The sequence below is a fragment of the Suncus etruscus genome, chromosome 6 (genome assembly GCF_024139225.1).
Source record: "Suncus etruscus isolate mSunEtr1 chromosome 6, mSunEtr1.pri.cur, whole genome shotgun sequence".
Classification (NCBI taxonomy): Eukaryota; Metazoa; Chordata; class Mammalia; order Eulipotyphla; family Soricidae; genus Suncus; species Suncus etruscus.
In genome coordinates this window covers 79,406,957-79,479,045 of record NC_064853.1, presented here as the reverse complement: position 1 = coordinate 79,479,045, position 72,089 = coordinate 79,406,957, and the positions used below count along the sequence as shown (strand labels likewise).

The window sequence follows — 72,089 nt, the reverse complement described above, 5'->3', positions numbered from 1 at the left end:
CTTATTCTAGCTTTTGTTGTTCAAAATATTCAGAAATCTTTATCATCATCTTTACAGAAACTGGGTCCTTGATTTGCCCTATGAAAACTCCTGTTCAATGCCAATATATTGTCTGAATCACACAGTACCTGCCTATATACATGTTATAGGCTTCAGTTTTCTATTGTTAGATGGCATACCTTCTTTGTTTTTTTTGTTTTGTTTTGTTTTTTGTTTTGTTTTGTTTTTAGTCACACCAGGTGTTCAAGATTTACTCCTGACTCTGCACTTAGGAATTTTGCCTGGAAGTTTTCAGGATACCATATAGTATGTTGGGTACTGAACTCAACTTGGTCATGTGCAAGATAAGTATTATTATCTTATACAAGATAAGTACCCTCTGTACTATTTATCCAACCCCTTGGATAACTGTTTCATTCATTAAGTTATCATATTTCCCATTACTGTATGGCTGGTTGCCTATCTTATCCACCTTTCCTTCAAGGACCAAACTTAGAACCAGTTGTTCTCTTCCTTAGACTCCACACTCTTTTCCCAATTATCCTCCCTTTTACTGTGTCTGTTCCAACCAGAAGGCATTTCTTCACCTTCTTCATAAAGAATTTTCATATTTCAAAGTCTGAACAGGACACTCCCTTTTAAAATTTGGCTTACACTTCCACATGAACTCCCACAAAATGAAAAGTTGAAATAAAATAAAATGGTCTTCAGGAAACTCCAAACATTTGCTCTCTTCTTTAAATGCCCCCAGTTTATACCTATGATTTCATTATAAACACTAGCATAATTGTTCAGTATTGATTACACATTTCGCTTATCCACCTCTCATTTAACATTTGTAGCTCATAAATGCATTTTTTCACTTCTTATTTTATTAATCAGTTCAACATGTAAAACAATTCTCAATAGAATTTTGAGAAAAATATATGGAATAGTTGCGTATGGAAATATTATTAAGGCCTTCCAATACATTAAGATACAACATATCTGGGGATTGAAAAATAAGGCAGAAATCAAGACAATTGTCTTTAATATAGCCAGCTTCAAAGGGACCCTGGGTGTTATAGATAATGCCCCCAATAACTGCCAGAAGTGATTCCTGTATACGGAGATGAAACTAAACTCTGTATATCACCAAATATGGACTTAATTCCATAGAAAAGAACATAATATTTTATCATTTGGGGGTGAAATTATTTGATTTCACACATGGAAAAATATACAATGAAATTGAGCAGCTTTACATGACAGTCAAAATGGAGACAAACAATATTGAATAAAGAAAACAGATTCATACTATATGATTCTACCTCCACAATTTTGGAACAAGTGCTGAAAAAAATGAATCAATGCCAGAAAACAAGACAATAATTATCCTAGAGCACTTGGGCAAAGGAGCATGAGGTGGGTGTTTGGGTGATAATCTAGCTGTTTCTTGATTTGTGTGTTGGATACAGAGATATGTTAAGGTTGTAAAAAGTCATTGATTCGCATTCCTATTATTTGTATACTTTCCTGTGTGTATACATTAAAAATGTATTGATTTTAAAAATTAAGCCATAATAATTGATCTTAAATTAATATTAAGTCATAATAATATGTTTATAAATAGTGAACAATATTTCTAATTTTATAGGTGTATTTTCATTTATTTTTTTAGGGTTTTATTTGGAATGCAGGGAATCTAACCTGCAAGGCAAATGACCACCTTCTGTATTATTAGTCAGGCTACTAGATTCTAATTTGAAAGTTTTAGCTTCTTCATTTTTAAAATAAGCATAACCAACCATTCTGGCTTTTCATAGGTTTGATTTGAAAACCAAGTGACTTAATGAGTCAGGAAAGAGAAACTTTGTAAACTGAAAATGTAGAAATATAGAAGGTATTCTTATTAAAACAAAGAGAAAGTAGGTTTTAATTTTTAAATGAGTTTGTACTGTTAGCGAATAACCCCCTTTGGTAAATGATAGTAATTGTAAGTGTTTTGGATCAAGTTTTTAAAAGCAGGTTTGTCAATTATATAATAGTCTTTAATGTACCCAGATTGTTGCTTTTGTTTCAGAAAACAGAAAATTACATGATAGCTTGTAAATGGCACATTCAATTTCACACAGCGAGAATGCTTGAAAAGTGAAAGGTCCACATATAATGCAGGAACTCAAATTTAATGGCATCAAATGATACATAATTTGATTCGTTCAACCACATTTCCAGAAATTAATCACTGAGTGTCAGTATCTTTCTGTCCTGCGTGATTTGGTTTGTTAAAAGCAAACTGCCCTTTTTGCCATAGCACTGCTAATCAGTAATAACCTGGTTGTCTGGATTTAGCATTTCAATCCACTGCTCAGCATCTGGAAACATTTTTTTAAAGGTCAGGCTGCTATTTCTTTATTTGATTTAGTAAAGTTTCACAAAAAGAAATGAGAGTACTTTCTGTGATTCTCAACAGACTTAGAAACACCTTGAGAAAACAATGGACACTGCTTGTTAAAATGAAGCTTGAAGGTAAATTAGGAGAAGAAATTGCAGGACTGACCTATGATTTCTTTCTCTTCCACCAGTGTTGTTTCTCTATATCAGAATTTCTGGGAAAAAAAAGTCACAAAAACTTTGCGGGGGCTAATCTTTGTGATATTTGGGTACAATTGTGCATTGCAAGGTGGCAATAGAACTCTTTGCACATGTTGTGGCCACCCAAAATATTTCTGCCCAATATTTACAAAAGAAGGAAGAGAAGGTTCCATTTTCCTCAAGGTAAGGACTGCACTAGATGAGTTTTGCTGACAGATCTCATTCAAGATTTCTTTACTCTGTACTATAGACCACACTTCCCAGGAACAGTTTTCATGAAAAGTTACCTATTCAGAATATGAGTAGCCCAGTGGTTTAGGATGTCCTGACTGTCCTGGATGTGGTAGGTTGCTGTCTGCAACACACATCTTTTGAGATTACTCTATAATGGCTTTAGAAATAGGACTGAGGGGAAGGGAGGTAGACACAACACCCCTTCGGTAACAATATTGTATACCAGTGTCTAAAATGATAAAAAGGTGGAGGGGAGAGAGTGATAGAAGAAAAATGTCTGAGAGAAAAGAAAAATGTCTGCCCCAGAGGCAGGCAGGAAGAGGAGGGAGGGTAACTGGGTACATAGGTGGTGAGAAATGTGCACAGATAAAGGATGTTGTACATTGCATGTTTGAAACTCAGTCAAGAACAACCTTGCAATTATGAACAACCACTTAAAAATACCAACTCTATTATAAACAATCTTATAACTATGGTGCTTAAATAAATTAATAAAAAGATTAAAAATATTAAAAATAATAGGACAAAGGGAAGGGTGTTTGCTTTGCAAGCAGGTGATTGAGTTTGACCCCAGCACCACATATCAATACTTGAGCTCCTTGGAAACTGATAGATAAGATTAGCAGAGTCAGGAGTAAACCTAAAATAATTAAATAAGTGCAAACCTGTGTATAAACATATGTGTACATATTTATATTGATGAATGCCTCTATTAAGTACAACATATTTTAGAAATAGTGAAAATGAAGGTGATTTGAAGTCATGTCGGCCTAGAAATTATATTAATATTACTTGAAGAGTGATGGTTATTTTAATGTAAGAGCAATAATCCCTCTCATGACTGAGGAACTTCCATCCTTATTTTACTCCTTGGTCATTATTAGATCACAGATGCAGTCATTTACACTGTTCCCTTGTCTTATCTGTTTGGTTTTGGGTACATACCTGAATATTTTCAGGGCTTTCTTCTGGCTGTGTCTAAATATCACTTGTGGTGGTGCAAATGGGTCCTACACAGTGCCAGGAATCTAATCAGAGTCATCAGAAAGCACCCTATATAGCCCTTTCAGCCACTCTGACCCCTGCTCCATCTTTTCTTGGTCTTCACCCAAGCACCTCACCTTCTCATAAAAAGGTATATAAAATCTGCATATAAAGCAAATATTTGCTGATAATATATAATAAAGAGAGCAGAAATAAATATGCTTATTTATAAAGTTTATTAATTTGGGGGATCTTTTTTTAATATAATTTTTATTTTGATCATAGTGGTTTACATGTTGTTGACAATAATATTTGAGTTAAATATTTACATAACATCTGGGGGGATTCCCATCACCAAATTGTCCTCCCTACACCTCCGTTTTTGTCCTGTCTCCCGTATCCTCTTCCCTCACCTCCAGGGCTGCTAAAATATGTGGTCCCCTATGTACCTATCCTACTACATAGTAGTCTTGCATCTGGTTGGTCTAGGTGCCTCCCTAATTTCCCCCTCTAACTGGGAGGCAGGCCTAGCTAGTTCAATTTGCGTGGTTTTGTTTGAAGAAGAGAAAAGTAGTAAACTGGGGTAAAAGTCTAATACTCCGAAAGTGGGCAGAGTCCTTCTAGAGGCTCTTATCATCGATTTGAGGGGTGAAGGAGGAAAAAAAAATGAAACATTTCATCAGTACAAAAAAAAAACCCAGAACAAACAAAACAAACAAACAAACAAAAAAAACAAAAAACAAAACCCGCCATGGTCTTGAGATAAGAAACATGACATAGCCCATAAAGAAAGAAAAGAAAAGAAGAGAAAAAAATAGGTATATCTGGGGACAACAGCTTCAATAACCACACCCAAACAGAGAAATCGGCCAAAAATAGTTAGGTAAGTAAAAATAATAATAATAATAATAATAATAATAATAATAATAATAATAAATGAAGGTAAAAATAATATATAAAAAGTAAACAATGTTTTGTGCTTTCTTTTTAATTTGGGGGATCTTTTAAGGGACTTCCTATAATACTAAGGAATTAGCCCTGATTCTGCTCTCAGGGGTCATTCTGTGTGGTGCTCAGGTATAATGGTGTAATGGATTGAACTGTGGTTCAGCTTCATTCAAGGCTAGCAGTTTGTTCCTTCCTCAAAATAATTTCTCAAAACTTTTTATAATGTACAGTTTAAGAAGTTAGAGTCTAAAAAGTGAAATTTGGGGACCATTGCCAAATGTCGGTTTAACATTAAAAATTTCTTCCTTGGGGGCTGGAGTGGTGGAGTGGAGTAGTAAGGCATCTGCCATGCCTGAGCTAGCCTAGGACAGACCGTGGTTGAATCCACCACTGTCCCATGTGGCCATATAGTACCCAAAGCTAGGAGCGATTTCTGAGCACATAGCCAGGAGTAATCGCTGAGCGTCACCTGGTGCCCCCCCCCCAAATTGTCCCTTGCTTGAAAAATTGTCTTTCCTAAAGTCAATAAATAAATAAATAAAGGCCACCACCTCCTTGTCCAGTGAAATCTACCCCTTCTTTTGCCTCAATACACAAAGTTTTTATTACAGGGACATCCCTAGTTTGACCCATGGTGCTCTAGTATTTTCTGTCATGTAAATTTGACATATGCATGCTATTAAATTTTGGCTTCATCTTCTATAGAATATAACTGATGTAAATTTGTTCATCTGACCAGTTTCAAGAGAAGCCAGATGGAGTCAAATTTCTCCACACACCAGACATATTTCAGGATGCCACCTGATTTTCCTCAGTTTGGGTGCTTTCGGTGCACTGGTATGCCCTGCTTGCATTCTCTTAAAACTACTGGCACAGTAGATTTAATTGAACTTCCCTGTGCTGGCTCAGGGACAGAACTCAGTGGTAGAACACTTGCTTTTGCATTGATAGAACTTGGGTACAATCCTGAGTATAGATACCCATCCTGATAAATTAATAAATAAATAAAATAATAAATAAAAAATTATTTGACATTTTCTGGCCACAAAGGTTTGTCTTTCTCAATTTCCTTAGATGCAGCGCTCAGTTTTTGACAGACAGAAGCTGTGAAACAACAGTTTAGTTCTCTGAGGGTCCCTTAAAGGGTTGCAGTGAGTCAATAATCAGCCCAGAACACTGGACTAATTTTTCAGATTGATTCTCCTTTCAGTGAGTATTCTCTAGCACAGACTCTTTGCAAGGCTCCTCAAAAGAATCTAGTCCCAACAGGATTCTAGATACCACCCCATTCATTGTTTCACTTTCCCTACCAAACAACTGTTCTTTCCTTGAATTACCACCAAATAAGTCATTCAAACTTGAATCCTGTTTGGAGGTTTAGTTTTGAGGATAAAACAAAATAAATGTGTCTGGTGGGATATGTAGTTTGCTGTCACTTTTTCAGAATGTTCTAACACCACAAAAATAACCAGGGGGAATAAGAGGCCATAGGGCTTCTTTTGGTTCTGGCCATTCTTTGATCAGAAAACCTACTTGAGTATGTTTTTTAGGGAGTTATATTGCAAATAACATGTTAAGAGGTCAACAGCAAAATATAACTAGGTGGCATTTCCATAATATACTTGTCATTTACCCCTGTTGGCATCAAAGGTTCATGACAATCAAAGCTCTTTAAGCTGTAATTTACTCTTGTCAGGATTCAATTGGGTAATAAATGATTTGCAATACCTGTTTAAAGGGAAAAAGAAAAGTATTTTTATAGGACTCAAACGTGTTCTATTTCTTAAAGCAGAGATTAGTTACATATACAATTGATAAAATAACTTTAATAATTTTACTTTAATGATTAAGTTTAAGAATCTCTCCATAAGCAACTCTTACGTATTTTTCCTTAAAAATTCAAACGAGAATGGCTTTACAGGATGAAACTGAGCCACCAATGGTGAAAAAATGTAAGTAAAAAGAAAATACATGTGAACTATTGTTGAATGAACAATGGACAAGCAGAATGCATCTATCAATGTTCAATGAACCTGGCTACATATTTACTCAACTTTATGAACCTTGTTGTGGAAGTTTGGTCAGTTAGTTATATAGGATTCAAAACTGTTTTTGAAACTCAAGGCAAAGCATAGACTCTTAAATCCATTGTATTTGTGTATTCATTGTTTAGCTGACCAAACATTGTATTTATTTTTAATATTTATTGTAGAATCAAGTTTAAAGGGAATTTCAATGATATAAACATGACTATGTCATTGGAGTCAGAGAGATAGTACAGCAAGCAAGGTAAGTAAGGTTTTGCAAGTAAGACTTTGCATGTAAGGCTTTACATACCACTGAGCTGGGTTCCACCCTAGCACCTATATGGTCTCCTGAGAAGTACCAGGAATAATTTCTGAGAGCAAAGCCAGGAGCACTGTACTGAATACTGAGAGCTGTCTGATGTGACCCTCAAAAAACTAAAAGGACTAATAAGAGATAGATTTTCCATAACACTGAAGAAAGAGGGCAGTGAGGCAGGGACATACTTGGCAGTGAAGCAGGCAGGTAAATAGGAAGCACCCACCAAACAAATAGCAGAGAATTCTTGGAAGTAATAAAATTAGTTATTCTCAAAAATGACTAATGACATAGACCTTATAAGATCTTTAACTGGAGCCAGAACCAATCCAGAGAAGACTCACCTTCAATCTGCCACACTCTAGCTAGAAGAAGCTCAAGCAGGAATAAAGGCCAGGGAAGGAAGATCAAGAAACAAGATCATCAACTGAATCCAACCCTTACCCTAGGCAACCACCCTAACAACTGGACACTTCCCTAAGTAGAAAGACCTCTGTGGGACAGGGTGGGAGAAACCATATATAAGCCAACCTGGCACAAAGGAGACGAACACATGTGCTCTCCTTGAGCCCATAAAAATGGTGCCTTCGGGCACATGTCACCTGAATCTCTTATTGCTTTATTTAAGCATCATAGTTACAAAATTTTTTCATACTTGAATTTTAGTCACTGACTATATACCATCCTTCACCAGTACACTTTTCCCACCACCAATGTCCCCTCTTTCTGTTCCATCTTCCCATCCCTGCCTGCCTGGGGGGAGGCATTTTGCTTCTCTGTCTCTCTTTTTCTCTTTTCTTTTCTTTTTGACACTGGTTTGCACTATTGTTAATGAAGGGGTGCCTTGCATGTCACTTTAACCCGTTTAGTACCCAGTTCTTGTCGAGAGTATCAGTTCTATCATTGTGATAGTGGACCCTTTTCTATTCTAACTGCTCTCAATACTTTGTGGCAAGCTTCGTAACATGGACTTGTCCTCCTCATCTCTATTGTCTTTGTATATTAGTACAATACTGTCTTTTATTTATCTTATCTCCCACAAATGAGTGAGAATATTCTATGTCTATCTCTCTCCCTCTGACTCATTTCACTCAACATAATAATCACCATAACCATCTATGTATAGGCAAATTTCATGATTTTATTTTTCCTAGTTGCTGCATAGTATTTAATTGTGTAGATGTACTATAGTTTCTTTAGCTACTCGTCTATTGTCAGGCACCTGTATTGTTTTCAGATATGGCTATTGTAAATAGTGCTGTGATGAACATGAGAGTGCAGAGGGCGTTTTTGTATTGTGTTTTTGTGTTCCTAGGGTATACTTTAAAAGTATTATTGCTGAATCACATGGGAGCTCAATATCTAGGTTTTTTTAGAGGCATTTTTAATTTTTTTCCACAAATCTTACACAGTGATATTTATGGTACACAGTGACTATAAATGAGGGCCTTTCCACCACCAGTGTTGTCCTTCCTTCATCCCTTCATCCCTGTTCCCAAGCATATATCCCTTATCTCCCTCCTTTATACCCCAGAATGCTAGTGTAACTAAAAGCATATATGCAGTTCCAGATATTTTTACTAGTGGTTTTTAAAGGTTTAGAGTCAAAGGAGCACTGTAAAAACAATGTTAGAGTGGCAATTATTGGTTGCATGGGCCCACCAAAGTATGGGGGTCATGGAAAGGAAAAACTTTGGCCTAAGTACACGAAGACCCTACCTCTGAAGTTTCCTGACATAAGACCATTTCTAGGCTCCAGGCAAACTAGTTTGTCCAATCCCAGTCATTATCTGTAGTGCCCATACAGTTATATTTTTCACAGTCTCTGTTGTTGGTATTATGTTTCTGTACTGAAGATCCTGGTATCTGTTTATCCTACAGATGGTGCGGGGCGGCATCTAATTCCAACTCACAATTGAAGGGCAATGCAGAAAGCCCTGTCCAGTATGCAGGTCGTTGTTGTTTAAATCTTCTCAGTGTTAAGGGAAGACTCTTTTGTGTAAATTGATGTCAGAGCAGCAGTAGGGTCTTCCCTGGTAGACCCTTCTCAGGTATGGGGTTAGGGGACACCCTATACCAGAGGCATTTTTCCTAGCGTGGGGAGTGCTGCGAGGCTTGACAGGCCTCCAGACATTCCCCTATTTCCCTCCTACTCCAGGCCTTCCCTGGTTGCCGGCCCAGGTGGACTCTATCGTGGTCCTCAGGCTTTCCCCCTTTCTCTCCTGACACTAAGAGGGGGGACACATGGGGTGGATGGTGGGCCAATGCAGCACTGGTGTATGTCGGGACATTATGTCGTGACAACCACTGGTATTTTTTTCTCTCATTGGTCTCCATTTCAAAAACCGCTTGGGGGCTAGCGCCCCCGGGCGTACTATATTTATTTGAAATCAAAATGGGAGGATGGAGTCTCAGTTTGGGAAGAGACCAGTTCAGGTGGGGGTACCATATAGTTTCAAAATAAAAATGAGAGGATGGACTCTCAGGCTGATTTACTCCCAACGACCTCTTGACTTCTTTTTCTCATTTTGTAACTCTGGTTGATACCATACTAGGTTTTCGATTAATTCTCATAAACGGTGACAATTGAGTCCACTGTCTTATGTTAGATTGTTTATTTTCCCCACATTTTATCTTTTATCCTCTTTGTGAATTTTTCAATAAGATATTTTGGTGAAAGAGTCCCTCTCTATCTTTCCTTCCCTTTGTTATTTGTTAAATAAGGAAGTTTGTAGAGGTGTCCCTCCATTTAACATTTTTAAAAGAATTTCTAGGTTTTTTGAAGAATATCCATATTGTTTTTCAAAAAGGCTGGACCAGTCTATATCCCCACCTGTGGTTTTTGGGCCACACCCAGTGATGCTCAGAGGCTGATCTGGGCTCTGTGCTCAGAAATCACTCCTGGCAGACTTTGGTGACCATATGAGATAACTGCGATTGAACCTAGGTTGGCTGTATGCAAGACAAACACCTTAACTATTGTGATATTTGTCTGGCTCCTTTTCTCCATTTGTTGATGGGGTTAGATATTTTTTCTTACAAAGTTCTATCAGTGCCTTGTATATCTTAGATATTAACGCCTTATCTGATGGGTACTGAGTGTATAGTTTCTCCAGTTCCCTGGGTAGCCTTTGTATACTAGTCACTATTTACTTTAAAATGAAAAAGCTTTTCAGTTTAATGCAATTCCATTTCTTTATTATTGCTTCCACTTGCTCAGACAGTACTGTTTCATCCTTGAAGATGCTGTTAGCTTCAATGTCATGACGTGTTCTACCTATATTTTCCTCTGTGTACCTTATGGTTTCAGGTTTGATATCAAGGACTTCAATAAATCCATTTTAGTTTGACTTTTGTGCATCGTATAAAAGAGAGGTAGAGTTCATTTTGTGCATGTAGTTGACCAGTTTTCTCAAGACCACTTGTTGAATAGGTTTTCTTTGTTTCACTTTATATCTCTTTCTCCTTTATCAAAACTTCATTAATTGTAAACCTGTGGGCCATCTTTGAATATTCAGGTCTATTCGATTGATCTTAGGGTCTGACTTTTTTTCCAATACCATACTGTTTTAATGGCTACTGCTTTGTAGTACAGTTCAAAGCTGAGAAAAGTGATGCCTCCCATCTACTTTTTGCCAAGGATTGATTTAGATATATCTGGACATTTATTGCTCTATATAAATTTAAGGAGCATATGATCCACTTCTTTTACAAATGTCATGGGTATTTTCACATAGATTGCATTAGATCTGTTCAGTGCTTTGTGGAGTATTGCCATTTTAATTGTGTTATTCCTCCCAGTCCATGAGCAAGATATACATTTTAATTTCTTTGTATCCTGTTTTAATTCTTGAAGTGGTGTTTTGTGTTTTTTATGTAGGTCTTTTACCTCTTAGTTAAATTAACTTCAAGATTCTTGATTTTCTGAAGCTCAATTGTGAAATGATTATTTTTTATTTATTTTCCTTAAATTCATTAATTATGTATAGAAATGCAATAGATTTTTGCATTTTAACTTTACAGCCTACCACTTTAATATATAAGTCTATTGTTTCTAGAAACTTTTTAATAGAATTTTTAATAGGATTTTTTTAGGGTTATCTAGATACAGTATCATGTCATCTGCACATAGCAAGAGCTTCACTTTTTCCATTTCTATGTGAATGCTCTTTATGTCTTTTTCTTTTTCTTGTGTAATTGCTATGGCAACTGCTTCCAGTTATTGAAATGAAGTGACAAGAAGGGTCAATCTTCTCTTGTGCCAGATCTCAGTGGAAAATTTTTTGAATTTCCCTATTGCGTATAATACTTGCAATAAATTTATGATAAATAGCTTTGACAATATTAAGGATAGTTCCTCCCATCTTGTTGAGAGTTTTTATCATAAACATGTGCTGTACTTTGTTAAGTGCTTTCTCAGCATCTATTGATATGATCATATGATTTTTGTTTTTTATTTTATTAATATGGTGTATTGTATTGATTGTCTTGTATATGTTAAACTATTCTTGTATTCCTGGAATGAATCCAACTTGGTTATAGTTTCTAATCTTCTTAATGAGTTGTTGGATTTTATTTGCTAGCATTTTGTTGAGGATTTTTTCATTAGTGTTCATCAAGGACAGGCCTATAATTCTCTTTTATTGTGCCATTTTTGTCTTATATATATTATATATATAATATATGTATTATATCAGGGTGATTTTAGCTTCATATAAACAATTTGGAAGTATTTCTGTTTCTTTAGTTGCCTGGGAGAATTAAAAAATGATTAGCAGTAGGGGGCCAGAGAGATAGCATGGAGGTAAGACGTTTGCTTTTCATGCAGAAGGTCATCAGTTCGAATGCAGCTTTCCATATGGTTCCCCATGCAATTTTTTAGAATGGATCCAGGAGTTTCCCCTGAGCACTGCGGGGTGTGACCCAAAAACCACACACACACAAAAATCAAAACAAAATAAAAATGATTAGCAGTAAATCCTCTTTAAAATTTCTTTTACGTGAGGGAAAATAGTAGATGGATTTGAAGGCCTGGATAAGGTCTAGGACTGACTCCCCATATGTGCAAAGAGCAATTTCTTGTTCCAGCTCTCCAGCTTGAATCCATAATTCTCCAAGGAATTATAAACAAGTTAAATATGGGGGTTTCCAAAGACATACCCTGTAGTATTAGGAATCCTTCAGGATTATACCCAATATTGCTTCCAGGACCATGTGTTCCCCGGAATTGAATCTAGATCCTGTGCTTAAGGACCCCTAAGCAGTGTGCATTCACTGGTCCCTTTAGTGATATTATTTATCCTACTCTTGAGTCACCAAATAGGGAACTTGTTTTTTTAAACTTCCTAGTTATTGGTCCAAGTTTTCTGGGCCTACCTAATTCAATTTAATCTTGACTACCTAAATTTTGAGCTGCTTGATGAAAGAGATTGGTTATTCCTTTTATTTTTCTGAAGCATATAATATCTAAAACTTTAAATGGATGTAACAGCTCCCTCAACAAGAAGAAATAAATAAAAAAGAGTGCTATCAAACTGTTCCTGGGTTTGAATTTTCTTTGATTATATAATGAATCTGAAATTGAAGTTTTATTGAAGTATCAATTTTAGATATATGTCAGTCATCACACTTATAAATATTAAAGGGAAGAGGTAAATTGGTGAAGAAACGTTGATACTCTGCCTCCTAACCAGTTCATTAAATTTTCATTTTTTATGATTAAATATTCTTATAGACAGAGACACTGTCATTTTCTTCACTGAGTGAAAACATTCTACTTATGATACTACTCATGTTCAACTCTTTTGCATTAATAAGAAAAAAGATCATGCAAAAGAGAGTTCTGTGTATAATAGTGTAGAGTTAATTATGTTTTAAGTCTAATCTTAAACCATTTAATACAAGCACATTGATTAAATTTGCAAGTGTCAGGGCACAGGGGGGAAAATCTATCTCTGGTTCCTTCTCAGGCTGAATTAGCAATCAAAACAGCATTAGACAGGAAAGGAAAAATCAATTAAACAACATATTTATGAAAAATTTACATGGCAGCAAATTCTGCAGAATACGGTAGATTGCAATATTTCACCCATGTTAAAAAGACTTGGGGCAAGAAGAGAGAAAGGGAATACTTTTTTTTTAACCATGAGGATTATGTAGTCTTTACTTTGAGTAAAAAATAAGTTTTAGGGAAGGAGATGTTTACTAATAGACATATACCTAAAGGAAATCCACCTAACGACATTCTAGAGGTTAATAGCAAAGACAATGCTTCTCTGATTAATCAAAGGGCCAAAGACTAAGACAAGGACAAGAACTTCTCAGTATCTGTGGTTTTCACTTTGAAAATAATAGTTAAGTAAAAATGGTTTAAAGAATTGATAGTAGATTCAAGCCTATAAATCAAAAGAAGCATATATAAGCGGATACTCCAGGACCCAGACTTCAGAGATTTCTTCAATGACTCAACTCCAAATACAAGTAAAACAAAAACAAAGATAAACAAATAGTATGCCATTAAAATAAAGTTTCTATGCTGCAAAAACAACTATGGTTAAGTGACAAGGTATATTACTGAATGGCCGAAAATAGCTACACACCATACATCCAAAAAGAATATATATATGTATTTCCAAAATATATATCCAAGATACATAAAGCATCCCAAAACTCAACAACAAAACAATGAACAGACTCATCAGAGCTATGAGAAGAATAGCTGTATCTTTAAAGAAGACATACAGATGGCCAATAAACAAATGAAAGAGTGTTTATCATCACTGATAATCAGGAAAAATGCAGATCAAATGAACAATGGGATATCATCTCACTTCATAGAGAAAGAGCCATATCAAAAGGCCAGAAACATTCATTTTATAGTGATTTCAATCATCAGAAATTTCTTAAAAAATTTTTTTGTGTCTCAGTATATATCTAGCATAAAGAATGTGCTATGTAAATTTTAGATGAATGTATATTCATATCTTGGAGATTAACATTCCCAATTTTATCTATTATGTTCATCTAGTCAGTCATTTTTTTTAAAAGTCATTTCTTTTTAAATTGTTTTCTTGATATTGCACTTCTTTAGATGGTGTGTTGAGCTCTCTTCAATGGTTGTATTGTCATTATATTCCTCAGGGTCTGTTAATATTTTAATTATTTATTTAACACCACCTGGAGTGCTTAAGGCTGTCTGTTTAGTGCTTGGGGGTCTTTCATGGTGGGATTTAAGGGAAAATATGGAGTGCTGGAGATCAAATCCATGTGGGCTGTGTGCAAGGCACCCTAATTAATGCTCACTTCCAGTATTTTTTTCAAATGAAAGTTCCATGTTATCCAGCAACATCAGACATATATATTTTTCCAAAGGTATGAAAACACCAAACCTAAAAATATATTTGTAAGTTGGGAGAAAGTTCAAAAAGTTGGTGTGGCACTTTAGTACCTGAGACCTAGGCTCAACCACTGATACCTCATGGTCCCTCAACACTGCCAGTAACAAACCCCAAAGCACCAAGATAGAAACAGCTTTTGACTACCAATAGGTGTGACCTTCCCTTCTCACACACAAAAAATACTTGCATCACAGGTTTATGCACCATTACTCACAATTGTTAAAACTTGAAACCTGCCTCAACATCCATAACAGATGACTGAAGATAAAGAAACTATTTATATATAAGTATATATGATATAGTTTTAATGTATATATAGGTATTTTTCTCAAGTGGAATATTTATATGAAATTTAATTCTGCTATTAAAAATAAAACTGTGCTCTTTGAGGCAAAGCAATTAAATCTCAAAATAAATAAGTTACATACAGTATAGATAATATCTATAGTTAGATATACACCTATAACTTAGTTATATATATATATGTTATGAATTCAGTTTCATTCATGTGAGGTATATATAAATTATTAAAGCAAAACCAGTATAAAGCAATGAAATGAACTAGACAGTGGTGAAAACTACAGTGATTGCTATAAGAAAAGACAGAGGGAAGGGATGAGTATGTAGAATTCTTGCTGGAGGGATGGCACTGAAACTTTACGGGTGTTGAAAATTACACCACTGATTGAGGTGTGAAGTTATTCTCCTAAGATTCCTTTACTCTATAAACCAATGTAGACTAATTAAAAAATTGTTTCATATATTTATGTGCCCCTCTATAGGGCTAAGTAATGTTTATCATTATATATTGATGAATTAACTCTCTGAACTTTATAGAAGATTCATATTTGTCTCTTAATACCTTTTCTAGTTGAAAGCATATTAATTTTATTGTTGAGAGCTGTCCTGGTCATATTGTTCTGTATTTTATTAGATTGCAATATTTTGCCCCAACCTTTCATAATGAGCCCATTTTTTTATGATACGGTATTGATGGATTAAGTCACTCTGTAACTTTTGTTTGGTTATTTGGACCATTAAAATTTTGGGGAATTAATCATATATGGAATTTACGGATTGTCCTTCTACCATAGTTTTTGGTTATTATATGTATTTGTTGATTCTTTTTTACATTTATTCCTATCTGCCTTTACATTTGAAGGGTTTGTAAAGTCTTTTTAAAATCTGATCCAGATGTTTTAATTTACATCTCCTTTATAATCGTTATTATTCATCAGATAATAATTAACAACCATGACTTATAACCATTCCTTTTGATTTGATTGAAACTCTTTTCTAGTACAGAATTTCCTCTAATTTCACATTTATTTATTTCCATTCACTGTGACAAATTCCTGAAATGAATGTATTTATGTGTTCTCATAGTAAAATAACATCTTGATTACTGATGACGATGGTGTTCTGTAGTCAAATATGGTCTTGTAGTGTGGGGGTCCAATAGTTCCGTTTGTCTGCCTAAGACCCTTTTCCTCTGGGATCCCCAAGGCTAAAGTCCAGTGTGCCATGGTTTCCAGAGTATTACAATCAAGTGTATAATCACCCCTGTTCTCACACAATTAAGTTCACAAGCATTGTGACCAAGTGTGAAAGGCACAGCAACAACAGAGAAGGGAAAAACAAACAGTTTTAGACTTACTGAATTGCTGTATATTTTTTTCCCAAATTGTTTCTTTTTGTGCTATAATTGGCTAATTTTACTGCATGATGGAGTAGTTCATCTGAGGCCAAAGGGAAAGGAAAGTCACACCATGATGATGTGGGTAGACTGATAGTACAAATAAACATGGTGGAATCCTTTGTTTACCTGGTAAATGTTTCCAGTGGAAACCATTTTTAGTCCCTCTATATACCTCAGACCCACCTTTTGTTATTTTCATGTTTTTTTATGTAGTATCCTCATAAATATTTTTTTACCAAGGCAATTTTTTCCATTAAAAGTAATAATCCAAAGTACGTAAATTGGCCTTTAAGCCAAATAGCAATCAGAATAACAGAGAAAAAAAATAAAGACATTGTATTTACATCTAAATATGTTTGAAATACATCGTATCCCTCTCTTAAATTCTACAAATTCAAGTTTTACTGCAAGTAATTCAGTGGAATAAAGATGTCATTTCAGACTAAAGAGAGTACAGTGGGTAGGGCATTTGCCCTGTACATAGCCAGCCTGGGTTCTATCCCCACATTTCATATGTTCCCTTGAGCACTGACTGCCAGGAGTAATTCCTGAGTACATAGTCAGAAATAACTCCTGAGCATCACTGGGTGTGGCCCCAAAACTAAACTTTATTTTATTTGATATTTACCAACTTTGCACTTAATGTTTTTAAGAGATGTTTCTCTAAGCCACGACTACTGGATTGCAGAGTTCCAAATTGTAAATCTTAGGATCATAGAAGGAGCAAGAATAAGAAAGTTACCCTGTATCCCAACTAGACTCAACCTTCAGAACAAGGCACAATTGATCTAAACATTTAGATTTCTTCCTAGGCACTTGCCACATTGTGGCTAAAATTCAAAATATGGTTATTTATTACCTCTGCCAAGTTATTGATAAGTTTTCCAAGGTATGAATATTGCTTAATACATAATAAATGCTATTTTAAGACAAAGTGTAACATTTTATTCATTTTTTTTTTTTTTTTTGGTTTTTGGGCCACACCCTGTGACGCTCAGGGGTTACTCCTGGCTATGCGCTCAGAAGTTGCTCCTGGCTTCTTGGGGGACCATATGGGACGCCGGGGGATCGAACCGCGGTCCGTCCTAGGCTAGCGCAGGCAAGGCAGGCACCTTACCTCCAGCGCCACCGCCCGGCCCCCATTTTATTCATTTTTGTATTTCTTCAGTAGCTCCAAATTTTCCCCAAAATGGATTAAATATACACATTGATTATTAAATCATGTACTTACTCTGAGATCAGATTTTTTTTGGGGGGGGTCACACACATGGCAGTGCTCAGGGATTACTCTGGTTCTGTGCTCAGAAATTGTTCCTAGCAGCTCAGGGACCATATGGGATACTGGGAGTAGAATCCATATCAGTCCTGGGTCAGCAGAATGCAAGGCAAATGCCCTACCACTGTGTTGTCGCTCCAGCCCCCAGAAATCAATTTTTAATAGAAACTTTTAAGTTCTTTGCTCCAAGCAGCTTACTGAGAAACTCGAATTGGTCCTATGACATGCTTACACGTGAATTTATAAGTATTATTTGATGTCTTGTGTTTTAGGAGTTTAGAGTTTAAGAGTTAATCTTTACTAATGGAACATTAGACATTAAATTGAAAATAATTAAAATATTCCTCTGTATTGCATTTTTAGCATTTCAGAACTCGGGAGATCAAGATTTTTTGTTACCTTTTAAATCTGATTTTTAAATTTATTATTAGTAGCCAGTGAATTGGTAAAATGCTTTCACTGTGCCATGTCCTCCCTCCACTTCCTTTTTGTTTAGGATTGTTTAGTTTTGTTTTGTGGGTACAGTTTTGTTTTGGTTTGCTTTATGTGCTCGGGCTTACTCCAGTCTCTGATCTCAGGCAGGGATCATTCCTGGTGGTGCTTGTGGGACCAGACGTGCAGGGATAAAATCTGAGTTGGCTTTGTGAAAGGCAAGTGTTAAGTCTGCTGTACTATCTTTCTGACCCAATTTAAATTAAAAAATAAATATTTTCAGCACTGTGATTTATAAACTGTCTGCTTTTGATTTTTGACTCTAATATTCCTAAGTCATATAATAGTGCTATCTGTCCAACCCAACTATGTGTTCGGTGATCTATCCACTTTTATTTACTCTTTCATAATTTCACAAGTTAAAATATCCTATCTTAAGAGAATTAATTTATATACTACTAATAACCCTGAAGTGTATAAGTAAGGATTCTTTAGAGTAGCCCATTTTAAACTTTTTCCATTTGCAATCCTATTTCTCATGAGAAATTTTTACATGACCTGGGGTACATAATTATATAAAACAGGTATATAAATAAAATATTTAGGGATAATAAAACATAAAGAAATTTATTTTAAAACCAAATTAATGTTTTTCATATTCAGAGCTGCAAGCCCTAATTGGGTTGAGACTTACTGTTATGAGGTTCTAGAGAAACAGAACTAAAAAGATGATTTTACTTTTATTTATACATTATTTTTATTTGTATCCATGAATACATTTTAATACCATAATACAACATCTTGCACATAAATCTTTCTTTTTTCTACATATTTATCTACATATATTTTATAAATGTTACAAAGGTAACCATAGCATAAGACAAATATTAGGATTGTGTTACAGATAAGCACAATGATACGTTGAGATAGTAAAGTAATTTGCATAGTATCTGTTAGTTGGATGGAATATCTATGTTCACTATATTATAAGTTTTGTTTTCCAAAGTTTAGTCAATATCTTGCAATCTGTAGAGATTTGCAAGTCAGTAGTTTTTCTGCTGAGTACAAACAAGTTTTCGTAGAACCAAATTCTTATTTTAAAAAGAAGTTATTTAGTGAGTATGGTTGTATATTTTAAAGTTCTGATGTTTACAAAGGAATATCCTCTAGTTTACTGAAGTAATAAGCATCTGTACTTCAAAAAAAGTAATCTGTACCCAAAGAAACAAGGGAAATCCTACCCTCTAAAGATAGACCATAATCTCCTTCAAATTTCTAAAAACTTTTTCCCTGGTGTCCATTCTGGAGGCTAAGACAGGATTTTAGGATCCTACTACTGCTTATCTAGAATATGTACATTTTATGACGCTGGTTTTTCCTTTGTTTAAATTCTTCTTTAAATAACATTAAGACTTTTCTTCTCTGGGGTTCCATGGTCTATCTTTTAGTGAACTAATGAGAAAAAAGACCTATAAGGAAGGATTATGTAAGGAAAAGATTGTTTATCAGAGAACAGGTCACTGACAGAACTTCAAGAAAGGTGAAAAATGGAAGTAAATTCCCAGTAGGCGTATTGGGTGAGGTTCTTTTTGTGGGGGAAAGTTGGGTGGCACATTCTGCAGTGTTCTAGACTTACTCTTGGCTCTGCACTCAGGGATCACTCCAAGCAGGCACAGGGGAACAGATTGGGTGTTGGGATAGATTCCAAGTTGGCTGTGTGCAAGGCAAGTATCCTGCTCACTGTGGTTCTGGTTCTTGGTGATTTCTAGTCAGTGCAAGAATTCTGCTGGGGAGCAGGGTTGGTTTGATTTCACTGATGAACTCTTTGGTGGGCCCCTGTGCCCAGGCTCTTTCAGCACTGGGAACCACTATGAACCACTATGTTCTTGAGATATTTTCACTTTATTATTTATTTATTGGAGGGAGGGTTGGGCCACACTCAATGATGCTCAGGAGTTACTCCTGGCTTTGCCCTCAGAAATCGCTCCTGGTTTGGAGAACCATAAGGGACATCGGGGATCAAACCCAGGTCTGTTCTGGGTCAGCAGCATGCAAGGCAAGCGCCCTACAGTTGCGCCACTGCTCAGGCCCTGATATTTTCACTTTAAAGATCTTTTCACTTGAAACGGGCTTGCTGCCCAGCCTTTCCACCTCTATTCCTTTTCTCTGGACTACTAGGCACTTCTTCCTAGAGTCCTAACCTCTTGATAGTTGACAGATTAAAAACAAAACAAAACAAAAACCTTAAAACTTTGATGTCAACAGTAAAAAGTGCTTTCCAGATTCTAAGATTTCTTTGAGTTCTAAGGACATCCAAAGTATTTCCTCTCTAAAGCCCTTCTCAGACTGGCTATATAGTTGGTTGATAATAATTGGGTCTTCAGAATGACTATCTTTATATTCAGTAAGTGTGGTGAGCTTCTGTGTTGTTTTGCTATTGTGACTATTTTTGCGGGGCACACTTGGTGATGCTCAGGGGTTACTCCTGGCTCTGCGCTCAGAAATTGCTCCTGGCCGGAGAGATATCATGGAGGTAGTATGTAGTCCTACCTAGTAGGTTAGTCCTTGCAAGCAGGACAGTGGTTCGAATCCTGGCATCCCATATGGTCCCCCGAGCCTGCTGCCGGTTATGACCCCACAAAAACAAAACAAAACAAAACAAAAAATGCTTTTCAGGCAAGCTTCCATTAGTTTTCAGCAATGGTTTTTCACCCTTTACAATGAACACTATTCAGGTTAACCGTTTCAGGGTTTACAGGGTCACAAACGATTTATTTATTTATTTATTTATTTATTTATTTATTTATTTATTTATTTATTTATTTATTTATTTATTTGTTGGCCTCTCAACCAGTACCAAAAGCTTTTCTTTCCCCAAAGACCTCAAAATGTTGTTAGGATGTGCAGTTTCAAACACTGCATGATCTTCACCTTCCCATGCAGGATCTTCAAACATTCCGTGCAGGAAACTGCGTGACTGGTTTCCTGGTTTGTTCAGAGAACCAGTGTCAGAAATACAGTTTCCAAGTCAAAGTCCAAAATGGGAATTTTTTTTTATTGAGGGGGGAAGACCCCAAGAGCTGCTGAAGTAGGTGTGCTACAGTACCATTTAAAACCAGGGCCTTGGAATCAGATTGGGCAGTAGGAGAAGTGAAAGAAGGGTGTGAGTGAGCTTATGGCAGGTAGGAGTTCGGGGACACCCACTGAATCAACTTTTCATCTTTGGAAAACAAAATAAAAATAAATAGATAAATAAACAAAATAATGCAAAATAAACTGATTAAATGAAATAAAATAAACAAATCCAGCGTGCTCTGGAAAGGAACAGCGTCCTTTGAAGGCGCCTTTGTGGGAGCAGGACCCGCGGTGGGGCCCTGCCAGGAATCGGGGTGCCCGGAGTTGGGGCTCCCGAGCAGTGCGCATGCCCCGGCTCCCCGTGCGCGCGCGCGGCCTCAGGACGTGGCTGCGTGCGTGTCCCCGCCGGGCGCTGCTCCCGGACCGTCCGGGCCGAAGCGCGGGCAGCGGGCAGCGGGACCCCTGGCGCCCCGGCGCTGCAGGCTCCGGTGAGTGCGGGGTCCGGGGCCCGAGTGGGGGCCGCCGGGGCGGGCGAGGGGAGCGCGTCGAAGCGAGCGCCCGGACCGCGGGGTTCGGGCCGGGGTCTCCGTGCGGGACCGGAGGCGCCGTGGCCTCTCGGCCCGGACTCCCCGGGGGGCCCCTCGGTGCTCCGGGTGCCCGAGACCCGGCTGGCAAGCTGCAGTCCCGGGACTTTTCGAGGGGGCCCAGCCGAGCCCCGGCTTCTGCAGCGGGGCGTGCGGACGCCTCTGGGTGCGCTCGCTCCCCTGGCCGGGTCCGAGGTCCCGGGTTGGGGTGCTTCGGGGCTGGCCCGCAGGTGGCGGGGGCCGCGCCCTTCGCTGGGGGACGCGCAGGTCCCGAAACCCCCGCAAACTTTGTTCAACTAACTTTGTGCGGGCGGTGTCGGTAGGGAATGGGCGTGGGGGGTGTCAGGAGACCGACACCCTAGCTTTGCCCGGCTCTGGGCCTCAGGATCTGGGTCCCCCGGATCTGGCGGATGATCGGGGACCCCAGAATCTGGATCCCCAGGTGATGGGCAGGTGATCTGGGTCCCCAGGATCTGGTGGATGATCTGGTCCTCAGGATCTGGTGGATAGTCTGGTCCCCCAGGATCTAGCAAGCAACCCCAGCCGAGTGCACGGATCGGGGCTGGAGCTGGACGTGGGAAGTTCCGAGCTGTGTGTCCCTGTTCTGAGCATCACTTTTGGGGAGATGCTGCTTGGGTCCGAAGTGCCGGCGATTGCGTGGGTAGTAGAGTCAGGCGTGGCCCTGCCGGTCCCCCTGGTCTTTTTTTACTAAAGTCGGGGAGTCTGGTTAAAAGGTCTGGGGGTGGCGGCCGGGAATGTTTATGTGCTTATCTGGCAGTTATTGTCCCATGTCCGGATGCGCTGAGAAAACCGACCCCTTAGTTCCTTGGCCTCCGAAAGACAAAGAGAGGTCCCTTGTGCTAGCTCTTCCCTCTCTCTTTTCTCTCTCCCTCTTTCTCCTCTCCTCTCCTCTCTCTTCTTTTTCTCCCCTCTCTCTCGTCTCCCTCTTCTTTCCTCTCCTCTCATCTCCTCTCCTTTTTCTCCCCTCCTCTCTCTCTTCTCCCTCTTCTTTCTGTCCCCTTCTTTCTGTCTCTCTCTTTCTCCCTCCTCTCTCTTCTTTCTTACTCCTCTTCTCTCTCCTCCTCTCCCTCTTCTCTCTCTCTCTCTCTCTCTCTCTCTCTCTCTCTCTCTCTCTCTCTCTCTCTCTCTCTCTCTCTCTCTCTCTCTCTCTCTCTCTCTCTCTCTCCCTCTCTCTCTCTCTCTTTCTCTCTCTCCTCCCCCTTTTTCTCCTCAATGCCCCTGGTAATCATGGAAAAAGTTATTTTTTGGTGGTGGTGGGGCATTCTGTCACCCTGCCTAGTTTAGTTTTGGAATCAGTGACTGGACTGACTTGTAAATGCATAAGGCCTTGGAGGCTTCATTTTTCCCAAGTAGCATTTAATTTTTCAATCGATGCCATGAAATTCTAGCCCTGATTTTTAGACACAAGCTACACAAAGGGGAGGTTTTGTTTCCCATCGGGGTGGAAGGAAAAAATGTCTCTAAGGGTGAAATATTTAGAACCCAGTTATTGTAGAACCACTGCATTTTCCAAACTTTGTTCTTACTCTTGTTTGGAGTTACTGCGGGGTTACTAAATCCACCTTCTCTGGATCCCTGCCACCCCATCTTTGGACCTTCTCTGCATCTCCCTCTGTTGCTCTTCCAACTCTCTCTTAGGGGTGGATCCCTCACCCCCAACCCCCAAGTCCTGGGCACATTGTTTTTCTGGAGATCTGGCTGGCATCTAAGGGTTAAGAGAAAGTTTCTATGGCAATGAGCTCCCAGGGAAGTAGGCCCTCCCTCTCTACCTTGATTTTCTGAATAGGGCTCTTCCTTTTCTCAAATTTTTGAATCACTCTTTTGAGTTCTGAATCTCAGCCCCAATAAGCATGAGCTCATGCACTTCTGAGTAATTACAGCATTACTTATTAATGTTATGCTGTGGAGTAATATTACTATGAACTAAACTGCTCTATGCAAGTTTCACTCTGCAAGTTTTTGCACTAAGACCTTGTTTGACGAAGTTCCAAAGTGACGCGGAAACTTTTTTTTTGACCAACTGTCCTCAGCCACAAACCTAAGACAATCAAAAACCCAAGAACTGCATGCATCTTTCCTCTAAAGTCCTAAGAGACATAACTTTTCAGTGAAATATTTTACAACCCTACAAGGAAACCTTTGATTTGTAGCTCTAAAATAAATCATTATCTGCCTGGAAAATAATTTTTACAAAGTTCTTTGCCAAGATCCATTTTTTAAAGTAATGATTTATTTATACATTTTAAAAGATGCTGGTTTTATTTAATTATGACCATCTCTGTAACTGTATCCCAAAATGATTCATTTAAATAATTTATTTTTAAAAATAATAAAACATCAAAGGAAAGAAAAAATGAATGCTAGTTTTAACCTCTTGACTGAAATAAAATAATATGTGCGGCTAAATTGTCTCAGCTGAGGTCAGACTATAGGGCTGAAAACTACATCTTTACTTATGAGCTGGGATTCAGTCCTCCCTGTACTGGAACCCCACACTGGGAAACCCAGCAGACCCCACCCAGAGCTGCCTTATTATTCCTGGCTCCTCCCCCAGGGTCCAAAAGAAAATTGCAGCTCATATTTCCCAGGTACTCTGGTCCTGACTTCTCTTTTGCTAAGATTCTTGACAAGAAATAAGTTAAACCATATGTTAGATGTTAGGTACTATAAAATAACAAAAAAAGTACAGGTTCTTCAAATTTGCTTCACTCCTTTTCCCAGAACACACCTTTCCCAAAGGTCTTTTCAAAACAAAAAATCTTGGAAGGGAAGAGAGTGCTAGTACTGCCTTGCGTTTTTCTGGCAAGTCTGCACATATTGAATGAATAACCCATATATTATATATATATATATATATATATATATATATATTTGTACATACATATATATAATTGGGATATCTGTGACTATTTTTATATTCCAGTTTGGGGGACCACATCCTGCAGTGTTCGGGGCTTATTGGCTCAGAACTCAGGGATCATTTCTAGTGGTGCTCAGGGGTGCCAGAAATAGAACCTGGGTCTACCTCATGCAAATCAAGCTTTCTACCCACTGCACTGTCTCTGGCCCCTGTAATTACTGTTTATATCTTTGCTTATCCTTTGAAATTTGTTGTTCAATTTCAAGTACTTTACCCATATTTATTGCCACTAAAAAAGGTTTAAAATAGATGCGTGTTATAAAAATTGTGTGCTGTTGTCATATTGCTATTGATTTTCCACAGAGCACATTATTTGAATTTTGATTTTATAATGTAAATTCTGTTGCTGTCATTTATGATAAAAAATAGTTATAGTTGTAAAGCTCAGAGATGAGATACATACATAAAACATGCCAGAAATATAATATTTTATATTCTATTATATACCATATTTGCTGGCATATAAGATGACTGGGCGTATAAGACGACCCCCTAATTTTGCAGTTAAAACATAGGTTTAGGCCTATATTCGCTGTATCAGACAGAACGTTCCTGTGCTGCAACTGTATGTACCACAGTGAGCCAATCACAACAAGCAAAGGTTCAAAGGTTATACTGTAATAGACTTCCTCTCTGACTCTAGCTTGAGCAGGCTTTTTACAGTGTAGATTCGGGTCCAGAACATTGTCTAATTTGCATGCATAAAAAGCCTGCTTGGATTGGCTGAGTTAGAGAGGCGGTCTGAGCAGCCTTGCAGTGATTGGTGCAGGATCAAGTTGGAAAATTTGTTTTGTGGCAATATTCAGACAATTTTCGTTTAGCGGCATATTGAAACATTTTTCGGGATATACTCGGCATATAAGACGACCCCCGATTTTTGGTTGACTTCTCTTTGTTTCAAAAGTCGTCTTATATGCCGGAAAATTCAGTATTGGTTATTGATTGGTATGTAGGTTCTTACATTATTCCTTCTTTCTCCCTTCCTCTCCCAAATTTGCCCGTTTTACAGGCCTGTTTGTGAAGTGGTTATTCTTTTTTTTTTTTTTTTTTTTTTTTTTTGGTTTTTTTTGGGGCCACACCCGGCGGTGTGCTCAGGGGTTACTCCTGGCTGTCCGCTCAGAAATAGCTCCTGGCAGGCACGGGGGACCATATGGGACACCGGGATTCGAACCAACCACCTTTGGTCCTGGATCGGCTGCTTGCAAGGCAAACACTGCTGTGCTATCTCTCCGGGCCCGAAGTGGTTATTCTTTATGTATGTTCATGGTCTCATCCATGACTGTTGAGACTGCTTTTCTATTTAAGTATTGATCTCTAATTGTAAATGTCATTACATAGATGTTCTGAAATGTTTGATTAGAATGCTTGTCAGGGGCCAGAAAGATAATGCAGTTAGGCATTTGTCTTGCAGTTAGCCATTCCTGGTTCAATCCCCAGCCCTGCCTTTCTTCCCTTCAGCTTCACCAGCAGTGACCCTGAGCACAGAGCCAGAAGTAGCTCCCCAGCACTGCTGCATATGACCCTTTAAAACACACAAAATCCTAATACATACAAATTGGTTAGAGGAAGTAATATTATCTTTAAAAAGTGAAAATTGCATTCCCTTGGCCTTTCAGATAAAGATTATTATTTTACCTTTCAGGCATTTCTTGCACATGGTTTAAGTCTTTTTTTTTTTTTGACTGTTTAGAAAGAGGAGGTACAGTAAAAAAATGGTTTAAGTCTTATGTAGCTTGAAGGCTTTTTTTTTTGTGTGTGATTCCTTTTCCATCCCCTGCCTTCTAGAACCATCCTTAGTGCCAACTAGTTTATTATAGAGTCTTCTGTATTTTATATTGAAGGCATTGTAGGGGCTTCCCTCTTATGTTAACCAGAGAAGCTTTCTAGCTCCCTGGACTGAGGGAAGGTTCTGTGGATCTGTGTCCTGAGAAGCATCTTCCCCGGAGTCCAGAGTCCTCGTATCCTCTCAGTAGGGCATTTTGGGAAAGATCCCTGTGTTCTCACAATAGAAGATCTGCCTATATTCTAAACTCATCCAAACATCAGTCTCTAGTTCTGCTAAATACTGGGACAATGCTGTTACAACTTGACAACAAAGATTCTAAAGGGTAGCTGTGGCTTTAGAGATTCTTAAATAACCTTTGCTAACTTTATTTGAGCTCACTAGCCTTTTATCTCGATTATTTATTTATTTATTTATTTATTTTAAATAAAGTTGAGTGCTTCTCTGCTTTGTTCCCTGATGGAACAAAGATTGTTACTTCTCCATCTGTACTTTACTTTCATGATTGTATTGTTTCCAGTAAAGTTCTTTAAGTCCTTGACTCTATTGATTCTAGAATGATTTCTTTTACTGAATGTTTTATTCTAAGCTTGCTGCTTAGGAGTGATTGTACAAGGAATAAGGAGCTTGCCTTGCTTTTAGCTCAGCCTAAGTTGGATCCCACGTGCTCCTTAGCCCCACCAGGACTGATCCCTGAGCAGTTAGTGTGTCCCTAGGCCCAAACAAAACAAAACAAAACAAAGCAGCAACAACAAATGCCCCCTGCCATGTTTGTCTGGAAGCTCTGCTGGTATGTGTAAGGATATATTATACACACAACTAAGAAATGACCAGTTGTATTGCACTTTGTTTTGTTTTGTTTTGTTTTTTCCAAGGATTTCCATCTACAAGTAGGCCATGGTTCTGTTAAAGGACATGGAAGGGAAGTAGAGCTTGAATTTAAAAACAAACAAAAACAACCTTTATTTTTCCTAGCTTTGTTTTATGTTTTTACTTTTTTTAAAAATAGATATAATTTATTTAAACACCATGGCTTGCAAAGTTGCTCATAGTACAGCTTTCTTTTTTTTTTTTTCCTGCCATTCCGTGTTCCAACACCAAACTCACCACTAATATAAAATTCCCACAGTCCTCCCCCCAAACTGTCCTTGGCAGGTACAAATAATTTACTTAATATTGCTCCTTACAACTAACTGGTAGTGGAATTATTCAAAAGAAAACAAAAATTCCGTCGAAAGAAAATTTGTGAAGCTTGTCATGTCTTGCAATGGGTCATTATGTCCTCTTCTGAAGGTTTACTAAGCTGTTGGTTGCCTGTTGAGTCTTCTGTGATTGGTTTTGTGAATCTTAGGTGTCTTATATGATATAATTTTACATCTAATTTGGTTTCTTTCTACTGGGGTGACAGTACTGACATATATGGAGGCGTTAGGACTTTGAGCATGTGTTAAGCTGAGCCAATGATCAGACATGATCTTTGGCTGTGGATTCCAGAAGTATAGAAGTGCAAGTGTGGTTCCCAAAAGACTCACAGACCTGCAAACTGGGTTGGTAGGTGTCTCTGCAGAGATTTGTGGAGATGTAGTGAGTGTAGGCCATTGGCATTTACAGCATTTGTGGGATGTGTGTGTGCAGCAGATTAGATGTTTTTCGTTGTTTAAGAATCTTTTTGTTATGAATAGTGCTGGGGTTCTTCTTACATATTTATTGATGTTTGCTGGCCCTGTGCTTTCTTACCCCAGTTGACAGTTGCTCTAATATGGTTTTGGATGTTCATAGATTTGTTTCATTGTAACATCATTGACAGGCTTTGCATCTTATTCTCTAGGGCTTTGAATTCCGTAGTCAGATGTTGCAGATGTGACCCTGTCTAATTTCTAATAAGTACACCTTTTATTTGGTTTCATGGTGTGTTGCTCTAGTGTTCAGAATTAAGTGCTTCTGGGACATACTCCAGTAGTAATGTCAGTAATGTGCCTATGTGTCCTGTAATAGAAGAAATTGTATTTTTAAAAATTGTTCTTATTTTGCTACTGATAGGAAATAGACCCTTCAAAACAATTTTTTTTACAATAAATTAAAGGTGCTTACATTTTTAAGACTAGGAATTTATTATTGGAAAATTGATATTGTGGTTTATATATGTTTAACATTAATACTGTGGTCTATAAGTTGTTTATAATCAACTACTAAGCTCTAAGTATTAATTTGAAATAAGTTATTTTGGATAGTTCTTTCAAAAAACAAATTTATTTCAAGAGAAGATTGAGAGATAAAGTTATTGAATGCATAATTATACCATCTGGGACAGGAAGCAATGGGAAACAGCCACTGTATTCCATTTTCAAAAGGAAAATAGCCCAAGTCGTTTAATCTAGCATTCAGTCAGTATGTATTTTTACATATTGGCAGCATTTGCTGTGACTGGACACAACCTCTTTGAGGGGAGAACATTTGCTTCAGTTGATTTTGAGAATGCTATGGACTTTTGCTTCTCCTTCTATAATACTAGCTTCTTTGCTTAAAAAATAAAATCTGATAATTTTTCTCTTTTCGGCCTATTAATTTGGAATGTCTCAGGTATCTTCTTATAAGTCCTTGTATCATAAACAGTTGTAAGACTAATAAAATACCATATAGAGCTGCTTAAGATCCTCCAGTGTTCATTTCCAGCTGGGGTAGCCCATAAACTCTTGGTTCACATACCTATGTTTAACTCCAGTTGAATATATAAAGGGCACTGAAAGAGGAAACCTCAGTTTCCCTGGCCAGCTACTGTGAGCAGTCTTATTTTCGACTGCTCCCATCCTCCATTTTTAAACATTCCTGTAACTCCCCAAGGAAGTAGAATTCTGTCCCAGAGCTTAGGCTCACTTTGAGACAGAGGTAATGGGCAGCACCAAAGGCCAATGGCCAGATGTTAAACCTAAAGGTGCAGACCAGCCTAGACCAGTGGTCGGCAACCTTTTTTTTTCAACTGAGCCAAATCTCACCAAAACCACGATTGAAATTTATTTTAAGAGCCACACAGGGCGCGCACTGACAGAGGCTAGGAGCAGAGTCCTGACTCCTGGAGCGGCCGCCCAGCACACAGAAGAGCCAAATTAAAAGTGTAAAGAGCCGCAGGTTGCCGACCACTGGCCTAGACCCACCCTGTTGCAATATTTGTAACATTATTGTCAATTGATGAGAAATGGAGAGAGAGAGAGAGAGAGAGAGAGAGAGAGAGAGAGAGAGAGAGAGTGAGAGAGAGAGAGAGAGAGAAGAGAGAGAGAGAGAGAGGAGAGAGAGAGAGAGAGGAGAGAGAAGAGGAGAGAGAGAGAGAGAGAGAGAGAGAGAGAGAGAGAGAGAGAGAGAGAGAGAGAGAGAGAGAGAGAGAGAGAGAGAGAGAGAGAGACTTTAAAAGGGCCTGCACAAAACCCCTAGCATTATTGTCAATTGATGAGAAATGGAGAGAGAGAGAGAGAGAGAGAGAGAGAGAGAGAGAGAGAGAGAGAGAGAGAGAGAGAGAGAGAGAGAGAGAGAGAGAGAGACTTTAAAAGGGCCTGCACAAAACCCCTAGACTTAGTTCTAGGCAATGCTCCTCCCCAATGGGGTGTTCCTCCTTTCTCTATGCTCCTACATCAGTGCCCTCAGTTTTAACAGGACTCAAGTCAAATTTCTGACTTCCCTGCAGAGCTGCTCCGAATATTGCCTGCCTTGTCTGTGTGGGAGCAGCTCCTGCCCACCACCCCCTTGCCTTAATTTAATTTTTACTGAAGAGCAAGTCAAAACCAGCAAAGTTTACTGGTTCTATTTTCTCCAAGGAGACCTCCAGGCTCCCAGTTACTCCTACTGCTCTGTCCTCAAAATCATTATAGTTCAGTCACTTTTCCTACCTCTGTCCCAAGTCCTTTGCACCTCTTGCAAGTATTGTTTCCTAAATTCTCTTTCATTTTTAGCAGCCTAACAAGAAAAGCAATTTTTTTTTCAAATCAGTAAATTCTCCAATAGCATCTCAGAGTAAAAGTAACATGACATATGATATACCAAAGTTCCTACCAATGTGGTTGTTACCCCTCACCCCAAATTCAGTATTTTCCCCTTTTTTTTATTTTTTAAATTAATTAAAATTTTTTTTTTTGTTTTGGGGCCACACTTGGTGGAGCTCAGGGGTTACAATCTGGCTTTGTGCTCAGGGATCCAGCCTGCATCTGGTTCTGCATTTTGACAGGCAAACGCCCTATCACTATGGCCTATTATTCTGACCCCACAGTTTAATTTTTTTTAATATTTATTACTTTACTTAAATACTGTGGTTACAACATAGTTCATGATTGAATTTAAGCCATGAAATGTATACCACACTTTTTACCAGTTTACATTCCCCCACCACCAGTGTCCCCCAGTTTCCCTCCCATCCTTCCCCTGCCTTCCTCTGTAGCAGATATTGTACTTCTCCCTCTCTCTCTCTCTCCCTTTCCCTCTCTCCCTCCCCCTCTCTCTCCCCCTCCCCCTCTCTCTCCCTCCCCCTCTCTCTCCCCCTCCCCCTCTCTCTCCTCCCCTCCTCTCTCCCCCTCCTCCCTCTCCCCCCCTCCCCCCCTCTCCCCCCCCTCCCCCTCTCTCTCCCTCCCCCTCTCTCTCCCTCCCCCTCTCTCTCCCCCTCCCCCTCCTCCTCCTCATCCTCTTCCCCTCCTCCTCTCTCTCCCTCTCCCTTTCCCTCTTCCTCTCCCTCTCCCTCTTCCTCTCCCTCAAGGGTTCAATCTGTATTTTTGGAGAGTGAATTGAATTTGCCTTCCTCTTTCCCCCTTCTCCATGACTCTCACAGAGCACCATAGTTAGCATCCATGGGTGCAGCCTTCATGATTTAACCTCTTACCAAACAGGAACATGCAGACTTGACAATGAATATTATAATCCATTATTATTATGAGGATTAATTAGTCTGCTGTCTGCAAAGTGCTAAATTGGGCCGGTGTTTTTAGGACCAGGTGACTTAGCTGTCTATCAAGTTTAGCCAGCTGTCTTAATGTTGCTTTGAAATGGTGTGAATTTGTTTTAGAACTTACTGTCTTTGGGTTTCCAAAGACACTGGTTTTAAACAGAGTGGGCATTGTTAGTGTGAGGGCTTATTAAAAATTATATCTGAATCCCCCGGTAAATATCAGTGATGAGGGGGAGGGAAACTGGGATATAGCTGGCAGGAAATGTGCACTGGGAAAGAGATGGGTGTTGGACATTGTATGACTGAAACTGAATCATGAACAACTTTGTAACTATCTCATGGTGATTCAATTAGCAAATTTATTATTAAAATTAAAAAATTCAATGATGTACTGCTACTGTTTTTTATAGTATATCTGTCCCTTAAACAATTGTTAGAAGCAGCATACAACTATTTGTTTTCTCTTTTGAAGCTTTCTTGCTGTCCTTCATATATTCCCATCTCTCTCCTTTTGACATTTTTGAGATTCTAGCTGAATGAATTATATTTATCTCAAGGCGAGTTTAAAAACAATAGTATGACATTATTGAATTAATGTCACGTGAGAACCAATACATATGGTAAAACTTAAAAAATTTTTTAAGAATGAAGATAGTAACAAAAGTAAAAGACTTTTTAAATGAAAACTGCTCATAGATTATATATTTTGTCTGGACATCTTAAAATCCTAACCTAAACTTGAATTTCAACAGACTTGAAATTTTGCATATTTGGAAAGTTTTTATATTGTCTATTTTGTTATGTAAAGTGTATAACTAATTCTCTTAAAGCTTGTAGCCTTGTTAACTTGATATGGGCATAGAAGTTGTTACTTTTAATTCTAGTGTGAAGGAGAAGAGATTAGATGTTTGTTTGTTTCTGTTTTTTCTGCATCTTTTTAAGTTTCTATGGACAATTTTATAATCAGAGTTAACTGAAATTTCTTTCTTACGGTCTGATTTCAAGGAAAGAGTTGTGCTGGCATTTTTCCCCCAAAAGAACTATTCTCTTTTATTTTCACCAGAATCACTATATGCCTACTTTCCATTTCACCACAGAATTTTAAAAAGATGTGTATGTAAGATCGAGGTTTAATCAAAGTGATTTTTACACTTTGCTATCCCACAAATTTCCCATGAACATCATTGATACAGCCAAATACAATTGTTAATGTATTCACCCAGGCTGTTCAACTTCTATACTAAAGCCCTCAACCTCCCGGGTGTGTGTGGGGGCAAATGGGAAGAAGTAAGGATTATCCCTTCAAGAAATATTCCCTTTGGCTGCTAAGGGTCCAGGTCATGACCAGGTGAGTTGGGAATCAATAGCTTCCAGACCTTATCTTTTGAGGCTTCTGAAGAAAAACCTTATCTTTTTGTTGAATGAAAGCAGGTAGTTTCTACCATGAAGGCTTTAGGCATTGTGTTGTCCCAACCTAAAGCTAGTGGGAGGTTGTGAAGGGTTTCCTTCTTTCCAGATTTGAAAGTAAGCCTCCTCCCACCTGTAAGATGAACACTTTTCATACTATCTATACCTAGTAGCATCTGTTAATATATATTTATGTATTACTTAATTTCTTTATCCAACACATCATTCAAACTTTTTCTTTATAAAAATGTTTATAGGGACTAGAGTGATAGCATCACAAATAGGGTATTTGCCTTTTACATGGTTGACCCGGGTTTGATCCCCAGTATCCCAGGTATTATGAGTGCAGAGCCAGGAGTAACCCCTAAGCACTGCTGGTTGTACCCCTCAAAAAAACCCCAAATGTTTACAATATCAACACAATTAATGGTTCAAAATCATTACCAGCAGCAAAAGTTTCCTTTCCCAAACATAACAAGCCCAGCAAAAGAATTGGCCCAGCCATAGCTAGGTTGAACAGTTGTTAAGCTTTTATTAACCATCTCCATTGATCTTAATCCAATATTTTAAGAGACTGTATAAGCACATTAACAGAAGTTAAAGGTTTTTCCTTTTTCAACTTCTGGTATTTCTTAATAAATTATAACCTAACTATGCACACATACTTTTTTGGCTTGTGGTCCCAACTGCTCTGGAGCAATTGGAAATTTGATATTCCCCTTCCCAAACAGCCTGGCTTGTTTGCTGGGTGGGTGTGACTTTCTAGCCATGTATACACAAGCCTGTTTTAGTACTTTGTTTGAAGATTGGGTGTGTCTACTGTAGTGGAAGTTCATCCGTTCAATATTAAGCACAGACAAAACACATTTCAAAGCCATATATAAAAGTCATTTTAATTATCCTTTTTTTTTTTATTTTAATCATATGACTACTTTCCTCCTTTCATGTGAATTGCTGAGAATTTATTATCCTTTCCAGTTCATTAAAGCACTAGAATTCTCTTCTGGTTCTATAAGTTAATATTTCAGGCTGCAAATTGAGATCAGTTGATAAATACAGTTTGCTCCTGGTAACTGAGATATTGCGCCTGGTTAACCCAACCCTTCTCTTTGAATATGTGAATATCTATATTACATTACTTTTTAGACTAATAACAAAGCACAGCTTTGCTTTGAGCACTTGTGAGAACTTGTGTTTCAAACTTGTGTTTCAGCTGTAGTATTTTCAGTTGGACTAGCTGTAAGATGAATGTGATACTGTAAAAACCACATTTATGCCTGGACATGTTCAGGGAGCCTCGGGACACATTTTAAAGCTGTCTGCCTCAGTTGTTTACCAGTGTTGCCTGTATAAATCTGCATCTCAGAAAGCTGAAAGGTAGGACATTGCCTTAGTTTCAGGCAGTTTTCGGTACTCCACAAATGCAGTCTAGATGTAATGATTGAAAGCCAGCTGTGGATGTGGGATTGTGAGCTCTTACTCAGAGATACAAAGCTGTAGACGTGACAAAATCCAGTCTAATCAGAAGGCCTAAGACAAGACAGGATGTGAGGCAAAGCTACTTGGAATCTGGGAATTCCGAGAAACCTTCTTGTCTTCAGGTCTTTTGGGACTCTTGAGAAAGATCTGTAAACTTCTATTAGGTAGATTTATAGGGCAGAAAGGACAGTGAGGATGGTAGGAAGTGATGGACTTTGCAGTCAAGAATAATCTTATGTCTAAAGTGCATAGCTGGAAAGGACACCTTATAGAGAGAGAGCTCTGAGCCAGGAGTTGGAGATTCAGAGGTGTTTATTTTATTTAACACACTATTTTCTTTGAGCAAGAAAGAAAGGTAAAGCAAGTTGTTTTTACTCTTCTTACTATAGAGATACTTAGACTATGTTCCTGGTTTCTGATAAAACAGGGGTAACCATTTTCAGTTCTTATTTTTAAGAACTTATTTATTTTTAAGACTTATTTTTAAGTCTTCTGGTTACTTGGAACAATTATATTATAATCAACTATGTAATGCATGTTTTTAAAAAATAAAGTTATATATATATTTAAGAAGAGTGGGGCATAGCAGTTGATTCAAGAGTTGCCCACAAGCCACTTAATAACTAACCTCTTTTCATCTCTTTTTCTGTACTGCATTTTGCGTTTTTTTTTCTTTTGGATTTTTGGGCCCAGGGGTTACTCCTGACTATGTGCTCAGAAATCGCATCTGGCATATGGGATGCTGGGGATTGAACCCAGGTCTGTCCTGTGTCAGCTGTGTGCAAGGCAAACACCCTACTGCTGCACCATAGTTCCAGCCCCCTGAATTTTGCTTTAAGACAGAATTACCTGACAGAAAGAAGTACTAATATCAACCATAGGGTACCACAAAACATCTAAAGTGCAATATTGACATACAGAAATCCTTTGGGCCTCAGTAAATTGGGGTCAGCCTTGTTAAAGACTCACTGCCCCATCATCACTAATCGTCCGTCCATTAGTAAAAACTATGAATCTTCTATGATGAGTCCATGTAGCTGTTGACTATGGGGGAAAATGTTATTTTTATTTATTTATTTATTTATTTATTTATTTATTTATTTTTGTCTTGCATTGTTGGAAGAACAAAACAAACCACATTAAGGTCCTTAACGTTTGAGTTGACACTTTTGGAAATATATTTTGAAATGAATGCTTTTGAATCTGCTTACTACTGAAAAAACAACTTGAAAATACTGCCTGGCTATTGTTATGTGATACAGAATCGGGGAAACAATTTAGAATTAATTTGAAACATTTTAATGAATATGTTCTTGACATTTTTAGCATTATTTTATGATCTACTTATATACATTCTCATTTCAAAGAGGTATATAAATTTGATATAAATTATTAACTTTATAATAATTCTATATAGATTATTATTAACTCTTCATTTAAAATTATTTGCTTAATATATTGTTACTTTTTTAGTTTCAAAGGCCTAATTTGTTCTGACTTATGCACTCAAACTAATTATAGAACCCTCTTGATTTTTATAATTATAAAATCATAAGATATGGATGCCAAAAGGAAGTGCTTTCTCAGAGACAAATTATTTTCTTGAGCAAATGTAGAGAGTGTTCGAATGCTACTTGGTGAGGATTTAAAGTTATGCCAAGATTTACAGCACATTACCTTGATATTGTGTCCTTTACATCAGTCAGAAGGAATAGTACATCTATTAGCTAATATAGCATAGAACATTTTCAATTTGTATTTAGAGCAGATTTTACTTTGCATTTTTGCCAAAGGCTGTTTTAGATAATAATCCTTTGTCTAGAAGCTTTGGATACAACTTGTATATTTAGCATAGTATTTTTGGTATTCAGACTAGAATGTGTGTGCCTTTTTCATTTTCTTTTTTTTTACTCCTGAAATTTGTTATAATTGAATGGGAAGGTGCCTTGTACTTTCACCTGTTTGTGTTTTGGCCAAACACAATTGTCCCAGTGTAGTGGATGTTTTATCTCAACTCCTGTATTGTCTGCTTTTAAAACCACTATATTTTATTCTAGTCACATATGTTGTAGAAATGAAGGAAGACATTTCATTAAGAATTAATTGAAGAGCTTGTGGGTTATGTAATATGCTAGTCAAAATGTAAAATTGGTAACTATTTCTTGTGGTTTTGCTAAAATAAGAAATGAAAGCTTTGCATTTCTCACTTTTCCATCCTGCTTTAAACAATCCTGCTCTATTCATTTTGTGGTGATAAATATTTCAAATCTAAGATTATTTCTATTATTACATTGGATATAAGGAGAGGTAGTAAATTGCAGGCTGGGAGAGTAAATTGCAGAATCATTTCTAAAGGCATAGCATACATTTAGGTGACTTGTCAATAGTAATCTTTTTGATTTTCAAGATTTTCTTTGAGAATAGTTTTTGGGGAAATTGGTTTATGACATGTGACCCACTAATGGAGACTAGACCGGTTGTTTGAAGATTTGATTTTTTTTTATTTGTTTTGGTTTGAGTTATTTTAGACACACCTAGTGCTCAAAGGTTACTCCTGGCACTATGCTCAAAAGTCACTCTTGGCAGGCTCAGCGGATTATATGGATGCCAAGGATTGAACCCAGGTTGGCCTCATGCAAGGCAAACACCCTACCTGCTGTGCTATTGCTGCGATCCTTTTATTTATTTATTTTATCTATTCATGTACTCATTGAGATAGGTAACAGAAATCCTTCTCTTAGTAATCTTAGAAGCAAAGGTAGACCTTGGGCTTTAATTATATAATTATGAATATATATATTTATCAGTTGTTTCTAATAGACTCTATTAAATAGAGCATTATTATTTTATTAAATGACTAAAATAAAATAACTATTCTAAATATAAAAATATGTAAGTGGTTTTCTTTTGTTTTTATTTTTGTTTTTGGGTCACACCTGAAATGCTCAGGGTTTACTCCTGGCTCTGTACTCAGAAGTCATTCCTGGCAGGCTCAGGGGACCATATGGATGATGGAATTTGAACCAGTTTCCGTTCTGTGTTGGCCATGTGCAAGGCAAACACCTTAATGCAGTGCTATTGCTCCAGCCCCATGAAAGTAAGTTTTATTTTGCCTTAAAAATACATTTTGTCCCTAAAGCACAGCCCTAGAGAAACACAGCCCTAGGATAAAGCCATGGTAGTGACTATATAAAGTTATTCCAGTAGGAAGAAATCCCTCTTTTGAATTAGAAGCTACCTTCTTAGAATTGACCTTTGACATCCAATTTTACTTTTATTTAGAGAAATCTATATTAAGTATCTAAGGCATATGAATAATGGAAAAGCTCTAATATGTTTCTTCCTCTGAAATTACATTTCAGTATAGTTCTCCTTGAAATTGTAATTCCTAAGATAATTAATTTTAGGTTTAAAATAAGTATAACATTTTCTATGTTGATATGTCAAAGTTTTATATGTTCATACGTTAAATATGCTTAACATAAAGTAAGTTCTTTTTTATGAAATTTCTTTAAAATACTACGGAAGAGGGGCCGGGAAGGTGGCGCTAGAGGTAAGGTGTCTGCCTTACAAGCGCTAGCCAAGGAACGGACCACGGTTCGATCCCCAGGCGTCCCATATGGTCCCCCCAAGCCAGGGGCGATTTCTGAGCACATAGCCAGGAGTAACCCCTGAGCGTCAAATGGGTGTGGCCCAAAAACCAAAAAAAAAAAAAAATACGACGGAAGAGTTTCGAGAGATAGTACAGTGTAAGTAAGGGACATGGTTTCCAATCAAAAGACCTGATCTCTGACATTCCGTATGAACCCCTGACCACTGCCAAGAGTAATTCCTGAGTACAGAGCCAGGAGTAAGCCCTGTGTACAGATGAGTGTGGTCCAAACGTAAACGTGAAATAAAGGAAAGAAAATTAATGCCTGAGTTAATAGGCTTTTTCTAGCTTTATGTACTTTATTTTATGTATTTTATATACTTTATTTCCTTTATGCACCTGTGTAGTTGTGTGCTGTGAGAAAATATTCAAGTACAGTCATTATATTAATACTGGAATTCTTATCACTCCTGGAAATGGAAATTCTCATTTTAAAATCTCCATCTAAACTTTCTACTGTACCATTGGTTGTCAAAATATCAGTCTCAATCATTCCAATCAATGTAATTCTGCCAGATTTTTTTTTGTTTGTGGGGGTTTTGGGCTCACATTCGGAGGTGCTCAAGGGTTTACTCCTGGCTCTGCACTCAAAAACAGCTCCTGGTAGGCACGGGGGACCATATGGGATGCTGGGATTTGAACCACATTCTATCCTGGGTCGGCTGCATACAAGGCAAATGCCCTCCGCTGTGCTATCTCTCCGGCCCCCATCTGCCAGAATTTTGATTCATTTTGAGCCAGCAGTTTGATATAAGGCTCCTTTATTTATATACTTATCTGTATTTTACTTATTTTTCCTGTCAGTAAGCTATCAGAAGTTGTAAAACAGTCCATTATTTTATGTACCAACCAGAAAAGGGAGAAAAACAGCTTTTAGTCAGACTTCCGTGGGATGCCATCAATTATAGGATGTAACATAATTTTAGAAATAGTAAAATGTGTGTGTGGGAAGAACCAGTCTTACCAGCCATAACATAATAGTGTGTACATCTATATATTTACATACATATAGTTGTAACTAACTGTTAGAACTAATGATCATAATAACATGTAAAGAGAAATGTTAATAAGTTTGGCTAAGCATTATGCAGATACTTAAATCCTACAAATCTAGAATTGGAAAAGATATTATGTAGATAGTACATCATATATGATGAAATATGTGATATAATATTGGTTATATAAATATATCAACACTTGATTTCCTTGTTAACTTAAATATCTTCAAAGTTATCAAGAGGGGCAGGAGTGATAGTGCAGCAGAAAGGATTCTTGGCTTACACTTGCCAACTGGAGTTCAATCCTGGCCCCCATATGGTCCACTGAACCCACCAAGGAGTGCTCCCTGAGCTTAGTGCCAGTAAGCCTGCCTTAAACAACACACAGCAAAATATTTACACTCTAATCCAATCACATCATTGCTTTAAATAGCTATTGTTAGAGTTTCTCATGATCTATTTTATATATTGATTTTCAGTAGCACCCATTTCACCTATGCTAGGGAATGATTCAAGATTTAATGCTCTGTTTAGTTGCCATATATGAAAGTTTAGGGCCAGAGATTTAGCTCAGTTGTTATCCTCCATGAGCATGTCCTGGGTTTGGCCATTGGCACCAACAATGTATCCGAGTTTTTAAAAAGAGTTTTTCTGTGTTTAGAACATCGGCACATTGTACTCTTTGAGGAGTCCTGCCCTCTCCCTTCCATTTAAAGTTAGCTGGAATTCTGGTTGAAAGGAGATAATGTAGTAGTGCAACTACTCTTGAAGTTATGTCTTTGTTTCTTCTTAAATGCTGGTTTTAAGGCCACAACCAGCTTTATCTAGGGCTTACTCCTGGCTCTGTGCTAGTGCCCTATGGCATGCCCCAGATTTAAACCTGGCCAGCCACATAAAAGCATACCCATCACACTGTCCGTGCACTCAAGCTTCTGAGAATTTATGTCTTGAAAAAATTCTGATTTCAGATATAAAAATTCTGATTTCAGTTATTTTTTGTTTCTGAGATTCAAGGTGGGTCATAGCAAAGAAAGGCCAACTTGAGTTGCCAAAGGAGCTGTCATTGGGTGGGTAGATGGATGGGATGCATCTAATGCTCTCCCAGGAGTCAGGTCATAGCTGGGTATCTATTTGCCAAGAAAGGGCTTCTTGAAGTTCCAAAGTGCAGTGTGGGTTTCTGGGGTTGATTGCGGGCAGGGGCAGGGGCAGGGGTCTGATCACAGTGCACACCTCAAATAATGATTATCCAGCCTCATCTGTAAGATCCACAGCCAGGGAACTTGCTTGACCAGTGGAGCAAATGCAGTTGGGATGAAATATCAGTAGTGGAAAGAGTTGATGATGACAGAGCCAAATGAATGTGGGGCTTTTTGTATTGTTTGAGATTGTATCACAGATGTTTTCTGATTTGCTTCAGTTGCAACTGATAGTGAAAGTTTACTTCTGCTGTTGTTTTCATCTCTTATCAAAGTGTTCTCACAAATGTATAATCTCGCTTTTATAACAAACCTGAGAAGTCTGGATTAGAGATGATTGCCCCATTTAGCAGATGGGGAAATTGATTAAGTACCTAACATCAAGGTCGCCTGTTAATGGCTCTCCCTTTACTTACAGTGCCACGTGACCTGACCTTGACTTCATATTTATTTACAAATTGAGAAAACATATAGTTTAACAGCAACTGTTGTATGTCTTTTTTACTTCCCAAAAGACCTGTGTATTTTGCTCTGTATCAAGTGTGTGTGTGTGTGTCTGTATCTGTGTGTGTGTGAGAGAATCTCTCTCCTTTATCCTGTGTCCTCCTGTTATTTTTTGATTTAACTTATCTAAATAATACTGTTTCACTCAGCTAAACCAGAAACAACAAAAGTATTCCATCGTGACATAACACTTTCTTCCTTTACATTCTAGCTATAATCTTTGCAAGTGATATATATTTCTACAATCTTTTCTACCTTGTATAAACCTTAGTTAAACTCACTATTTACCAAAGCTGTTTAAGTGACATATATAATAACTCGAACTACAAGTCCAGACAGGCTGGAAATTCAGAGTTAGAATAGTTGAACAAAAGTTGCCAGCTTTGTGAGTTGTTAACTTACAATTGCTGCTTTTCTAATCTGCATTTGACTTGGAGAGCCTCTTCTCTTTATGAACTTTCTGTGCATCTTTTTATTTGGGGGGGGGTTGGGGGCTACACCTGATGATGCTCAGGGGTTACTCCTGGCTATGTGCTCAGAAATTGCTCCTGGCTTGGGGGACCATATGGGACTCCAAAAATCGAACCAAGGTCCGTCCTGGATCAGGACGTGTGCAAGGCAAGTGCCCTACTTCTATGCTACCACTCCAGCCCAAGGATCTTATATATTTATTACTTAGATATTTTTCTCCATTTGTGCCTGTTCATCATTCATCACTGTTGTCTTCAGGAGGTGAAATATACACATATGTATATATGAATATATACACATATACACTCTCAGTTTTTGTTAGGCTACACTTTATTTTACCTAAAACAAAGATCATCCCTTGTTTCTTTGTATGCTTGTTTACAACTTGGATTTACCCCCAAACAGAGATTGTCTTACTCATAAACCTGGGTTGGATCTGGCTCAGGATAGCTTGAGCTATCTGTCCTTACACTGTCCTTATTGCCCCACCCAGGGATGGTATCTGTACTCAACGTAAATGGCAATTCTGGCAGGCAAATGGGTGAAAATATGAGATAGAAGACTGCCAGACTACATGTTTCATCCTCAGCCTGCTCTGATTATTTCATGCGCAATCCTAATTCCGACTTTTTCATCTGGGGTTGGAGATACGGTGTGTGGAGTGATTTTATACATTTTCATCTTTGTAAACTTTGCACTCTGTTTTAAAGTAAATTAGAAATAGGAAGAGAAAGAATAATGTAAGGCTGTTGGTTAACCACTGTGGGTGAAAATGAGAGTGAATTGGAACAGAAAATTAATAGGTAGTGAAGGAAATCTACCTTTTTAAGCTGGCTGTTACTCCACTGTTTAACTGGGCTCATTCCCCCACCCCTTTAAATCCAAATCCCTTAATCTTCTGAACCTAATTGCATTGTCACTGGGACCATGTTGCATTAAATAAAGTCTGAAGTCCTTTTTAGTTGCAAATTTCATTCATGTCTCCAAATGATGAAATCTACAGCTAAATAAAAGAATGGCTATCTTCAGTGAAGGCAAAGGAATAACCTAAATGAATTTAATTCTGTTGATTAGGAATTGATTGAAAAATAGATGACTGGACTTGGATGAAATTGTAAAAGTGATCAAAAAACCACTATTAGCTAAATTAACCTTGCTCCCCTGTTAGGTGTGTACCAAGCACCTATCCACTCCAGGATCAACATGTTGTAATTCGAAAAGTACTTTCATAAATTATTGATGGGTTCTTGACCAGTCTCATTAAGGTACATTAGCCATATCCCTTACCAGACCTAAATTTCAGGAAATGTATAGGGTTGTAATGAATTCTAATTGAAACAGCTCTGGTGAGGTTTGCAAGAATATCTGGGTGGTATCCTTAAAATCACTGTACAGCCCCTTGAGTGATGTTTCTGAATGGCATAGTTAGTGGTGTTTTATTTTAACAGTGCTTAATTTTAAGGAAAGAAAGATGCTTTAATTTATGTTTAATATTCAAATAATGAAAGCAGGGAACAAAGTGATGTGAATGTTAGACTTTCATAGTAATACATAGTGTTCTGCTTAGCTTCGTAGAAAATTAAATTCACACTACTAAGCTTGAAATCACTTTGAGTAGTACTTCTTGGGTTCCATTGAGAAAATGCAGCTTTGCTTTTTTCCTCACCCGGTGATCTCTAGGCCGATATCCTATTGAAAAAGATATGGGATACATGCTGGGCATAGGGGTGGAGGGAGGATAGCACTGGTGGTGGGAATGCCTCTCATTCATTGTCACTATGCATCATAAATGATGCAGTGAAAAATTTGTAATGCACTTTGGTCACAATAAAAATTTAAAGAGAAAAAGAAAATAAAAGGAAAAAGAATCATGGAATGTCCAATTTAATGGTTTAAAAGTAACTGATATGGGTGTTTCTGTATCTCTGGTCATGAAATTCACATAATGAAACAAGAATAGCATTTAGAGGAAAAGAAAAATGAAGAAATAGAGCATACCACAAAGAGAGCAGGAGAAACCTGGAAGTGGGTCCCTCTAAAGTGACAAGTCTCCAAGAAGATGGGGAACTTGCTACCTTGCTAGAAGTGTCCCATGCTAAAAATCAGGATAACCTATGATATAGAGCTACCCAGCAATGATGGAGCCAGTGGTTACCATATGCATGTGTCTCAGGTTCACCCCCATTGGAGTATCAGAGCACTATCTTTATGAACCCCAATCCAAGAACAAGATGGGTGCCTCCTGTTTCCTATCTCTCAGACCTGCATGGATTTCCTTTGCTGCCTTTCCTTTGAAGAGTGTTCCCCTTGTCTTTGTCTGTCTCTGTACTCTTTTTCCCCAGTGTAGTAAGGGACAGACCAGGACCACAGCAGCTCTCCGAGGCCCATCACAATAGTATGTTGAAAGTAGATTTTGTTTTGTGAACTTTTCAAATGTTTGTATGTGTTTATATGAACTGAGTCAGAATACAAGATGTCTTATTGTGAACTGAGGCTAAATTTAAGAAACTCTAATGAAACTATTTTGTAGCTGAGGAAAGGCTAAATAGATGACCTTTAGAGACTAAATAAAGAATTTTTCAACACCTACCTCCCCCCCACCAAAAACAACAACGACAAGGAAAAACCTTCTTTTAGTGGTCAAACCAATCCAGATGACTTGATAACCAGTTTCACTGTACAAGGGTGCTAAACTTTTGAAATGAAATTCTGGAGTATTTAATTTTAAAATATTAAGTGATTCTGCTTGGTATTTTCTTCATTCTTTATTTTATAATGGCCAAAATATCTGTCAATATATTTAAATAATATGGATTTGAACTTCTTTTCCTGCCAACTGACAGTTTTCAGAGAGTGGGACCTCTCTTGGCTGCCTACATACCTGAATCCCAGAATTTTTGCAATTAAGGCCTAATTAGAAGACTTTCACGAAGAACGAGGTACACTATTAAGTTGTATGGACATACAACCGTATGAGATTATGTTTGATTTCGCTTTTCATTTCCTTGGTCATGCAATGCAAAAATTGGCACTAGGAGTTAGAGGAAGAGCCTCAGGACCCCGGTGACAGTCCTAGTTCTTCATAAGAAATTTTCCATGCGTGAATGTCAGGCATATATGTACAAAGTCTGGTTGGGATGCAGGTTCTGATTCTGTATTTCTGCCACACTCCCAGGTGATGCTGTAGTTATTCCTTGGACCACTTTTAGTAGTGAGAACTTGTATTACCTGCTTTATTACCACAGTAAAATAATGTAGCTCTCAAACAAGCCTTCTATTATCTTGAGATATTTGACCTTTCCATGCTTTTGAAATTGGCTGCAGAAATAAAGTAAAATATTATGTTGTTGTGATTGTGTTGCTAAGCAGTGATGCTTACCCGTCTTCCTTCCCATGGTGTATGTATGCTGCCCCTCTGTGCAACAATACTATGTTACAGCACTGCCTTATGTAAGCTAGGATTTTCTTGCTTTCCTCCAAACCATGATATTCTGCATAGGAGCAGCTTTTAATTTTAAGAGTGCAATTTTTTGTATTAAATTATTTTCTTCCTTAACCTGCCATGTACAGTTTTGGTTGATTAATATGTTTGGACTTGGGGATCACATTGGCTGCAAAGGGCTACTCCCAGCACATTGCTACTCGATTTCTCCTTCTGGTGCTCTGGTCACCACACATTCACAGAGATAAGACTCGGGTCTCTGGCATATACGTCATGTATCCTGTCTCTGAGCTGTCTCTTCTTTTATGTGCAGTCTTGACGTTGTTTCAGAAATGATCTCAATGCCATTTTAAACAAAACAAAGCAAAAGTTTCTTGGTCAAGAGTGTTCACTTGTATTAAAATAAAGTCTTCTCATTCTTGTGACTGCCCTGTATGTTTTTTCTTTAATTTGTATTACTGCCAATGATTATACTCATCTCATTTCTCTTTCTATTCTAATTGATGACTTTTGATCCAAAGAGCTGTACACTAGCTAGATTTGTTAGAAATATATCTGGGATATATCCTCCTTAGAAGTACCTCCTTATCTTAGGCCTTTTACTTGGAGAAGCACAGGGTGGCTTGAGAAGAGAGAAATCTATTGTTTATAACCATATTCTAAGTGGTCAGCTCAAATATTAGAACCCCTTTGTTTCCTAATTGTTTTCTAATTCTTCTTTTTTTTTTTCTTTTTGAGGAGGGATATGGGTGGGGTGTGCAGAGCTGGTTGTGCTGGAGGATTATCTCCTGATACTCAGCTCAAGGATTACTCTTGGTGGGGCTCTGGAGACTGGAGATTAAAGCTGGGTAGGCTGCGGTAAGGCAGGTGCCCTACTTGTACCATTTCTCGAACCCCCTCTCTGTGTGTCTTTTTAAAAGCTTAACTTGGATATGTCTAATAGTGTGTTAAAAGTGAGTGAAGATTATTTGGTAGTATATTTATAGTTGTATTTGTGCCGCTTAAATTGGAGAAGTCTAATAGGGTGTTAAAGTGAGTTTGAAGATTATTTAGAAGTGCATCGTGCATCTATAGCTGTGTACTGTCACAGCATTGTGAAGGGGACCGATTGTTGTAATAAAAAGGCACAGTGTCCACCGGCCCGTCATATCAGGAGCTTTGTAAATAGTTTATGGGCCTCGTGTGTATGCTCTATATGCTGGAAAACTTGATTTGATCTTCTAGCACTCTCAAAACTGAGAGATCTCTGAGCACCGTACCAGGAGTTGCCAAAAAAAAAATGATCATTCCAGTAAAGAGGCTCTTCCTAGTGTTTTGGAGAACTCAAGAGTTTAAAGTATTGATTTTTTTCTGGGGTATTGTCATTAATAGTTTATTAGTTAAAATAACAATCATCCCTCCTGTTTAGTTAGCACACACTCTGTCAGGCTTGCCTTATTCAGATAAATGTTATGCAACAAGTAAGGGTTGGTGTAGTCTTGAAGGTTGTGTTAGATGGGGGTGAGGGAAGAGGATAACTTGCTGCACTTGGAACAGATGAGAATAATCCAAATAAATGGGGGATGAGATTAAATTTCCTCATTAGTTGCACTTTAGAAATAAATAAGCATGTCTGCAACTTGGAGCAGGTGTTTTTAGTTTTTCTTAACAAGGCTAGAAATGGTTGGAGGCTCCACATACGTGAAAATGACATGGTTTATTTTCCTCAAAACAGAGAGAACCGTTTGCATTTTAACTAGGCAGCATCATAATATTTGTCATTTTGAACAGCCCAATTAAATGGGTTTTATGCTAGAAATTGTGAGTTGTGATCTTTAAACTTACAATAAGGTATAATGTAGCCTTAGCATTAAGGTTGGATTTTAGAATTTTGAGTAGTGGCCCACCTGACTTTCTGGTTTTTAGTTTTCGTAGCCATTTAAACACTGATTACTGGTCACTTGTCTCATTTGAATCTTAATTTTTATGTCTAGAATTAATCTTACGTGTTGGTGCAGCCTAGTCTAATTAATATTAATAATTCTGTCTTCTACAGAAACTAGAAAACATTAGGAGGTAAAGTGAACATATGACCTCATCTCTGATTTTACACTAGACTATTAGAACTTGCGTTCAAACAGACTGTAAAAAGAAAAAGAGCAAGAGCATTTTTTTCCCATTAAACTGGAATAAATGTGTTTAGTATGGTTGGGCTATTCATAACCCCGTTTAGCAGGTAGAATGGAGGATTTTGTTTGCAGTATTTGAAAACATAAATGCTGGTGGGATCAAGCTTTTATGAGAAATTTAGAGTCGATATGAGTTCATCACCTTTGTTAATCCCAGTTGCTTGTTTAACCGAGGGGGGGGGGGGTGTGAGGACTAGAGAGAAACATCATGAACAGAGCAAAGTCTGGGCATATAGACGGATCTTTTCCTGTTTTTAGAGCCATTTCCCGAGTTGTTGATGGTAATTGAATATACAGTAGCAGACAGGCGAATGTGCGCGCTGTTCCTTTAACATCAGAACTCTGCACGTTACAATAGGTGTCACTGTTTGGCTGGGTCCGATCCTGATTGGTGACTTCAGCTATTGGCTCAGAGCACTGGCTGGCTGCCTCCTCTGCAGGGCTGTAATACCTACTCCCTCCGCTCCCTCCTTTTCACCACACAACTTCAGCCGGCTGAGCGAGAGAGCGACAGAGCTAGGGAGCGGGCAGAAGCGCCCTTTCAGCTCCTCTTGCTTCCCTATTTCAGAGAAGGAGCGCTGCAGCTTTCTCAATGCCTGTCATCCTCGCTCGAGGTAGCCTTTGGAGGTGATCTAGGACACTGGGTTCTTTTTCTGAACTGCTCAAAGAATCCGAAATCATGATGGAGATGTATTTAACAGATCCTGTACTGGATAAAACTTAAAAGCCAGTTTCTGTTCATCATAGTAAAAAAGGTCACCTTGCCCAGCTTGGGGGGAAAAAAAAAAACAACAAGCCAACTCTCAGCTTGTGCTACTGTCTGCTCACAGCTTAGTTCATGCTAGCCTTTTGTCCTTTCTGTTCCTGCCGATTGGGGACATCTGATTTTAAGGAGAAATACTGTACTCATGGTAGATGAGCAGGAGAAGAACATGAAATGTCTCACCTTCTTCTTGATGCTTCCAGAGACGGTCAAGAACAGGTCTAAGAAAAGCTCGAAGAAAACAACTCCCAGCAGTAGTAGCAGTAATAGCAACAGCAACAGCAACAGCAAGTTACCCCCAGTGTGTTATGAAATAATTACCTTAAAGACTAAAAAGAAGAAGAAGATGGCTGCTGATATATTTCCCCGGAAGAAACCTGCCAACTCCAGCAACACCACCGTCCAGCAGTACCACCAGCAAAATCTCAGTAATAACAACCTCATCCCTGCTCCCAACTGGCAAGGACTTTATCCCACCATCAGAGAAAGGTAAGCACTGGGCCAGCTTATTTACATGACAAGTTTTCCTGTGTTTCAAGTCTTTACATTTGTCCAACCTGGAATGTATTTGAACAAAAGTCTTTTTTCTTCTCCTCCCCCCACCCCCAGAAAACTTTATTGGTCATGGAAAACTGCCTTGTATCTTATCTTTTTGAAAAACAGGACAGCTGTTTTCCTCTTAGATTAAAAAAAAAATGTTTTTGCAAGCTGGAGCATTTTAAGTGACAGGGCTGTGGATGATATAGCCTAGGGAAAAGTTTGCATAACTTTTCTTCCTTTTTATCTTTAGTTAAATCCCAGGTGTTTGCAGTGATCACAAACACAACTCTTGAGTTGGAACCTTTAGTTATCGTTATACCCTGAAGTTATTATTAAACTGTTGCTTAGCTTGCAAGTCTTGTGCGTATTTTCTGTGTCGGGAGGGTGGTATTGAGACATTGGATGCAATGGGTTAATGAATTGCCTCTGTTTGTAGAAATGCGGTGATGTTCAATAATGATTTGATGGCAGATGTGCATTTTGTGGTCGGCCCACCAGGCGGGACTCAGCGGTTGCCAGGACACAAAGTAAGCAACAGCTGCATTACCAGGTTCATACTCAGATGCATGAAAGGGGACCCTCCTGGGCAGCCTGGATCATGGTGTACACGGCTTGCTGATGGCATGCAATGCATGTTTCATGGAGTCACTAAGAAAGCACACCCTCTCTGAAGGGCTTTGGCAATACTTCATTTTTTACCCCCTTTTTCTTTGTTTTCCTCTACCCTGCTTTAGATCCTACAAAAGCATGCCCTTTTATCTCTCAGGTTCTGGGAAGTTGGGACAGGTTAGTCAAGTCATATGTGGTCTGACTGATCCTGGAAATCAGTTAGATAAGCTTTACTTTTTATTTCTTTATTTCGTAATGAGGAATTTGTGTGTTAATCTGTTAAAGCCTTGAGATAATTAGCCTAGGTTGGCTTGTGGGAACATCTGCCTTGTGCTTTCATGGCAAGTGACGCCAGACCTTTTTCCAAAGAGTTGGTTTTGGTACCCATGTCCAGTAAATCTGATTGCTTCGTTGTTGTTGTTTTTTTTTCCTGAATTGATTTGCTGAAAATGCTTTTTATTTAGTGTGTGAAATAAGATTTTCTTTTCTCCACAGTATGTTTTAGCTGTTGGGAGTTCTGTGTTTCATGCAATGTTTTATGGAGAACTTGCAGAGGACAAGGATGAGATTCGGATACCAGATGTTGAACCAGCTGCTTTTCTCGCTATGCTAAAGTAAGCATCATGCAGATATGTGGGGATCTTTGTTTATACTGTATTAATACTGTTTAAGTTTCACAGTGAAATACAAGTTTTGAGTAAGAGAACAGAAAGCCTCTAATGAAGGAAGAGGGTGCTGCTTACCTTATAAATGTTTCCGAGGAAGACTGCTCTGTTCCTTTCTGGAGCAAACAGTTGAAATGATGAGGGATTTAGAATTACACCCACACCGTAGCATGCGAATAGGAGGCAAAAAGCACTGTGATTTGCTTTTTAAGTTACCAATTCAAAGAAAAACTTTCTGGTTTAGACATTAATGAAGTATGCTTATTGTGAATAAGTCTTTCAAATATATTTTTTCTTTACAAAAAGAAACAATGTTATGAAATGTTTATGTTTTATAGCAGTTTTTGCCTGTTAGCAACTGTAAAAGTTCTCAGTTAAAAGCAAGTGATTTTGTACACATATACATTTATGTACACAGTTATGTAAAATATTGTTATTTTTTCTCTCTTAAGAATAAGCATATGGAGGGGGGTCGTGGGGAGGGGGAAAAAAGAATAAGCATTTGATGGTAAACATTTTTGAAAGATGCGTTTTTTTTGTAGTTTTGTTTGGATGTACAGAGAAGAATGAATTCATAATATAATAATTTTGTCTGGCTGTATAGAGAAGGATAAATTGGTAAATAAAAATGTAAAGACATGTGTTTAGTCTTGAAAATGATTTTTTATCTTGGGAATCTTTCTGAATCTAGTATATGTTAACCAGATAGAGAGTTCTGCTCTGTTGACATGTTCTACCATATCATTGAAATTCAGTGTCATTTGTAATAGGGAAGTACATTATTTTTGTTAATCATTATTCTAGTATAGCCAAAGTATATTATCATTCAGGTTTCTCAGTTGCTGAATGGATTTCAGTGCACTGTAATAAATAAAGTATTTGTTGAGGGGAGGGGGAATCAGTTTAAATACTCAATTCAACAAGTTGGACAATAATCCTATAAATGATTAAAATGTCGATGAGTGTTATCTCATTACTGGCTGCCTACTGAACAAATACATACTGCAGCTAGTTTGGAAATGTAAATATTTAATAATTTGTGTTAAAGTTTTGAGATCTAATTGCTGCTGACTATGGCTTTTACTGTGAGAGATAAGGGAGATTAAAGGCAAGAGACTAAGTGACCTACAAAATATGAACCCATGGTCCACTTTTAACCATTTTCTGACCAGGGTTATTTTAGAGTCACATGCAGAAAAACCAGTAAAGGACTTTGTTATTTTTCCTATAATTTGTCGGCTTTGTATACTTGACATTGTTATTTGCTGCAGAATCCTAACCCTGGCTCAGTGATTCAGTCACACTACAGTTAAGGGCTGTATCCTATTCATTATTTATGCACAGTTAGGAAACAGGCATCACAATTAGCTATCTTTTACCTAAGACCTCAGTCATTTGATGCATCATTTGACAAGTATCTTTTCTCAAACATGTTTTTCCTAGAATAGCTTTTAATACAGCTTTTGACATTAAACACAAAGTGGTCAGAATCAGGAATGTCGCAAGGTGCCTTTTCTGTTGTGCTAGGGCTGACCTGTGCCGCATTGCCATTCAGGACTACAGAAACCAGGCTGTCTGTAATCTTGTTCTATGGGTGAGCAGCCAGTATTCCTAGAAAGGGGTTGTCTAGAGAAAGGGAACACTGCTTGCTGGACACTTCTGGTCTAGGAATCACCAAGTGCTGAGTGTGCTCCAGAATTTCCCAAGGTCCTGGTTCTGTGGTCAGAGAATGACCCAGCTAGCTGTAGGTATTTTTTCAGGCCATTTTGCCAGTGGTGGTTGGCTTGGAGCCTGTCAGAGAAGAGAAAGGATTTCCTGAAAGCAAAAATAAAAGTACCGTTTTAGATTAGGTTTTTTTTTTTTCCTCCAAAAATTGCCCTTCTCGCCATTGTAAATTTCTGGTTACATGACTTACACAGGGAAACAACAGTACAAACATGATTTAAGTTTGATCCACTTATTTTTTCACCTATTTTTAGTTCTTATTATCTATTAGGTTGACAACCATAGAAACCTAAAAAGAACAGGTAATTTCTCACTTGCCACACTATTTTTGGACTTTTTGCCATCATCAAACATGAGAATGTGTACTACCTCCTAAAAATATGACATTTCACAGGAGCATGCACTAGTGCATATTTAGGTGTGCTTTGTCTTTTGATTAGATATGTCAAGAGATAATTTTATTTATCTTTTATTTTGTTGGTTTGTTTTTTTGGGCCACAAGAGATAATTTTATTTATCTTTTATTTTGTTGGTTTGTTTTTTTGGGCCACACCCATTTGATATTCAGGGGTTACTCCTCGATAAGCACTCAGAAATTGCCCCTGGCTTGGGGGAACCATATGGGACGCCTGGGGATCGAACCGTGGTCCTTCCTTGGCTAGCATTTGCAAGGCAGACACCTTACCTCTAGCGCTACCTCACCAGCCCCAATTTTAGTCATCTTAATATAAGTATATAAAGTATAATTAATACTCTTTAATTCTAAAGGTAGAAAAATGTTTAGGGTTAAGAATTCCTTTTTAGGCTTTTATTTTCTTTTTCCCTAAAGCTTGTGTTGGCTTCAGTGTAAGTGAGCATCTATATCTGAAAATCCAGTAAGCTTGGAACTATTTCAAAGTACCTAATGTAATATAAAGTTTATTTTTTTTTTAGGAAATGTCCAAGTCAAACTTAGTTAAAAAGCATAACGCTTTAATCATTGTTAGCATTACAGTATTAAAAGGCATGTGTTTGTAAGTCTTGGTATGGTAATACAAACCAGTCACCAGTAGAGGAGGAGGAAGGGAAAGGAATAGATCAGAGGTGACATAGTGACTGGGTTCTTTGAGGATGGTTGAGTATGGTAATTTTTCATATTGATATATTAATACTTTAAAACTATCTTAACTATAATTCTTTTTTTAAATGGCATTTCTTTATGTATGTACAGAAAAAATTGAAGTAAAACTATCTTCTAAGACAGGGAGGTTTTGATTAAATATAAGATAGATAATAAATTTTCCACCAATCTTAAACCTTCCTTCCTTCCTTCCTTCCTTCCTTCCTTCCTTCCTTCCTTCCTTCCTTCCTTCCTTCCTTCCTTCCTTCCTTCCTTCCTGTTTTCCTTCCTTTCTTCCTCCCTCCCTCCTTTTCTTCCTTCCTCCTTTCCTCCCAGACAGTTGTATTGAGCTATGCACTTGCTTTCCTTCAGGTACATCTACTGCGACGAGATCGACCTGGCCGCTGACACAGTGCTGGCCACTCTCTATGCCGCCAAGAAGTACATCGTGCCGCACCTGGCCCGGGCGTGCGTCACCTTCCTGGAGACCAGCCTGAGTGCCAAGAACGCGTGCGTGCTGCTTTCGCAGAGCTGCCTTTTCGAGGAGCCCGACCTGACCCAGCGCTGTTGGGAGGTGATCGACGCCCAGGCCGAGTTGGCGCTGCGGTCCGAGGGCTTCTGCGACATTGACTTCCAGACCCTGGAGAGTATACTGCGCCGGGAGACCCTCAATGCCAAAGAGATCGTGGTTTTCGAGGCGGCCCTCAACTGGGCCGAGGTGGAGTGCCAGCGCCAGGACCTGGCCCTGAGCATCGAGAACAAGCGCAGGGTGCTGGGCAAGGCGCTCTACCTGATTCGGATCCCCACCATGGCCCTGGACGACTTTGCCAACGGTGCGGCTCAGTCCGGGGTGTTGACCCTCAATGAGACCAATGACATCTTCCTCTGGTACACGGCTGCCAAGAAGCCTGAGCTTCAGTTCGTCAGCCAGGCCCGCAAAGGCCTGGTGCCCCAGCGCTGCCACCGCTTCCAGTCCTGCGCCTACCGCAGCAACCAGTGGCGCTACCGGGGCCGCTGCGACAGCATCCAGTTCGCCGTGGACAAGAGGGTTTTTGTGGCCGGCTTTGGCCTCTATGGCTCCAGCTGTGGCTCTGCCGAGTACAGCGCCAAGATCGAGCTCAAGCGCCAGGGCGTGGTGCTAGGCCAGACCCTGAGCAAGTACTTCTCGGACGGCTCCAGCAGCACCTTCCCGGTGTGGTTCGAGCACCCAGTGCAAATCGAGCCCGACACTTTCTACACAGCCAGCGTCGTCCTGGATGGCAACGAGCTCAGTTACTTCGGCCAGGAGGGCATGACGGAGGTGCAGTGTGGCAAAGTGACTGTCCAGTTCCAGTGTTCTTCAGACAGCACCAATGGCACCGGGGTGCAAGGGGGACAGATCCCTGAGCTCATCTTCTACGCCTGAACAGCATTGGCAAGCACTCCGGTGCACTGTGGTCAAGTGACCATTCAGTCCCAGTGTGCCTCAGGCAACCCCAATGGTACCGGGTTGCAGGGGGACCAGATCTCTGAGCACAGTGAGCACCCAAGTGCACATCTGGGCCATCCTCTGTGGATATTTTGCTCTTCTGCAGACAGGTGACCAGCTCGGGGAATTGTGATGGAGGAGGCTGTACTGGTTTCTCGTTCTCGTCCAGCTTTGCGTGATGTACAGGCCAAAATGCACCGTTCAGCTTTGAGCTATGTGCTTCGAAGAGCCAAACTTCTCATGAAGGTCTTATGGGTTTTAGGGTATGTCCATATACCTGGTGAGAATTTGGGGCTCTTTGCTCGCTGCCCATCCCTCGCAAGCCACCTTACAAAAGTTTTCCTTATCGTTTTTTAAGAATTTTGGGGGGGATCACTTTGAATTTCCTTTAGGGCTTTATTTTGACAAATAAAAGTAAATAGCCTAAGATATTGATGACAAGAGTTATTTTTGAACAGAACCCTCCCCCTCCCACCAAAACAAAGCAAAACAGACAAACCTCAGTGTACAATTTTGAAAGAAGTGTCACGTCATTGTCAGTATGATTTATAAAGTAGGCTCTGATCATGCTCCACTCCAGTTTCCTTTGAAATACTTCCTTTATGGACAGTGCTTTTTTTCTTTAAATCCTGACTTCGTAAGATTGTCATATATTAAGCATGGCAAAGTGTCCGTGTTGACTTCGGCTACAAGATTTATGTATGTTCTTTGAGTTTAAAAGACCAAGTACTACTGTACAGGCACTTGTCTTAGAAGTAACTAAGTTATAAACTTCTAGTGTTGATAGGGAAACTGGTGTGTTCCTGTTAATTTAAAAATAATTTAAAAGAGAGGCCTAAAAATACCCTACCCTACAATTTAATTTATGTAACATTAGAATTATCGTTTGAAAAGTCAAAGATTTCTCTGGACTTAGCTTCTGTTCCCCACTTGCTTGTTATCCTGTCACTCTGTATAGAACTTCATATTCCTTTTTTTTCCATTCAGAGGACCAAACATTTTTTAGAATAAAGGAGGAGCTGTTAGTTTTGTAGCAATCGATGTTAAGGTAATGAGAGTTTTATTTGTTGATTAAAAAAAAACTGAAATATTCTTCATCTACTTGGACCGCATTCTATCTTTCTCAGTTCATTGTAGTTCTGTCTTGTTCCTCGACTGCTAGAGTCTGGCCTCTGGCCATCCTCAAGTGCCAATATATGCCTGCAGGGTTTTTAAAAAATGGTCTGGAGCAATACACTTGATCATGCATAATATTTCTGCATCTGCATCACATCCAGCTCTCACATTTGTTTATGAATAATGCAAATAAAGGAGGGAAAATCTCCCCGAAACATTCTCCTTCAGTGATGGCTTGTGACCGATTAGTGCCCGTAGTCCTGGTAGTGTGCACTGTGTCCACTTCCAGTTGCAGCGTCTGTGTGTTCTGGGCAGCTTCTCTGCTCAGTGCAACCCTGAGATGGCTCCCCTGCCACCAGAGTGTGGTCTCTGGCCACCTCCTTCTCCTGTTCTATAAGCCACGGATGGTTTGTGTGTAGCAGGAGTTAGTCTGTGGTGGGTGTGTGTGTGTGTGTGTGCACTCACGCACATGCAAGTGTTTGCCAACTCAGGACCTGTCTCCTCCCTGCCTGGCTAGTGAGAGGTGGGACAGGAAATGTTCCCCCTTGCTGGCCTCAGCAAGGCCCTAGTGAGTGACTGGCCTGTATTTCCGGGCCACTTTTCCCCTGAAGACACAGGCTTCTTGCCTATGGCCAGTTGCCCTGATGGAGGAGAACACTGGATTATGGGAAATGTTTTGTTTTTCTATTTGTTGTTTTTTTTGTTGTTCTTTTTTTTTTTTTTTTTTGGCCACACCCGGCAGTGCTCAGGGGCTACTCCTGGCTCTGTACTCAGGAATCACTCCTGATTGGCTCGGGAGACCATTTGAGATGTCACGCATCGAACCCGGTTGGCTGTGTGTAAGCTAAGTGCCCTCCCTCCTCACTGTGCTATCACTTTGGCTCCCAATGGGGATTTTTTTATTTGTTTCGGACCACACATGGCGGTGCTCAGGGGGTTACTCCTGGCTATGCACTCTGGCTTCATTCCCGCTGGGGACCATATGGAATGCCAGGGATGGAACCTGGGTCAGCCATGTGCAAGGCAATTGCTCTCTCTGCTGTGCTGTCTCTCTGGCCCCAGGGAAATGTTTGAATCACCTTTGCCATTATTTATGTCTGTTAATGTAAATGAAAAGCTGTTATTGGTCACTGTAGGTGTCTCCCAGGACAACTTTTCAAGATTATCTCGTAATTCTTATTTTAATTGCTTTTATTATTAGGGAGATTGCAGATAGTTTTGGCAAAGCATCAATGAAAGAAGAAAGGTATATTTTCCACTGGGAAGAATTATATGATTTCGTTTTAAATTATGGTTAAACATTTCAGTAGTTCATAGCTATTGTGAAAATTGGTAGCCAATAGTCTTGCATTGAAGGCACTCATTTTCATGCCAGAGGAGAAGAAATTTTATTTAGCACTATTTTCTCAGATCAGATTGTTGAGAGGGAGTGTGGCAACTTCAAGTGAATATTGTTCGGTCAGTAACAGACACTCACTGTTAATTGCTCCTGTCACAAGCTGCCCTCCATGATGCTAGAGGAACAGGTAAAAACCACCTGGAGAGCTGTGCACTGAGTGCAGAAGAACTTAATTTTATGTTATTTACTATTTTTAAACAAAAAAAAAAAAGACGACCACCACTTGATTAGCTAGACAAAACATATGAGTGAAATCTGCAAATTGCATTTAAAATAAAACCATTTTTAAAAGTATAAACCTATCTCCCCTCTGCATTTTCAGCAACATAGAGTCAAGTCTTAAAATGTGCTTGCTTTATTTTCTCTGGTAATTTCAGATTTTGTAGCTTTGAAAATCATTGTTCTGTTAAGCAGGCAACTCAACTCCAGTGTATAAATGCAACTTTATTAAGCAAAATGCTCTGTAGATGCTTTTCCCAATATATCTGGCAGTTTGTTGTTGTTCATCTGGGGAAAATGGGGAATTAGGCTAGTAATTCTAATGTAACATTCTTTGAGTATACCTTAATATAGTATTTAAGTAAATGGTCTAATTTCTACATAATTATTGCACTGAACTGTCTTTTGTTTTGTTTTTTAAAGATTGAATAAGTCAGCTAATTCAAGACACGAGCTACTTGTGTATCAGAGTGCTTGAATTTAGTAGCTTACAACATTATTTATGAAGGAAAAATATATAAATATGAAGTACCTCATGTTGAATGTTATTGTACTGTATTTTTAATGTAACAGTGCAGATCTTGTTAGACACATGAATGTGTATAATCCTGTTAAATGCAAATAAAAATAAATCTGGTTCATAATTTGTTTTTCTTAGAATTGTTTGTTTTGGTCCTAAAAGTAATAAAAACTTTCTTCTGGCACTTTTTGTGCAGCTCCAGTTTGTAAAGGAGTTTTTGCAACTCCACCACAAAGATGGTTTCACTGGAGTGTTTGTTTGATGTTGGGCTACTAAAAAGGTAAAATTTTGAGGCTACAGTAAGAGTACAACGAGTAGGATATTTGCCTTGTACACAGCAATCCAAATTCTATCCCAGCACTCCCTATTGTCTCCCGAGTCTGCCAGAGTAAGCCCTGAGCACAAGCCAGGAGTAAGCCCTGAACACCACCAGGTGTGGCCTCCTTCTGCCCCCAAAAGGTAAAAATCTGAAGCCAATAAACCCACAAGAGAACTAAAACAATATGCATATCAATTGTTTTATTCAAAGCCTGGCTCTTCAATTAATGAAGATTAATGGGTACACTTCCAGTCAGTCCTTTGTGGAATTCTGCTTGGCTCACATTTGGATGCCTTGATTGTTTGAATGTCTCTGGATCTTGCTATACAAAGAGGGGGTTGATACTGAATCATTCTGAGCTGTAGCTGTGATCAATATTGCTGTTGAGAAAAAAAAAAGCCATATGAAAGATTTTTATATAATTTACTTATATGATCTACTAATTCTTCATTATTTTTTATTATATATATGTATACACATACATAATTCTATAAACACCTGTTTATTTTTCTCTTTGCAGCTCTGATGTTTTCTGGGAAACCCTGTGTATTTGCTTCACAACTCAAAGTGCTCTTGGCTTATTTTCCACAGTGTATATACATAAAGGACTTTAGAATTCTTCCACACAATAAGACAACTAACTGGAAATACTATTCTTATCAGCTTAATTACAGATATCACCTGAATGGCAAAGATCTTTAAGCCAGGAAAGTCTTAGCCATTATCTCTGCTCTGTTGCTGTTTAAACTTAATCCCCATATGTTTGTTTTTAATATCCCAAGACAATTAGAAATGATCTTTTCCTTTATTGGGACTCTGGATTCACATCACTGAAATTACACTTTCTTCCCAGTTGACAAAACTTGCTTACTAAAACTAGAGACAAAACATTGGGAAGCTGCAGAACATTCCTAAGGAACTAAGTGGTATATAGATTAGAGGCTGAAGCAAGCAAATGCCCTGAAAACCTATAGTTACTAAAGCCCTACTTTAGTCCAAAGAACATGTACTTTGTTTGCCTTTGGGATGGTTTGTTGATGACTACATGTCAGCATTTGTTCCTGAATTGTCTATACTTATTGACTACTGGCTTAACAGTTTATGTTATTCTTATTTTAAAATAATTATCAATAAAACTAAATTTGAGTAAGAATTTTCAAGGACAGATTTTCCTTATTATTTTTTTTTACAAACAAGTATTGGTGAAGAGGATAAGAGATAATTTTGAGAAAGAGAAAATAATTGACCTAGCACTGTAAAACACTATCAAGCATGAATCCATTTTAGAAGGGTATTAGTGTATATTTGGGCATTAATAATTACCCTGTCAGCTTCTAATTTTTTTAGTGTGCAGAGGATGCCAGTGTACAGTAAATATGGAAGGTATAATTTTCATTTTATGAAGACCCTATGATCATTTTTATTTGCCTGCTTATTGAATAGGAATTTTAGCAGCATATTATTTGATATTTTTTCATCTATAAAGCCCTTCACTGGGGCTGGAGAGAAGTAGTGTAAATAAGTTGCTTGCCTTGCACACCCCGGTCTAGGCATCCCATATGGTTCCCAGGCACCACCAGTAGTAATTCCTGAGTGCAGAGCTAGGAGTAGCTCCTGAACTTCACTGGGTGTAGCCCCAATAAATCAAACAAAATAAAATGCCCTTCAAAATACATAAAAACACCCTCTCTTTATCAAATCTGTACTTTGTTCATAAGAGATAATTAAATTTCTCTAATAGATTAAACAATTTACTCATTTCTTTTTCAACTGTCCAAAGGCATTCTTGTGGTGGTGCAGGAAAGTAGAGCTGTATGTCAGATTCAAGGATGTTATCTTTTTTTAACTCAGGAAGAAAGTATAGAAAATTATTACAAAATTAAACATTTTGTTTTTATAGATTTAGTGAACAATATTTTAAATATCGTATACTTGGCATTAACTGTCCTAAGGAATGAGTGAAATTATAAATTAAAAGAATTTTTAGTCATGTTAGTGGCCTTGTTAATTTTCACATGAGATGTTACAGTAAATTCTTAGCAGCAGCATAAGCATAAAGACTTGTAAGAAACCAGAAGTGCTTAGGAGGTAAGAGTTTGATTGTAGTTGTCTTGACTTTGGCTGTAAAATTTGCATTTTTCTTTCTAAATGACTCTATTCAAAAAGTAGTGAAAAGAAAGATAATGACAAAGAAATTGATGCTAAAATGATGCTAAAATGTACTTTTGAGACACATTCTGTGCATCTTATGAAATTTCAATTTTTTGATGGTCTTAAGGTGAACTCTGAACTTGACATTTCAATACCTCTTGAAGTGGGACTGAAACAAACATTCAGGGCTCCTGAACCATAACCTACTGTAAATAAAAAAAAAAGTGTTCTAAGAATAATTGTAGGCCTTATTGAGCTAAAGGATGTGTTTTTGGATTAGGTTTCTAAGGAGAGTAGGATATTAGGAATTTATTCAAAGGGTCCTTTGAACATGATTTCTTATTTATCAGGTCTAGGCTTCATCCCAGGGGTTAAGAGAGGTGTGGGTTTGGAGGACAATCAGATCAGTATGAAACTAAGACTTGGATATGTGTACCCTTAAAGGCCAGAGGCACAAGCCGTGCACTATCAACACTGAAGGTTTCTCGATGACCAATTTACAAGTCCCAGAAAGTCTGGTTAGAAAGGCTTGGGTAGGGCCTAAGATACACTGTCCCCAAACACAAAGATCCCTCATTTCATACTGAGAGTGTCTCCTGCAGTTGACCTTTACAGAGTAACACCAAACTGTGTGTAGAGGAAATTGAATATTTGGAGTACCCAGAGCAATATCTTTCTTGGCTACTCTACCTAAAATGGCATTTAGGGCTGAAGAGATAATACAGGGTTAAGGAGCACTGCATGCAGCTGACTCTGGTTTAAACCCAACATCTTGTACAGGCCTCTGAGCACTGTCAGCAGGAAGTTCTGAGCACAGTGAGTATGACCCGCCCCCAAAGAAAAAAGAAAAGGTGGCAGTGGGATGGATCTAGGTCTGATTTAGGGTTAAACACTTTGTTTTGTTTTGCTTTCCTCCAGAAGGAAAACTTGTTTGTGTGCCAGATCTAGAGTTGGATTGAAAATGGGCCGGATCTCAAAGTATGAGGTTAAAATGTTGACTTTTTACCTACAGAATCAAACAGTCTCACCTCTTTTGTGGTGGCCAGGAGCAGTGGTGGCCAAGAGCCTGGGGCCTATGTCCACTACGTTTAGCTGTATAGACCTGCAAGTTCTGCGCTGGGTCCCACCATGCCACTGTAGGGCTCACAGATGATGAGAGATATGCTGGATGGCATTCAGAGACCACATTGTAGCATAGATCGAGCTTGGATTTCCATATGCAAGGCATGAATTCCAATGCTGAGCTCTTTTTCAAACTCCAGGAAACATACTCTGAACTCTGATGATAACTTACTGGCTCCAACCAAATAAAATTGGAGAGTTGAGTCTAGTGGGTAGGACATTTGTATTGCACATAGCTGGGTGTCATTTCTGACACTCCACTGAGTGCCAGACATTGTCCTTGGGCTGAGAGCCAGGTGTAAACCCTGAGTACTGCCAGATGTGCTCACTAAACAAAACAGAACAAAACAAAACAAATCAGGCTAGAAAACTAGTACATGAGTTTGGACTCTTCCTTGTCTAAATCTATGGGAAGGAAGACTCTTCCTTTCCATTTATATCCTGAGTACCACTTATGATTCTCTGAGGACCATTAGAAGTGATACCTAAGCAAAGACACAAAAGTAAACACTAAGCACAGCCAGGTGTAGCCTGTCCTTCCCCCTCACCAAAACTAAAAACAATAAAGACTCTCACTGTATAGAGGCCAGAGAGATAACATGGAGGTAGGGAGTTTGCCTTGCAAGCAGAAGGATGGTGATTCGAATCCCGGCATCACATATGGACCCCGAGCCTGCCAGGAGCTGTTTCTGAGAGCAGAGCCAGGAGTAATCCCTGAGTGCAGCCAGGTCTGACCCAAAAACAAACAGACAAAAAAATAACTCACTTTTGAGACAGTGAAAAGGACAGAGGACAGAGGAGTTTTAGAAATTGTTAGAATGGTTTCACTTTTCATGTAGTTGAAATAGGCCTAGCTATTTTTAAAAGAAACTTTTTGTTAGATAATCATTTAAAATAAAGCATTTGTCTTTGATAGACCTACTATTATTTCTAAAATTTTGGTCAAACTAAAATGTTCATTTTGAACTCAGGAGAGCAATAACTATTGAGTCAGAAGTCAATGTTTAAGTGTAAGGAAATTCAAATTAAGTGTATGATTTTGATTTAGATGATTGCTTGGTTTAAACCCTACAGCTGCTGTGGCCAGGAGGTTGGGATGTGGGTGCGTAGGGCCTGTAGGCCTTTTTACAACCAAACAGAAGGCCCCCTTTCCTCATTTTCCATGATCTAAAATACCCTGCAAATTCTTTCCATTGTTCCATGTTTTGCACTTTTATTCAGACTGAAGGTAGAAGCAACAACCAGAATTGTCAGTAATGAAAATGAGGACCAAAGGAAATCTGGGACTGGGAGAGAAGTAGAATGTTTCTAGAAATAATGATGATTTCCAGGGTTCTGAAGAGCTTAAAAACAATTAATTATTAAGTCCTAGAGGTGGAGTGGATGGTGGATGGTGTGGCCTTTCAAGGCCTGGCCCAGCGCCTGCAGCTCTTTTGGCCCTTGGGTCTGTGGGTTCAGGATAAAGGCGAGAATATGATCCACAGCAGTCAGATGAAGTTTCAGGAGACATACAGCTTTATTGCAAGATCCTAACCACCATGTGCATATTCTTCACATAGCTTCTAAGCTAACCAGCCTCTTTCTTGCTTCTCTGCATCATGCTACCTCTCATCTCTCCATGTTGCATCTCCCTCCCCTCTCCCCTCAGGACTCTCTTAATTACCAACCACAGACCCCTCCCAGCTGTGGGAGGGTCTCACCATCCAGGTAAGATTAGCATTTGGCTTTGGGGAGGGGTAACAAAAGACAAGAATTGTATGAAATATTTTTTTTCTTTTATAGTAAGGAGGAAAGAAATCCATCATGAGGGGCTTGAGTGATAGCATAGAGAATAGGGCATTTGCCTTGCATGCAGTTAACCTGGGTTCAATTTCTGGTATCTTATATGGTCCCCTGAGACCACCAGGAGTGACCCTGAACATAGAGCCAGGAATAACCCCTGAAAACTGCTAGGTGTGGCCCATAAACCAAGAAAAACAATTATTTGGGGGCCTGAGCTGTGGTGCAGTGGTGGGCTATGTGTTTTACACAGCTGACCTAGGATAGATCACAATTCAATCCCAGGCATCCCATATGGTTCCCGGGGGCACATAGCCAGGAGTAACCCCTGAGCATCTCCAGGTATGGCCCAAAAACAAAACAAAAAAAAAATTGCTTTGGCTTATTGGCCACACCTCCTTGTGTTCAGGGCTTTCTCCTGGCTCTATGCTTGAAAATCAAATCAAACATGACAGTACTCTAAAGACTAGCTGTTGTGTTGGGGATGGAAGCCCAATCAGCCACATACAAGGCAAACACTATCCCACTGTACTCTTGCTCTTGCCCCAAGAAGTGCATATGTGACTTCTAACTTCAGTAGGCAGCTGGTTCATAGACAACTTCCTTGATTTTGAAATCCTTGCTGAAGACAGTCAAAAGTTGGACACTAGATGTGACTCACAGATGTGGGAACAGGCTTGCCTAGTTTGGAAATTGCTCTCGCTTACATGTGACTTGAGGCCAGTGACTTAACTTGTGGGAGCCTCACTTGGTTGCCTCAAAACCAGATATTGCTAAGAATAGTGTCACCGTCACAGTCATTTTAGAGATTAGTACATTTCCAAAGCACTTTGAAAGAGCAAGGTCTGCGAAATAGGAAGTGTCATATACGTGTTGATTCAATGGAACAAAATCTTAAAGGTCACAAATTCAAGCCAAATTCTCAGCCTTTCTTTCTTTCTTTCTTCTCTGCGAATCAGTTGGATTTTGCTGTCTTGTGTGTATATTTTTAAATTCTGCATGCACAATCAGCATACAATACCCCGAAACTTCTGGTATTTAAATTTCTTAGTTTTGGGGTTTCTTTTGTTTATTTTGGGGGTGGCACTCCAGCAGTTTTCTGAGATTACCCCTGGCTCTGTTCTGAGAAATAAATATTGATGGGTTCAGGATATCATATGAGATGGTGGGGATCAAACCCCAATCAGTCATATGCAAGGCAAACACTTGACCTGCTCTTCTATCTCTTTGACCTCCTCAAGTTTCTTTATTATAGTCTAAGTAGATTTAGGCCCCTTTTGATGCCCTTTTGATAACCCCTTTTGATAACTTAGACCTACTTTTTGTTTCCTGTGTACCATATCCCTCAACCTGGCCTCTCCTTTCCAGGGGACATGCTCTTCATGTACAACATTTTCTTTTTTTTTGTTTTGTATTGTTTTTTTCTTTATTTAAACATCTTGATTACAAATATGATTGTGATTAGATTTCAGTCATGTAAAGAACACCCCCTTCACCAGTGAAACATTCCCACCACCAATGTCCCAAATCTCCCTCCATCCCACCCCACCCCCACCTTTACTCTAGACAGGCTTTCTAGTTCCCTCATTCATTCACATGATTATGGTAGTTCTTTTTTTTTTTTTTTGTGTGTGTGTGTGTGTGTGTGTGTGTGGTTTTTGGGTCACACCCGGCAGTGCTCAGGGGTTATTCATGGCTGCAGGCTCAGAAATTGTTCCTGGCAGGCTCGGGGGACCATATAACGGCGTCGGGATTCCAACCAATGACCTCCTGCATGAAAGGCAAACGCCTTACCTCCATGCTATCTCTCCAACCCCGATTATGGTAGTTCTCAGTGTAGTTATTTCTATAACTGCATTCACTACTCTTTGTGGTGAGCTTCATGAAGTGAGCTGGAAGTTCCAGCCCTCCTCTCATTGTCTCTAAGGATTGTTGCAAAGATGACTTATTTTTCTTAAACCCATAGATGAGTGAGACTATTCTATGTCTCTCTCTCCCTCTGACTTATTTCACTCAGCATGATAGATTCCATGTACATCCATGTATAGGAAAATTTCACAACTTCATCCCTCCTGATGGCTGCATATTATTCCATTGTGTATATGTACCACAGTTTCTTTAGCCATTCCTCTGTTGAATGGCATCTTGGTTGTTTCCAGATCCTGGCTATTGTGAATAGTGCTGCAATAAATATAGGTGTGAGGAAGGGGTTTTTGTATTCTTTTCTTGTGTTCCAAGGGTATATATCTAGGAATGGAAAGCTGGGTCGAATGAGAGATCAATTTCCAGTTTTTGGAGGAATCTCCATATCACTTTCCATAGAGGTTGGATTAGATGGCATTCCCACTGGCAGTGGATAAGAGTTTCTTTCTCTCCACATCCCTGCCAGCACAGATTGTTCTCATTCTTTGTGATCTGTACCAATCTCTGTGGTGTGAGATGGTATCTCATCGTTGTTTTGATTTGCATCTCCCTGATGGTCAGTGATGAGGAGCATTTTTTCATGTGCCTTTTGGCCATTTGTATTCTTTTTTTTTATCAAAGCGTTTGTTCATTTCTTCTCCCCATTTTTTGATGGGATTAGATTTTTTTTCCTGTAAAGTTCTGCCAGTGCCCTGTATATTTTGGATATTAGCCCTTTATCTGATGGGTATTGGGTGGATAGTTTCTCCCACACAATGGGTGGCTCTTGTATCCTGGGCACTATTTCTTTTGAGGTGCAGAAGCGTCTCAGCTTAATGTATTCCCATCTGTTGATCTCTGCTTCCACTTGTTTGGAAAGTGCAGTTTCCTCCTTGAAGATGCCTTTAGTCTCAATGTAATGGAGTGTTTTACCTCCATGTTGTTCCGTATACCTTGTGGTAACAGGTCTGATATCTAGGTTATTAATCCATTTGGATTTTAACTTTGTACATGGTGTTAACTGGGGGTCTATGTTCGCTTTTTTGCAAGTGGCTTACCAGTTCTGCCAGCACCACTTGTTGACGAGGTTTTCCCTGCTCCACTTACGATTTCTTGCTCCTTTGTCAAAAATTAGGTGCTTGTATGTCTGGGGAATGTTATCTGAGAACTCAAGCCTATTCCACTGATCTGAGGGTCTGTCTTTATTCCAATACCATGCTGTTTTGGTAACTATTGCTTTGTAGTACAGTTTAAAGTTGGGGAAAGTAATGCCTCCCATTTTCCTTTTCCCCAGGAGTGCTTTAGCTATTCGAGGGTGTTTATTGTTCCAGATGAATTTCATAAGTATCTGATCCACTTCTTTGAAGAATGTGATGGGTGTCTTTAAAGGGATTGCATTAAATCTGTATAATGCTTTGGGGAGAATTGCTATTGTAATGATGTTAATCCTGCCAATCCATGAGCACGGTATGTGTTTCCATTTCCATGTGTTCTTTCTTATTTCTTGGAGCTGTGCTTTATAGTTTTCTTTGTATAGGTCGTTCACGTCTTTGGTCAAGTTGACTCCAAGATATTTGAGTTTGTGTGGCACTAATGTGAACGGGATTGACTTCTTGACTTTCTTCTCTTCCCTTTCATTATTGATATATAAAAGACCATTGATTTCTCTATGTTAATTTTATAGCCAGCCACCTTGCTATATGAGTCTATTGTTTCTAGAAGCATTTTGGTAGAGTCTTTAGGGTTTTCTAAATAGAGTATCATGTCATCTGCAAACAGTGAGAGCTTGACTTCTTTCTTTCCTATCTGGATTCCCTTGATATTTTTTTCTTGCCTGATCACTATAGCAGCACTTCCAGTACTATGTTGAAGAGGAATGGTGAGAGCGGACAGCCTTGTCTTGTACCAGAATTCAGAGGAAAGGCTTTTAGTTTTTCTCCATTGAGGATAATATTTGCCATTGGCCTGTGGTAGATGGCTTTAACTAGATTGAGAAAGGTTCCTTCCATTCCCATCTTGCTGAGTGTTTTGATCAAGAATGGATGTTGGACCTTATCAAATGCTTTCTCTGCGTCTATTGATATGATCATGTGATTTCTATATTTCTTGTTGTTGATGTTGTGTATGATGTTGATAGATTTACGGATGTTAAACCATCCTTACATCCTGGGATGAAACCTACTTGATCGTAGTGTATGATCTTCTTGATGATGCATTGGATCCTATTTTCCAGGAGTTTGTTGAAGATCTTTGCATCTGTGTTCATCAGGATATTGGTCTTAATTTTCTTTTTTGGCAACATCTCTGTCTGGTTTGGTATTAAGGTGATGTTGGCTTCATAAAAGCTGTTTTGGGGTGTTTCCTTTTTTTTTAATCTTATGGAAGAGCTGGCTAGGATTGGTAGTAGCTCCTCTTGAAAGGTTAGAAAGAATTCATTAGTAAATCCATCGGGCCTGGGCTTTTCTTCTTGGGCAGATGTTTAATTACATTTTCAATTTTATCAATAGTGATGGGGGTGTTGAGATATGCTATATCCTCCTTACTTAAATGTGGAAAGTTATAAGTGTCCGAGAATTTATCCATTTCTTCTAGGTTCTCATGTTTAGTAGCATAAAGTTTCTCAAAGTAGTCTCTGATTACCCTTTGGATCTCTGCAGTATCTGTGTGATCTCCCCCTTCTCATTCCTAATACGAGTTATCAATTTTCTCTCTCTTTCTTTCTTTGTGAGTTTTGCCAATGGTCTGTCAATGTTGTTTATTTTTTCAAAGAACCAACTTCTGCTTTTGTTGATCTTTCGGATTGTTTTTTGGTTTTCCACTTCATTGATTTCTGCTTTCAGTTTTCTTATTTCCTTCTGTCTCCCTATTTTTGGTGCCTTTTGTTAGTCATTTTCTAATTTTATGAGCTGCATCATTAAGTTATTCAGGTATGCCCCTTCTTCCTTCCTGATGTGTGCTTGTAAAGTTATAAATTTTCCTCTCAGGACCGCTTTTGCTATGTCCCATAGATTCTGGCAGTTTGTGTCTTCATTATCATTTGTTTCCAGGAAAGTTTTGATTTCCTCTTTTATTTCATCTCGGACCCACTGGTTGTTCAGTAGCAGGCTGTTTAATTTCCAATTGTTAAAGTTTTTCTTCTGTGTGGCTTTGTAGTTCACATCTAATTTCAGAGCCTTGTGGTCAGCAAGGTAGCCTGCAAGATTTCTATGTTCTTGATTTTATGAAGGTATGTTTTATGTCTCAGCTTGTGGTCTATCCTGGAGAATGACCCATGTACATTGGAGAAGAATGTGTATCCAGGTTTTTGGGGGTGGAGTGTCCTATATATATCTACTAGTCCTCTTTCTTCCATTACTTTTTACAGGGCTAGTATGTTTTTGTTGGGTTTCAGTCTGGTTGACCTATAAAGTGTTGACAGGGCCGTGTTGAGGTCTCCCACAATTATTGTGTTATTATTGATGTCTTCTTTCAGATTTGTCAGTAATTGTATTAGATAATTTGCTGGTCTCTCATGGGGTGCATATACGTTTAATAGTCTGATTTCTTCCTGTTGCACATATCCCGTGATTAGTACATAGTGTCCATCTTTGTCCCTTACAACTTTTTTGAGTATAAACTTGGTGTCATCAGATATTAATACAACATTTTCTGAGATAATACTTGTCTTTCACTGTCTTGGTCTGGGACCTGCACTACAGCACTCAGCATCCTGTCCTGCCTCTTCAGGCCTGTAGGCCACAGCTTTATGTATTGGTTTTCCTTTGTTCTCAGGCTACAGGGCTGAAAATTGCTGTTTTCTGCTGTCTGCCCAGACATAGGGGTAGGTTAAAGGGGAAATTCCCTCTTCTGCACCTCTTTTATGTTCACACTCTGCCTTTTATTTATTTATTTTTTTTTTTAATTTTTTTTTTATTTAAACACCTTGATTACATACATGATTGTGTTTGGGTTTCAGTCATAAAAGGAACACCACCCATCACCAGTGCAACATTCCCATCACCCAAGTCCCAAATCACCCTCCTCCCCACCCAACCCCCGCCTGTACCCTAAACAGGCTCTACATTTCCCTCATACATTCTCAATATTAGGACAGTTCAAAATGTAGTTATTTCTCTAACTAAACTCATCACTCTTTGTGGTGAGCTTCCTGAGGTGAGCTGGAACTTCCAGCTCTTTTCTCTTTTGTGTCTGAAAATTATTATTACAAGGGTGTCTTTCATTTTTCTTAAAACCCATAGATGAGTGAGACCATTCTGCGTTTTTCTCTCTCTCTCTGACTTATTTCACTCAGCATAATAGATTCCATGTACATCCATGTATAGGAAAATTTCATGACTTCATCTCTCCTGACAGCTGCATAATATTCCATTGTGTATATGTACCACAGTTTCTTTAGCCATTCATCTGTTGAAGGGCATCTTGGTTGTTTCCAGAGTCTTGCTATGGTAAATAGAGCTGCAATGAATATAGGTGTAAGGAAGGGGTTTTTGTATTGTATTTTTGTGTTCCTAGGGTATATTCCTAGGAGTGGTATAGCTGGATCGTATGGGAGCTCGATTTCCAGTTTTTGGAGGAATCTCCATATCGCTTTCCATAAAGGTTGAACTAGACAGCATTCCCACCAGCAGTGGATAAGAGTTCCTTTCTCTCCACATCCCCGCCAACACTGTTTATTCTCATTCTTTGTGATGTGTGCCATTCTCTGGGGTGTGAGGTGGTATCTCATCGTTGTTTTGATTTGCATCTCCCTGATGATTAGTGATGTGGAACATTTTTTCATGTGTCTTTTGGCCATGCGTATTTCTTCTTTGTCAAAGTGTCTGTTCATTTCTTCTCCCCATTTTTTGATGGGGTTAGATGTTTTTTTCTTGTAAAGTTCTGTCAGTGCCTTGTATATTTTGGAGATTAGCCCCTTATCTGATGGGTATTGGGTGAATAGTTTCTCCCACTCAGTGGGTGGCTCTTGTATCCTGGGCACTATTTCCTTTGAGGTGCAGAAGCTTCTCAGCTTAATATATTCCCATCTGTTAATCTCTGCTTTCACTTGCTTGGAGAGTGCAGTTTCCTCCTTGAAGATGCCTGTAATGTCCTGTAGTGTTTTGCCTATGTGCTGTTCTATATATCTTATGGTTTTGGGGCTGATATCGAGGTCTTTAATCCATTTGGATTTTACCTTTGTACATGATGTTAGCTGGGGGTCTAAGTTTAATTTTTTGCAAGTGGCTATCCAATTGTGCCAACACCACTTGTTGAAGAGGCTTTCCCTGCTCCATTTAGGATTTCCTGCTCCTTTATCAAAAATTAGATGGTTGTATCTCTGGGGAACATTTTCTGAGTATTCAAGCCTATTCCACTGATCTGAGGACCTATCCTTATTCCAATACCATGCTGTTTTGATAACTGTTGCTTTGTAGTACAGTTTAAAGTTGGGAAAAGTAATTCCTCCCATATTCTTTTTCCCAATGATTGCTTTAGCTATTCGAGGGTGTTTATTGTTCCAAATGAATTTCAAAAGTGTCTGATCCACTTCTTTGAAGAATGTCATGGGTATCTTTAGAGGGATGGCATTAAATCTGTATAATGCCTTGGGGAGTATTGACATTTTGATGATGTTAATCCTGCCAATCCATGAGCAGGGTATGTGTTTCCATTTCCGTGTGTCCTCTCTTATTTCTTGGAGCAGAGTTTTATAGTTTTCTTTGTATAGGTCCTTCACATATTTAGTCAAGTTGATTCCAAGATATTTGAGTTTGTGTGGTACTATTGTGAATGGGGTTGTTTTCTTAATGTCCATTTCTTCTTTATTACTGTTGATGTATAGAAAGGCCATTGATTTTTGTGTGTTAATTTTGTAGCCTGCCACCTTGCTATATGAGTCTATTGTTTCTAGAAGCTTTTTGATAGAGTCTTTAGGGTTTTCTAAGTAGAGTATCATGTCATCTGCAAACAGTGAGAGCTTGACTTCTTCCTTTCCTATCTGGATTCCCTTGATATCCTTTTCTTGCCTAATCGCTATAGCAAGTACTTCCAGTGCTATGTTGAATAGGAGTGGTGAGAGAGGACAGCCTTGTCTTGTGCCAGAATTTAGAGGGAAGGCTTTCAGTTTTTCTCCATTGAGGATAATATTTGCCACTGGCTTGTGGTAGATGGCCTTCACTATATTGAGAAAGGTTCCCTCCATTCCCATCTTGCTGAGAGTTTTGATCAAGAATGGGTGTTGGACCTTATCAAATGCTTTCTCTGCATCTATTGATATGATCATGTGGTTTTTATTTTTCTTGTTATTGATGTTGTGTATTATGTTGATAGATTTACGGATGTTAAACCAGCCTTGCATTCCTGGGATGAAACCTACTTGATCGTAGTGGATGATCTTCTTAATGAGGCATTGAATCCTATTTGCCAGGATTTTGTTGAGGATCTTTGCATCTGCATTCATCAGTGATATTGGTCTGTAATTTTCTTTTTTGGTAGCGTCTCTGTCTGGTTTAGGTATCAAGGTGATGTTGGCTTCATAAAAGCTATTTGGAAGTGTTTCTGTTTGTTCAATTTCATGAAAGAGTCTTGCCAAGATTGGCAGTAGTTCCTCTTGGAAAGTTTGATAGAATTCATTAGTGAATCCATCTGGACCTGGGCTTTTGTTTTTCGGCAGACATTTGATTACTGTTTTAATTTCATCAATGGTGATGGGGGTGTTTAGATATGCTACATCCTCTTCCTTCAACCGTGGAAGATTATAAGAGTCCAAGAATTTATCCATTTCTTCCAGGTTCTCATTTTTAGTGGCGTAGAGTTTTTCAAAGTAGTTTCTGATTACCCTTTGAATCTCTGTCATATCAGTAGTGATCTCTCCTTTTTCATTCCTGATACGAGTTATCAAGTTTCTCTCTCTCTCTTTCTTTGTTAGGTTTGCCAGTGGTCTATCAATCTTGTTTATTTTTTCAAAGAACCAACTTCTGCTTTCGTTGATCTTTCGGATTGTTTTTTGAGTTTCCACTTCGTTGATTTCTGCTCTCAGCTTTGTTATTTCCTTCTGTCTTCCTGTTCTTGGGTCCTTTTGTTGAGCATTTTCTAGTTCTATTAGCTGTGTCATTAAGCTACTCAGGTAAGCTCCTTCTTCCTTCCTGATGTGTGCTTGCAAAGCTATAAATTTTCCTCTCAGTACTGCTTTTGCTGTGTCCCATAAGTTCTGAGAGTTTGTGTCTTTATTGTCATTTGTTTCCAGGAACCTTTTTATTTCCTCCTTGATTTCATCTCGGACCCACTGGTTATTGAGCATGAGGCTGTTTAACTTCCAGGTGTTAAAGTGTTTCTTCTGAGTCCCTTTGGAGTTCACAAATAATTTCAGAGCCTTGTGGTCAGCGAAGGTAGTCTGCAAAATTTCTATCCTCTTGATCTTATGGAGGTATGTTTTATGTGCCAGCATGTAGTCTATCCTGGAGAATGTCCCATGTACATTGGAGAAGAATGTGTATCCAGGTTTCTGGGGATGGAGTGTCCTATATATATCCACTAGGCCTCTTTCTTCCATTTCTCTCCTCAGGTCTAGTATATTCTTGTTGGGTTTCAGTCTGGTTGACCTGTCCAGTGTTGACAAAGCCGTGTTTAGGTCCCCCACAATTATTGTGTTGTTGTTGATATTATTTTTCAGATTTGTCAGCAGTTGTATTAAATATTTTGCTGGCCCCTCATTCGGTGCATATATGTTTAGGAGAGTGAATTCTTCCTGCTCTACGTACCCCTTGATTAATATAAAATGTCCGTCTTTGTCCCTTACAACCTTCCTGAGTATAAAGTTTGCATTATCTGATATTAGTATGGCCACTCCAGCTTTTTTATGGGTGTTGTTTGCTTGGATAACTTTTCTCCAGCCTTTTATTTTGAGTCTATGTTTGTTCTGACTATTCAGGTGCGTTTCTTGTAGGCAGCAGAAGGTTGGATTGAGTTTTTTGATCCATTTAGCCACTCTGTGTCTCTTAACTGGTGCATTTAGTCCATTGACGTTGAGAGAAAGAATTGTCCTGGGATTTAACGCCATCTTTATTTCAAAATTTGGTGTGTCTTTTGGGTAGTCTTGTCTTAGATTAGGTCTTTCAGTTTTTCTCTTAAGACTGGTTTTGTGTCTGTGAAGTTTCTGAGCTGTTTTTTGTCTGTGAAACCATGTATTCTTCCATCAAACCGG

General features: G+C 38.7%; 1 protein-coding gene across 2 annotated transcripts; it reads left to right on the top strand.

The window, feature by feature from the left end:
• The first annotated feature begins 21,371 nt into the window (after positions 1-21,371).
• On the top strand, positions 21,372-56,758 carry BTBD3 (BTB domain containing 3). 2 transcript variants are annotated; one of them, XM_049775674.1, is made up of 5 exons: positions 21,372-21,450; positions 47,478-47,763; positions 48,251-48,341; positions 48,919-49,037; positions 52,285-56,758. In XM_049775674.1, the coding sequence occupies exons 2-5, from the start codon at positions 47,621-47,623 to the stop codon at positions 53,315-53,317; spliced, it is 1,386 nt and encodes a 461-aa protein (XP_049631631.1). In that variant the 5' UTR covers positions 21,372-21,450; positions 47,478-47,620; the 3' UTR covers positions 53,318-56,758. The 2 variants fall into 2 exon arrangements, with proteins under 2 accessions (XP_049631631.1, XP_049631630.1); XM_049775673.1 differs by lacking the exon at positions 21,372-21,450 and having other exon boundaries at positions 47,089-47,763.
• Positions 56,759-72,089: the final 15,331 nt, after the last annotated feature.

Bases quoted from the DNA above. Each gene is read 5' to 3' on its own strand.
- BTBD3 (XM_049775673.1), top strand. From the start codon at position 47,420: ATGGTAGATGAGCAGGAGAAGAACATGAAATGTCTCACCTTCTTCTTG. The intron at 48,342-48,918 runs GTAAGCAACAGC...TTTTCTCCACAG, and splicing joins AGCGGTTGCCAGGACACAAA to TATGTTTTAGCTGTTGGGAG. The intron at 49,038-52,284 runs GTAAGCATCATG...GCTTTCCTTCAG, and splicing joins GCTTTTCTCGCTATGCTAAA to GTACATCTACTGCGACGAGA.